Below are 72,089 nucleotides of genomic sequence, written 5' to 3'. Positions count from 1 at the left end.
TAAAATAAAACATCAGATGCTCAAAAAATATTTTATTTCATACATAACTTAAAGGGGAACTGGTGAGTATCACAAAGATATTAGTTAAAATGCACTGGAAGATCAAATCGTTGGTTATTGGTAGCTTTTAAAATGTTTAGTATTTTAATACAATTACAATTAAAGTTAATTTAAACTATGATAAGACGTTGTACTGTCTCGAAGTCATGTGGTATGTGCTACTGATGTTGACATATATAAGTAGTATGTACCACCGGTCGAACGTTGAATAGACGCTTAAGAAGATCGAAGAAAAGAGAACAGAGAGTGATTGGTATAGAAATGAAGGAACAATAAAGTCTGAAACAATTGGTCTACATTCTGCAAATAAAGTATTTACTGTACGGTTCTCAGATTTTACTGAAAGATTCGGTTGTCCCCATTTGCATATCCTCGTTCACTACAATCTCCCTTTTTTCTCTAAAATCTAATTCAATAGACTTCTTTTGTTGAGTACAAATCTTATTTACCTATGTTCAAGTGAGTTTCAACATTGAACTTATTACGACTGAAAATATGTTCATCAAAAATCACATAAGATTGGTTTTTTTATTTCAGAAAACGTGCATATCTATATTCGTGTCATAATTAAATATGAAAGATACTTCGTCTTACATCAATATACTTAATACGACACAATAAACTATAACTTTTAAAAACTTACCATAACGCTTTTTCCATTCTGATATTGAATAAAAAGCTCTATTGTTTTTAGTAAGATTGGGTACCAGTTGATAAACATCAAAATTTTGAAGTGAATAATCACAGGTTTAACCTCATTTGAAAAATTATCTTCATCAATATACTACTATTAGCATCAGCCTAAGAAAAACTCTAAGACTTGAATTTATTTGAGAAGTTTGAATACTGTAAATCCATGTTATGTAAGTCATAGACTTTTCCTAATAAACAGTCATACAATACTAAGTACTGATACCAACCTTCAGAAGAGATGATCAACTAATTAACTAGAATTTTTAAATTAATTACCATGTAAATCAATACTAGGTTTCAGATGAAAATTCTAATCGGCTATTAAGTTAATTACATAACTATGAATGAAATGGTTAGCGTTTTCTTAGCGAGTTGATTTTCTACGGGATGGGGTCGCTAACCCCATGCCCAACCCTCCTCCTTTACCAGGGCTTGGGACCGGCAGTAACCCCCAGAGGAGCTACAGGCGGAGACCAGTGAAAAGCAAGGAAGGCAAAGTAATCACCGACATTGAAGAACAACGAAACAGGTGGGTAGAGCACTTCAAAGAACTCTTGAATCAACCAGCTCCACTGAACCCACCCAACATCGAAGCAGCACCCACGGACCTCCTAATCGATGTTGGCCCACCAACAATTGAACAGATCAGCATGGCCATTAGATAAATCAAGAGCGGCAAAGCAGCGGGACCAGACAACATTCCAGAAGAGGCACTGAAAGCAGATGTAGAAGCAACTGCCAAGATACTCCACATCCTCTTCAGTAAGATTTGGGATGAAGAACAAGTACCAATAGACTGGAAAGAAGGACTTCTGATCAAGATACCAAAGAAAGGCGATCTCAGCAAGTGCGACAACTACAGGGGCATCACTCTTCTCTCAATACCAGCAAAAGTCTTCAACAGAGTATTGTTAAACAGGATGAAGGATTCCGTGGACGCCCAACTTCGAGAACAACAAGCTGGATTTCGTAAAGATAGATCGTGCACAGATCAAATCGCAACTCTACGCATCATTGTGGAACAATCAATCGAATGGAATTCATCACTGTACATCAACTTCATCGACTACGAGAAGGCATTTGATAGCGTGGACAGGACAACACTATGGAGGCTTCTTCGACACTACGGCGTGCCTGAGAAGATAGTCAATATCATACGGAACTCCTATGATGGACTAAACTGCCAAATCGTCCACGGAGGACAACTCACCGACTCGTTTGAAGTAAAGACCGGTGTTAGACAAGGTTGCTTACTCTCACCCTTTCTCTTTCTCCTGGTGATCGACTGGATCATGAAGACGTCAACATCTGGAGGAAATCACGGGATACAGTGGACAGGCAGGATGCAGCCGGACGATTTAGACTTCGCGGATGATCTGGCTCTTCTATCACAAACGCAACAACAAATGCAGGAGAAAACGACCAGTGTAGCAGCAGCCTCAGCAGCAGTAGGTCTCAATATAAACAAAGAGAAAAGCAAGACTCTCCGATACAATACAATTTGCACCAACCAAATTACACTTGACGGAGAAGCTTTGGAGGATGTGAAAACTTTTACATATCTGGGCAGCATCATTGATGAACATGGTGGATTAGATGCAGATGTGAGGGCGCGGATCGGCAAAGCAAGAGCAGCATACCTACAACTGAAAAACATCTGAAGCTCAAAACAATTGTCAACCAACACCAAGGTTAGAATTTTCAATACAAATGTCAAGACAGTTCTACTGTATGGGGCGGAGACGTGGAGAACTACGAAAGCTATCATCCAGAAGTTACAGGTGTTTATTAACAGTTATCTACGCAAGATACTTCGGATCAGATGGCCAGACACTATCAGCAACAAGTTACTGTGGGAGACAACAAGCCAGATTCCAGCAGAGGAAGAAATCAGGAAGAAGAGCTGGAAGTGGATTGGGCACACCTTTAGGAAATCACCTAATTGCGGCACAAGACAAGCCCTCACATGGAATCCTGAAGGTCAAAGGAGAAGAGGAAGACCAAAGAACACATTACGCCGAGAAATGGAAGTAGACATGAGAAGAATGAACAAGAACTGGATAGAACTAGAAAAGAAGGCCCAGGAGAGAGTGGGTTGGAGAAAGCTGGTCGGCGGCCTATGCTCCATTGGGAGTAACAGGCGTAAGTAAGTAAGTAATGAATGAATGAAATGAAATAAGAATATAATTCAATGTGCAGTTTGGTAATAAAATCGCTAACAGAGATGAAGTAGGTAATCGTATTTTAGTTGGTCTGAATCGAACACTTCTCAAACAAATTTCAACTTTAATCATTATATTTGTATAAATATGTAGAATGTTAGTAAGACAAATCTTTGACGATTACATGCTTTTCTCAGGCTTAAATTAGAAAGTGCTAATTGTTTCATTTTCAACCAACCAACGCTAATGGACGATTCAAGATCCTGAAAGATTCTTATGTAACTTCTATATAAATTATTATTGCATTTGTATTGTTTGTGTTACTGTAATGTGTACTGTTCATCTTCGTTTCTTGTTTGAGAAGTGTCGAATGAAGTCAAATGTCTCAAAAATACCAAGAAGTAGAAGATAACATAGACAGATCGATTATTTTGAGGGCGATAAAATTCATTTTCATTTAGTCATTGTAAAAATAAATCAGTTAAACAAAACAAAACAGTGAATGAGAATAAACAAAAATAATGAAATGAGTCAGTCAAGTTAAAATAAGAATACATGTGAGTAAACTTTGGGTGTAAAAATAATGAATAAACTTAATCAATAAAAAAATTCTGTTTTCATTTTTGCTTTAAAATGTATTTCAATATGCTACTTATTATCAACAAATAAAAATGTCATAGATTATATACGCCTTTAAAAGAATCTGATAAGTAGTATCATAGTATTCTTTTATTTCGAGTAGCCCCCTAATGCCCTGGTACGGTCGAGAGTGGGGAGTCCGCTCTCACTCTCGAAATGCTCTCACATGGCCTCGCGTATATAGCCTCTGTCAGTGAAGTTCTACTCACTGCCTTCTCGTGCCGGGGGTGTTGTTTACGAAATTGAGAGGACGAAAAGCGAATGTCCGGCGCTTTAACCGGGTTGGTGGACACCGCTGGTCCACCTAGGGGAGTTGGAAAACCCTGATTCGAAACCAATGGTGCACATGGGCTCCAGTGTCCTGAGGGAACGAATGGCGTATGAACCAATCGTTGGTCACCGGCTACCATGGGACTGCATCTCCTTACGATGCTCCACTGCCTTGTGGGTTAGACCTTTAGGTCAAAGGCTCCGGGTGTGGACTCGTAAGAAAACCACCAGCTTCAGTTTGGGCACCTGGACAGTATCACAGCCCTCACACAAATCAAATGAGATTTGTGTGGCGCATATATATCTGGTGCTTCCTTGTACCAATATTTATGTGCTTAAATAAATAAATATTTATGGATATTTTCATTTTCTCAAAAATAATGATTGATTATTTGAGGATTATTGTATGGAATGAAACATTTCTCCATTGATTTATATCCTTCTTTACTCCTTACTTAAATATACCAAAATAATTTCGTAAAATGATGGGGAAGAGTTGCACCTCGTGTGAATACTAACTTCAGGTAGAAGTATTCATGATGTTGTCCAGAATGATAACAAAAGCTTTGCAATTAAACCAACCAGCTTAGAGAATTCGACATACTCAAAAATAAACTACTCTACAATTCCTAGAATCAAAACTAAAATAAGGTTGTTAATTTAATATTATTAACGACAAGAAATAATCAATTGTATAATAATAAATATCATTATTTTAAACACTTTATCCAATCTATTCAAAAAATAAGTTGTTTGATAGAAAGTTCAAGAGATCACTACCTACTACTATTATGATTTTACTAATCACAAGCAATCGTATCAATAAACAACAAAGAACATCTCATAGTTTTGTTGACTATAGTCAATATTGTTTTAAGCATGATTTAATTCAATCACAACAGTTGTCAATGTAATAAATATTTGTTTACTAATTCAATAAGATATATTACTCTTAATAGTTTATCAACTGAAACATTATCATATTGTAACCAAGACTATAACTTATAAATCTACAGAAATATGCCTTACAAAGTCATAAAAATCATCAGAGTACCAATGACACACCCAAATTTTAAGTAATCAAAGACTTAATAAATGAACCATATGAGATAAATTTATTTCTATTTAAACACATATATATTGGTGGTCTTTTTAAACTAAAAAAAAAGATGAGAAAATAAATAGAAAAGTTAACAGAAAATGCAAAGAGGGTGCCCAAACCGAAGCAGGTGGTTTTCTTAGGGGGCCACACCCCGAGCCTTTGACCAAAAGGTCTGATCCACAAGGCAATGGAGCATCGTGAGGAGATGCAGTCCCATGGTAGCCGTTGACCAATGACAGGTTCGTCCGCCATTCGTTCCATCAGGATACTGGAGCCCATGTGCACCATTGGTTTGGAATCAGGGTTTTCCAACTCCCCTAGGTGGACCCTCCGTGTCCACCAACCCGGTTAAAGCGCCGGACATTCGCTTTTCGTCCTCTCACTTTCGTAAACAACACCCCCGCCACGAGAAGGCAGTGAGTAGGACTTCCCTGGCAGAGGCTATATATTCGCTGGCCATGTGCGAGCATTTCGAGAGGGAGAGTAGACTCTCCCCACTCTCGGCCGTACCAGGGCATTTGGGGGCATATGAGATAAAACATTAAAACAAATTTATTTTAAAGAATAAATGAGTGGTCTTTTTAAACTAAAAAAAAAGATGAGAAAATAAATAGAAAAGTTAACAGAAAATGCAAAGATTAATCTTTACTATTTAGTTTGAAGCTGTAAAATTCAATCGAACACATTTGTTCGACACAAAATCAAATGGATATGAAACTTTCGTTGACTACAATTACCAGTCCCAATCGACTACATGAATACAGTGACAATTTTGAGTGATCTTTAGAGATCAAATATGGGGTAATGGTTGGGAGAATTATTAACTCTAATAGTTATGTAATAGAAATATCAACCTGTCAGTTAATTAAGAAGCTTCATCTATTGTCTGAATGGAAAAAAATATCAATTGACTAACTAGGATTTTACAAATCACGTGGAGTCAACGTCGAGGGAGTGACTGGATGTTGATTGTTTAAACCATAACTAATCAATCACTATCTGATTAGGTAGGACTAAATAGGCTGGACTTATTATCAGTCGTACAGAAAAATAGGAAGATCAGCTGTAACAAGAGTTAAACATAATTCTACAACCGATGGTTTTCTGAGTATCAGTATTTTTTTCATATATGTATCTGGCGCCCTTTTGTACCAATATGTATGTGTTTAAATAAATAAAAATAATTCTCAATTATTGTCCACGGAAGCTGAAAAGTTTGAACTGGAAGCTCAAAGCTCATTAATACTTATTAAAAATTAACGTTAAAATAATGATAGTTGAGTCATTTGGTTTTTTCTATAACTATACAGTCAATGTACCTTTATGCCTGTGAATATATATTATGACCACACAAACAGACTAGTAATACATATTACGACTCAAGTGTTTAAGATTCAAAGGCAAATAAGAAAAACACAAAATCGAGCTCAATATGAAGAAATATAGGTTATTGGGCCCCACTTGTGTAAATGATGGTAATGTTAATCACATGTCTAAGACAGATCAACAGGCCATAAAAGCATACTTCGCTTTGGCTTCTGGAAGCTATACACTGTTAGGGAATTATGGTAATAACAACTGTCTAGTCAATTAGCATACAAAGTCCATGAGTAATTACGAAAATATCCACCAGACCCTCGTATTTCATGCTTTATATACATCTTTGAACCTTTTTCTATTTACTTGTTTACTCAAACTGTACAGCTTTATCTTGCAATAACTTGAGCTAGGTATTGCTTCCTTGTGATCAAATTTCCAGTTGTAAGCACTAAAATAACTATAATGAGTGAAGATATGCTTTTATTTACATTACACAGTAAAGTCGTAATATATATGTACATATAGTATGTTAAAAATGAAGATGAATTTAAGCCTTTCATTCTGTTAAAACATTTTGTTGTACATTAAAGTGGTAAAAATCAATGATACTGTATTCATTTTTAAGCATCCAGGATATCCATCATTGTTGATTGAGAATAATACATAAAAACTCAAGCAGATGGAAAGAATTTCCGTGGGGAAACTAACTGTACACTTAAGAATCATCGATATCCTCTTCGTCCGAAAAATATGAATTCTGACGAATACATAGTTTCTTTGATGTTGATTGAGATGACGATTGTCTATTGTAGAGTTCTGCTTGATGTTGTACAGCTGCACTCCAGCTATCCAACTGATCATCTATTTCATTATCTTCACTATTCTCATTATCACTGTTGTCGTGATCCATTTGTGTTTTTCTATTACGCGGGTCTGATGTAGACGAATGAGAACTATGATGAAAAGATGATTTAAAGAAAAACAAACACAAACTACGATGAAATTGTTACAAGATGAGTAGTGAGGATGTTGGAACTTTTGGGACTATTTAATGAATTGTTATTATAAATATTTTCACTATATAATTATTAGATAGTTGGACTGTTGTTTTCCTCTATTAACTGTATTGTAAGCTTTGGTTGGGCTTATTAACTATTGTTATAAAATTTATTATTCCTTAATTATGCACCATTTGCTCGATCTTCTGCCACTTATAGCATGATTTCATATTTTGGGTGCATTGTGGTCTGATATTTTACATGTATAAACTAATGAGTGTTATAAGGAGATATACTGGATAGCTGAAATCTAACAATGGAACCTTGACTGCTACCTTCTCGTATTCAAACTCAAAGCTGGAAATAGAAGGGGATATGCCAAAGACCACCAAGATTCAGGATTATTCTCGGTTTAACTCAGGGTTACCCGACCGTTGCTGCTACCTTGACGTGGTGGTCGGACTTGCCTATCGTGGTGAACCAATCGAGCTACACTGGCTGGAACAATCGTTCCTCAAGGTTCTACCATGCCAGACAGGTCGGTTGAAGAGCGGTAAGACTAAAAGCAGCAAACCCAAGGTCCGAAGGCGAAGTCGTACTGCCGACTGTACAGGGATGTGACGGCAGTAAGGTGTTTCCTTCAGACAACCAGCATGACAGCGATGCTGCCTTCCCACAAGGAGGGGTGGGGTTAGAAAAGGTCGACCCTAAAAATGCACACCTCACCCTATCCCACGGATTTCCGTCTACGGCGGTGAGGTCCTTTGAAGAACGGAGCTAACACGTCAAAAATCCACAAATAGGCCGTGCGTGACCGGCCTCAAGCAGTTGTCCCTTGGGCACTGCGGTCACGCTCCCAGGTCGTTAGGACCAACACTAATCCAACTTCTTTTTCAGGTCCCTCAAGAAATACCCTTCCACGGTGTGGGCAGCCGGGAAGTGATATCAGCACTCATACCCGTAACCACACACGAGACCAAGTTGGTCACTTTCAAATCCTTCCTACACCTCCTAATAACTCTCTTATCTCCACGACTAACCCTTCTCACGTCCTTTTATCACCTCGCACCGCTAGGGCAAACGAACGATTCGAGTACACGGAACGTTACTCCTGGTCTCCTAAAACCACGCTCTAAACTACATGTAGGAACTTTTAACGTCCGAACATTGTGCCAAATAGGACAACAGGCCTCCTTATCTAATACTTTAGAATCTCGCACCATCGATTTGTGTTGCGTCACCGAAACGCGCATACAAGATCCGAGTAGCCATTTGACCTCACCATGTCATAACAAAGAACCAACTCGATTCACGCTTCGTGTATCTGGAAGCCCTGATGCTGCTTCCCGTAGCCTCGCTGGAGTAGGTATAGCATTAAGTCCTAGGGCAGAACTAGCTCTTTTAGACTGGATCCCAGTAGACAGTCGTCTATGCGCTGTCCGACTAAACGGATCAGTAAGAACTCGGAAAGATAGGGAAACTCGTCGTTGCCTCTTCGTCGTCTCTGCCTACTCTCCCACTGACTGCAGCTCAGACGATATAAAAGATGAGTTTTACAGGAAACTTTCCGACCTCCGAAAAGCTAGGCGTTCTGATGTAGTAATAGTGGCAGGTGACTTCAATGCTCGAGTAGGTAAACTAAGTGAAAAGGAAAGACACCTGGGTGGATCTTATGGTGTCGTGGCTCAAAGAACAGATAATGGTGACCGTCTGTTGCAGCTGTGCTCAGATAACCGCCTGTTTCTTGCAATTACTAACTTTAAGCATAAGGAAAAACATCTTTTGACATGGCAACCCCCAAATTCGTCCCAACGTCGGACCCAATTAGATCACATCGCTATCAGCCACCGATGGAGGGGCTCGATAGAAGACTGTCGCTCATTCTGGAGCACATGTTTAGATTCAGATCACGCTCTAGTGCGAGCACGTATCTGTTTGCGTCTTACTGGACGTAGGAAAGACACTGCAGGGAAGCCTCTAAGGGTTCTACTTAATGATAAGCAAGCTAAGAATATATTTCAGGAACAACTAGAAAAACAGTTAGACATGTAAGTTGTGCCCACCCCGAAGCAGCGTGGAATGACATACGAAAAGCTGTGGAAACAGCAGTGATATCCGCTAGTAAGGTAAGGCATAAGGTTAGGGAGAAACAATGGATCTCAGCAGAGTCTACTGCACTGATAGATGCTCGAAAACTCATCCCATCTGGCTCTGAACATAACGAAGAGCGGAGTCAGCTTAAGTGCAGGCTAATAAGAAGCCTACGCAATGATCGTGAACAGTGGTGGGTAGCGAAAGCAAGAGAGATGGAAAAGGCAGCGGCAATAGGTAACAGCAAACAGCTATTCAGACTTATTAAAAAAACTGGCATTAGGAACCCAACTATTAGCGAAACTATCTCAGACAAAGATGGGCATATCATTCATTCTCAATCCAGGAGATTGGATAGATGGGCAGAACACTTTAGGGATCAGTTCAACTGGCCTTCAGCCTCACTTCAGTTACCCACGATTCCCAGTCGTCTTGAATGGCAAATTGAGGTAAGTCCTCCAACTCTCTACGAGGTTGAAAAAGCTATAGGAAATCTGAAGCGAGGGAGAGCAGCAGGCCCTGACAGGTTTACCCCTGAGATTTTTAAGGATGGTGGTCCAGTACTAGCAACGAGATTGACTGAGGTCTTAGGTAGAATCTGGGAACTGGACATAATTCCATCTGACTGGTCCCAATCACTGATTGTGCCCGTCTATAAGAAAGGACAAAAGTCCTCCTGTGACAATCACAGAGGGATCAGTTTGACCAATATAGTGTCTAAAATATCAGCATCAATAATACTTCGATGCCTAATCAAAGCTCATGAAGAGCAGACTAGAGAAAACCAGGCTGGTTTTCGACCTGGACGTGGTTGCATAGACCAGATATTCACTCTACGTCAGGTCCTAGAACATACACATACATTCAGACGTCCCACAATAGTAGTATTTCTTGACCTTAAGGCGGCATTTGACACCGTTGATCGTGAGGTTCTATGGCAGTGTTTGTCAGTGAAAATAGTACCAAAGAAGTACATTAACCTCATAAAAGCTCTCTACTCGAACACAACTGGTCGAGTTAGAGCCTATGGCGAACTGTCATCAGAATTGGTTACCTCAAGTGGTGTTCGTCAGGGCTGTCCATTCTTCCCATTTTTGTTTAATTTTGTCGTTGACATGCTTTTAGAGATATCAATTTCATCATCTCAATCTCCTGGAGTTGAACTTTTACCGGGAGGCTCACTTGTTGACTTAGAATACGCCGACGGCATAATTTTATTCGGTGAAGACGCTGACGAAATGCAGAGTCTTCTGACCACTATAAGCAACAATGCAGGCATGTTCGGGATGCGATTCTCTCCCTCGAAGTGCAAAATGTTACTTCAGGATTGGGTTGCATCGACACCTGAACTAATGATAGGGAGTGAAGTAGTTAAACGTGTTGACAGCTTCACTTATCTTGGGAGTCTCACCAGCCCGTGTGGTCTGGTGTGTGACGAAATCTCAGCACGGATACAGAAGGCTCGTCTAGCTTTCGCCAACTTGCGCCATTTATGGCGTAGGAGAGATATCCATCTAGCAACAAAAGGACAGGTTTACTGTGCAGCAGTCCGTTCCGTCCTACTTTATGGCAGTGAAACATGGCCGATAAGAGTGAAGGATATTCGTAGGCTACTAGTATTCGATCATAGGTGTCTTCGACGCATTGCTCGTATATCCTGGGACCACCGGGTAAGTAATGCAGATGTTGGGAAACGGGTACTAGGTAAGGATGGCAAATCGATTGATGAAGTAGTGAAACTTCATCAGTTGAGATGGCCGGGACATGTGTTACGTATGCCCAACCACCGACTGCCCCGACGTGCAATGCTTTATGGTGTAGGAGCAGGTTGGAAGAAAGCTAGGGTCGGCTAGACCAAAACATGGCATAAATCCATGAAGTCGCTGATAAGTGGACTGGGCCATGTTGGTAGGTGTAGACTACCTGGTTGGGATTCGCGAGATAATAGCAATCGATGGTTAGAGACCTTGAATGACATGGCTCAAAATCGTTTGCAATGGCGAAGATGCATCCACTCTTTGTGTTCTACCAAATTCTAATCTTCTGAATTCTTCATGTCCCTATCCTTTTTCTCTTTCCAAATTTATTTCACTGTATTATACTCCTTCAATAACATTTTCAAACCCTAATCTTTCACATAATGCTTATACTCTTACTACTTCTACCACTATGGGATTTGAATCGACAACTGCATCTCTGTGCTAATGTGGTATGGCAACTCGAACTGATGTACGTACGTACGAAGTTCTACGTTGTAACTGACTGACTAACTAACTCAGGGTTAACTGACCAAAGCTTAAGACGCCAGGTGATAGCAAAAATAGTCCACGCAAGGTAGAAAAATTGTAACCAGGATTTTTATTAGAGAGTCGCCTCTCCAGACATCGAACAATGTGTCGTTCATAAAAAAATGACACATACTATTCAGATGTATCATTGACAGCAAACAGAAGACTAGAGTTATTGTGTTCCGAAGAAAGATTAGTAATATTAGTGGGAGATAGTGTTATTATTATTATAACCTAACAGACTAATCTTCATAAGTGAATCCAATTTATTTAGTTATAAATGCTTATTATACCGAGGTATTTGTTAAGTATCAACAAACCAACACAAAATATAGCACAAATCAGGCTTTATCTTCTTGTTAAGTCTGGTTTTTCACATAAATTGAATGCCAATCTAATAAAGATATCTTCATACATACAGTTTCATATTGTATACCAATGATCCAACTAAGTTTAAGCATTTTCTGGATGAGTATTATTTAATTATTGATTTTATTTCTGTTCTGATAAGAGTCTACTATAAAAGGTTTAGATCAATTGCGAGTAGGGAAACCAAATCAAAGTGAACATAATGTTTGATTCCATTGAATGTAAAATGTTTCCCAGAAGTTTTATCATTTCACACTATACTATTGAAACAAAACATAAGTAGTGAATATATTGTATTCAAAAAGCACCTAACACTTAGCAACGGCTTAAATTACAGTAAATGAGAGTACGATTTCATCATGTTATATCGTAGACAAGGATTTTTCAGAACTGAATTTTATGCCAAATCAATAATAGTAGTGATAGTGTACGAATTATTTTGACAAAATTACTTGTATATCACCAAGAGAAATGTAATATGTCCCACAAATGAAACTGACCCTAATCTGGTCATATTAAGGAAACTTTTTTCAATGATAAAAGTAAACCTAAAGTCCTAACTCTTAAAACAACTGTCAATTCCAACTCGTGCTTGGACAGAAAGAAAAAGAACATACAACTCGTGTTCCACCCTTTATCTGATTTGATGGAAATGTATTGGCGAACAGTTCATAACATCACCCGGATTACGTAAGGGAAACAACACAAATTAGTATAGACATGTTCCAACAAGTTGTAACTAATTCTTGGTAAATAAAAAATTCCATGTTGAGACAACTTCATAGAAAAACTATTAAAGATTACTACGCATGACTAATCGCCACATATCTCGACATACGATGTTAGCTGAATTAGAAGTAAACTTGAAGGAACAGAAACATGACATCAGTCTATGAAATTATTAACTATTAATCTGAGCCATGTTAATAAATGAGGATCATCTGGTTGGGGTCCTCGCAATAACTGCGATCAGTGATAAGAGAAAATGAGTGACATGACTCAGAATCGGTAGCAATGATGTAGATGTATTCACTTCTTGTTTTCTCTTACATTTTGAGTTCCTAAATTATTTTGTGCTTCTTACCTCAATAAATATTATTTTATGAGCCTAAATTTTTTCAGACAACACTGATGGTGCTACTACTTCTGTTACTTTGATGTTTATCTTAATAATTCTTTCACGTTGTATTGGAAACACCTATCACAGGATCCAGATTGTTTATGGTTGACTAAAAACTTGTAATTAGATAGAATTTGATCACACCTAAGTGATTAAGGATATTCTACTTAGGACACAGAGCTTACATGAATAACTTTCAAATAAACATTGAATATATTCATTTAACATGGAACAAAAATCCGCGATATTTATACTTACAATTATCAAAAAACTGTTTTTATTAGAGAACTTACTTAAGTTTCTTTCGGACTTTACGTTTCTTTACCGGTTGTTCACGCTCACCCAATGAGTTTTTCTCACATTTATAACTAAGATGTCCGAAAGACTACAAATTAGACATGGATTAAACTGCTTATGCATTATAGTACTATGTCATGTGATTCAAAATTACAGTCATAAATCCTAAAAGTATTAAGTTCTTTATTAAAATAGTGACACAGGATATCGATTGCATTCATATTAAATGAAGTATTAGCAATTACGCCTAGACAATATTGAAATAAAAGGTGAGGATAACTATTAGAACATAGCCTCATTGACGAGTTTCATTTTTATAGGTGGTATTCGTATCGGGTTAGCATAAGTTGTGGGATCATTGAAAGCAAGGGAGTATACGGAAGTTGTTTCGTCCAAATATGAAACTGCTTAACAGTGCATACCAACGATCACAACAAAAACAACTCAGGAACGATAGATCTTAAGATCACTGGGTTCAAATTTATTGGTCTATATTTTCAGCATCAGCCGATTCGTAGTATAGAGCAACAATCGCTCAAAGGCATTAGTAACAACTGTCGGATTGCCAAAATCGTATAAATTCACAAGTCAAGACTTAATACTGGCACTCCCAGTACGCACTAAATGAAGCTTCATTTGATTTGCAAAAAAAAATATCGCACTTAAATCGCATTATTAGTATTAATGTCTTCAACCAAACTTTTCAAAGATTTTTTCCCTTCAAGTTATATGTCTAATGTCCTCAATATTCATCCATGTCTATCTGAAAAGCATTCCCCTCTGGTTATTGGGACTGCGAAAGGTGGTATTGCTCTAGTTTCTAGCCACTTAATGGTCGGAAATGAGAAAAATGTGCAACGGGTAGTCACATAGAAGGACTTTGCTACCACAACAAACCTTCACCATATATTAATTATCAACTTTTACTGAGAATGAGTAGTTTTTAGGGTCAATAAAAATCTAATTTCAAATCCTTATGCAATTATGTATCTATTATTGTTAACGGACAAACTATCACACTGTATTTGGACACTATATCTAATGTTACGTTAGTTTCTCGTTCGGCCAAGTATCACTACAATAAACTGCGTAAATAATGCATCAAGTATCCTCATCCAAGTTGTCGGGATTATATAGTATATTACATTTAATGGTCTAATGATCACATCCAGATGCTACGTCACTAATTAATTTTCGACTTGTTAGGTCTTCATTAGTTAGCAGATTTGATTTGTAATCACCTTTCTCTCTCAATTGATTTTAAACATAAATATATCCAATGCACTTAAGTAGCTAACTTAAATGCTTAGTTTCCAGTCATTTTTAGTCAGCAGCCAAATTACTTCATTCGCGCTAATTATGAGATCGCGTCTAAATATTTGAGTGTGTTGATGGTGAGTTTACCATCCATATGTATGATTTGCAACTAGTCAGTCAGCTACAACGTAGGACCAAGCACATATATGCATCGGTTCAAGATGCCATACTTCATTGACAAAACAAGATGAACACCAAATTCACAGAAGCAGTTACTTCAATGGTAGTAATATTTTAAAAAAGATTGCATATAAGGATAGGATACAGGGAGGAAGAATTAGTTCGAAGAAAGAAAGATATGAAGTGATTTTAATTTCAAGGTTTAAGGGAAGACAAAGTGTGTATACACCTACGCCATTGTGGTCGATTCTGAGCCATGTCACCCAGAGTCTTCAGCCACTGGTTACGATGGTCGCACCGACCCCAACCAAGTAGTCTGCATCCACCAACATGGCTCAGGCTAGAAGTTAGTGACTTCAAAGACTGATGCCACGTTTTGGTTTATTTTATATTTATTTATTTAAACACATAAAAAGGAAGCACCAGATAAAGCGTCATGGTAATCGGTGTTTAGGTACACGTATCACGTGGCCCAAGCCACTAATGAAGTTTGCATCTAGTGGCTTGAAAACTATCAGATCCGCCTTGTCATGTTGACCGTATTCGGATGTAAAAATATTTAACAAAAGTGATGAAATGTAATAAGAAAATTATCACCTTTCCATTAACATATTTTGTGATTTGATACCCCTGTGTTCTTAGTACAGAAATGACTTCAATTAGGTATTTAATAGACCTGAGATATTTTCTTTATAAAACCATCCAATTCGTCTGCATTAAGAACAGTAAAATATATAACAGGGCTCATTAACGTCATTTATTCATTACTTATTTATTTCATGCGTACCACCATGAAAAATTCAGTTCGAAGAAATATGAATCTACAAAAACAGTGATTTGTGAGGAAATGCTAAGGGTTGCGAGTTACACTTAGTCTATAAATACTTATTCCGACTGAACATAAAGTGGCCAGTATTAAATGCTATAATGAAGTTTACGTAGCTAGTGTCTCTGATACTTCATTCAAAGCTTCAGTTCTTGAACTAAAAGTATGAACTCCTGGCAGCTTGAATGAAAGCCGTTTAAGTGCATCCTGAAACTGGAAAGTGGCTACGAAAACATCAAACGCAGCATGTGTTTTGAATTGTAATTTCTATAAAGCCCAATCAGAGCAGTAGACAACTATCCTTTTCACTCATTTTTATATAACACCTTTCACATATCCAATAAAGGTTTGACAATCTGAAGTATTTGTTTAGTGAGGTCAGATACGCAAGAGTAAATATAAGTGAACCTTTATTCGTCCTCATATAAATATATAGTTAATCCACGTCAGTAACCACATAAAATCTTGATACTCGGTTTTAAGGTACGGTGGAAATTCGGTTTTCAAACTGAAATAGGTATAGTGGAGTTGGAATCCTAGACTTATTAGTTTGTCTCAAGCATTATTCTATCAATATACTCATTTCGTTTAATCTAGCTAAACTCACATGCGATTTGCGGATTAATGTACTTCACCTCGAGTCAAAATGCTTAGATGATGTCTACTGATACTAAAAGGTTATTCAGGCAGATATAGATGGGGCGGGATACTAACCTAAAACATAGTGGTTAAAAGGAGTGTTTTAACCAATAATCTAACACTCCCCTTCTTATTTATACAATAGTTAACGATACTGGGCAAATTCAAAGTGGATAGGGTATGTTTAGAGCTGAAGTAATTATTGTGAGGTATCTAAAAAACTAAGCAATAAATGTATGAGTGACTAATTTATTTGAGCTTCAGATTTCAATTTTATTAGCTTCTTCCATGTTCAGAGAGTTATATTATGCACAGTGTATCAACTATGCTGTATTTAGGCTGAAGTTTACAAATTAGTTACCGACCGGAGTGTTCTGTATAGCAACAATTTCCTGACACTGACTTTATAAAAAACCCTGACGCCCCAAAACTCCACAAACATTGAAGGTTTAGAAACCGACTATTTATATAACTGCACACAACTTTAAAAGCTCATTTTTGCTTATACTACTGCACAGAATGAAGTTTACGGTAAAAACCACTTCGTGAATAAGTTTATTTTGCTAACAAACGCACTTCGTCGAAAGCGTAAGATTCAAAAACTCAACAGTGTCAGTAAATATCGGATTATTTTGTATACAAAAATGTACAAGATGGAATCACTATTTCCGACGTTTATATTTGGAGGTTTGTTTCTTTGAACGGCGAAAACGTTTTTTACTCCTCATGGGATTCATTTTGAGTGCTTTTTTAAGCGACATATGTGGCCTAAATAAAAATAGTCATCAAAAATAACAACATACTCTTCAGCAGAAATGATTGGATCAGAATTTCGTTCCTGAATAGGTTAGGAGTGAAACTGGATTATTCCAAAGTACCTTGCAAGCACCCATGAAATAATGGGAGTTACATAAATCTAATTCTTGAATAACGACACTATGGTCTCCAATAACCTGTTTGTCACTGGAAAGGATGTTTTCAACACAATCTAGAGACCCAGGCAACTGAATATTTTCAAGTTTTTGACGAGCAGCCTCTCTGTACTAATAGAGTAACAACGTGTGAATCACAACAAACTTTGTCCTTAACAGCCTTAATCTCATCTTTTAATTGTTTTTCTGCTGCTTTGCGTCCCCTTTCTTTACGTTCAAGCTTTCTTTTTCGAAATCCAGTAAGATATTCTCTGATAACTCGGAAGTGGGAAAATAAAGACTGTACTTTCTCTTTTCCTCGTCAAAAATAAGACTAAGCTTTGGCCTTTTCTTCATAATACTAACCAGGTTCTAATGCAATATGAACACCTAATTAACGATAAGTAAAATATGATACACTATCAAAGAGATTCGATAAAACGAGGAATTGTAATGCTTTATCTTTATTTGGTTAAAAGTCGTAACAAGTGTTAATTGAAGTCATTCGATGTTATTCCCTTACCATTTAAACTTGCATTGATCTGAACAGGTCAACTGTAAAATTCAATTTGTTTCATTGCAGTTTTATAAATATAGCTAATATTTGAAATACTACTCACTGCACTAAGCGCTATCCACTTAAGCTTAGAAGTTGATGTCTTGATTTTTATTTGAGAATCTCACATCATGGTAGATAAAAAAAATTACTTCTCAAATATGCACCATATCTGGATAAGGAAAAAAAGTGGATGCTGCCCGTAAATATAACTCAACACAATGACTCTAGACGGCAGCTAACAATAAGCTTGATTACTTCACGAACTGACGCCACACTTTAGTTTCGCCGCACCTAGCTTTTTCTCGATGTAATCTCACACTAATAAACATCACCCGTCGAGACCACTATAAGCAACAATGCAGGCATGTTCGGGATGCGATTCTCTCCCTCGAAGTGCAAAATGTTACTTCAGGATTGGGTTGCATCGACACCTGAACTAATGATAGGGAGTGAAGTAGTTGAACGTGTTGACAGCTTCACTTATCTTGGGAGTCTCACCAGCCCGTGTGGTCTGGTGTGTGACGAAATCTCAGCACGGATACAGAAGGCTCGTCTAGCTTTCGCCAACTTGCGCCATTTATGGCGTAGGAGAGATATCCATCTAGCAACAAAAGGACAGGTTTACTGTGCAGCAGTCCGTTCCGTCCTACTTTATGGCAGTGAAACATGGCCGATAAGAGTGAAGGATATTCGTAGGCTACTAGTATTCGATCATAGGTGTCTTCGACGCATTGCTCGTATATCCTGGGACCACCGGGTAAGTAATGCAGATGTTGGGAAACGGGTACTAGGTAAGGATGGCAAATCGATTGATGAAGTAGTGAAACTTCATCAGTTGAGATGGCCGGGACATGTGTTACGTATGCCCAACCACCGACTGCCCCGACGTGCAATGCTTTATGGTGTAGGAGCAGGTTGGAAGAAAGCTAGGGTCGGCTAGACCAAAACATGGCATAAATCCATGAAGTCGCTGATAAGTGGACTGGGCCATGTTGGTAGGTGTAGACTACCTGGTTGGGATTCGCGAGATAATAGCAATCGATGGTTAGAGACCTTGAATGACATGGCTCAAAATCGTTTGCAATGGCGAAGATGCATCCACTCTTTGTGTTCTACCAAATTCTAATCTTCTGAATTCTTCATGTCCCTATCCTTTTTCTCTTTCCAAATTTATTTCACTGTATTATACTCCTTCAATAACATTTTCAAACCCTAATCTTTCACATAATGCTTATACTCTTACTACTTCTACCACTATGGGATTTGAATCGACAACTGCATCTCTGTGCTAATGTGGTATGGCAACTCGAACTGATGTACGTACGTACGAAGTTCTACGTTGTAACTGACTGACTGACTCACCCGTCGAGATAGACAGTAGTAAGGCATACCTGACATATATCTTAAACACCTCAACCGATAAGGACTTGCAACTTCATCGACAGATCTTCCATCTTTGTCTAGTAACCGATGCTGAACCTCAACACTACTCAATCAATTGTTTCACGAGACACCTACAGCATACACGCGTCCATTTTTCATAGCCATTACAAATGTCGAGTGTACGGGGGAAATCTCCGATTCGACAGAAACAAATAGCAATGGACCCAAGATAGCTAATCGTGTCGGTCACTACATATTAACAGAGGAAATGAATCAGAAAGAAAAAACAAAGGAGCAAAGTTCATAATACCAATTCAAAAAGACCGAGTGAAGGAATAGAGATTAAGACAATCTACCTGTAATGCAGTGAAGTGAAAAACTTCAGAGGTTTCGCAACTTACGATCAGTCTCTACCTCAACGTATATAGTGTATTAGAAACAAGTAAAAAATGTCATGGTTTGGATTGAGGTGAAAATACATGATGGGCACATATGTACTACTCCGATTGATATTCAACCATACAAACTAGTTTTCAACAACAAACTGCGCAAACATTACTTAGCGCGGCACATTGAACTTTCGGTGGCCAACCATACCAGATTTTATGGGAACTCGACGAACAAAGCATATAATTTTTCTTACAAGACCAACCAACAAACCTGTAGCCAATAATCAAACACTTACGACAAACATTATGCAGGATCTCCCCCCCCCCGAAAAAACATTGTAGAGTCTAGGTATTCTTGGAAAGTAATCTAGGGTGCCACAATAAATATAACTTGTCAAAATTCAGAGTCAAATACAACTATGTCATCAGTGACGTCGATAAAAAGTGCAAATAAGGCTACCCTCAAGAATGTCACATGAAACAGATGACTTTTGCGACTGCCTAGTTTGAAGTTAGGATGGTACTAGGCGCGGCATTACACACAGACTCACCGCAAAACAGAATTAACCCGAACCTCATATCCTGAATCAAGAAGTGAATTCTAACAAAGACACCACATCTTCAAATACTACATTCTAGCACTATATTCCGAACTCTTTGTTTTGGTATTGAAACCTTAATACCGGTCTTAATTGCTTACAACTTCTAAACAGGCTGAGATATTTCATCACATATCAACCCAAACTATCCATCCCACAAATGAGTCGTGGTAGTCAGATAATAGGTTGTGAAACTGGTTTATCTGTCTCCTGTCTACTACAGCATGTTTAGGTCTTAAGAGAGTTCGAAAATGTGTTTAGGCTTGATCATCTTCTGCTTGTTCATTGTGACACCTACTTATGTAATCCTAAACCAACAACCAAATCGTCTAGGTAAATCCACGGGACAAGTGGCCAACTTTAAATGTGACCGCACTTTCTTTTCCACGACCTTGAACAATGTAAGCGACAGTGAGCATTCAAGATGTGAAGTCTTTCAGGTCGTTTGCACGCGTACATGCTGGCATTATTCCTAGATGTTTGCGTATTCAGATAGTCTTCTGACGTCTAAAAAGCACCAAAGCTGTTGCTAACAACATTAACTAAGTCCTTTTTCGTTTTTTAGTGTTGGTTGCTGCTACACATCATTTATTAAAAAAAATAATTTCACAAGAGGATGTTCAGCTGGTTAAGAAATAATTTACAGTTATATAGCCAACAGGATCCTATTCATTTATGGTCCGTACGATACATAGTTCTATTCAAAGTTAAAGTAATGACTGATAATCAGGTAATTCGGAACCGTTGTTGTCTACCATTATTCCTAACAGTGCCTTCAGCAATGTGGTTAATAAATTTGCCCAAAATAATCAATTGCTTTTTTGCCTTCTACTAGCGCAGTTCCGTTTGTCGCGTTTCTCGTTCGGCAAATACATCATCCGACCTGTTTGTGGCCTTTAGGCTCATCATGAGGAGCAGACGGTTTACGGGTTCGGCGGAGTTCGGAACATAGCTTAATGAATTCCAGTAGGTAGGAGCAACATATCCTTATATGTTTAACACTTCTCATACCCGCAATATACATATAAGAAGTTGCTCGTTACTGATACTTGATTCAAGTATACATTTGTTGTTCTCAAGTGTGAGTTCGACCGAAAAAGTAAATCACAAATGATAAGAGTAATTCATAAACCGTGAGGACTGTATATATGAGGCGACATTTTAGTCCTAAATCCGCGAAATCCCAGTCAATACTCCTGCGATCCACAACAGGATGAATACGTGATCCAGTCATTCCGGGTGATACATGGTCACCTGTAGCGGTAAATTAACCAACGAGTAAGTCTTCTACATGTGCTGCTGACGGCATTAGTTTTACCGAACTCACTTAACTGAGAGCGCTTGATCACGCATCCACACTAGGTCACGAGTGCGGATTATATTCCGAAGTGCGGTTCAGAAATATCCGTCTAATTAATGTTGATTTTAGTAGTAGGTTCCGGAGTTAATTTTGAATGCATACTTGATCAACTACAACGTGACAGTTTAATAACTATACCAGTGCAGTACGATAATATGTTAATCACATGACGTAGTCATTTAAACCACGCTCAACGTCTTTATAGGCGACTAATATGATAGCCCGACTCATAAACCTAAATACGTATATCAGTAACGACCATTAATAGATTAGTGGGAAATGTTAAGAGTGGTTTAAATAATTGTTAAATTCAAGTGGTAAATAGATAACATGACGTATATGTACGTTAGGACGCGCGTAAGTTGATGTGAAATTTGAAAATTGAAAAACCTGACAATGTACTTCGAAGTTTTAAACATGACTTATGTCAGCGAAAGTGCACCGTTCAACCCATCCCTTTCAACTACTCGACAGCTTAGAACAAACGACTTAAGAATCGCCTAAAGGTCGTACATAAATTATAATCTCATTCCGGAACTGTCTTTGATAACTATGGTTACATTGCCCTAGATAAACAATATATAGAAGCTGTCACTATGGATCCTACTCACAACACGAACAGCGAGAAATGAAGATGATCTTTGATCACTTTTACCGTGTTATTATTGGTTGTTTCAGTTAATGGTATCTGTTAACTTCGACAGCGATCATCCGATTTTATTTGAATGGAAATAGATAGAAAGAAGATACAACGCTATCTGCATACAAGGTCACTAGTTAATTTAGTAAACAGTATGTGTATTAAATGTCATTATAATTGCAGAGATATGGAAAAGTAGACCGGTATTTCTGTACGTAGGTAAAGTCATTCCATGTAAATAAGATTATTAAGCTGGGTATGTTAGTCGACAGACAATATGACAACAAGGGCACGTGTATTCAAGCACTTTGTCGACTTCATGATATTTATAAAAACAAGTTACTGATGGCAACCCATTCACATATATTTAAATATAGAGGATAAAGAAACGCTCATAGTGATAAGTCTTGCTAATTGAACGCTATATTCGGATCCTAAGCTAGTCTTGTACCCCCCAGCTAGAACTACACAACGGCTTGAACACGAGAGAAAAGGCACAAAATATCTGAATTTATATTTTCGCGATATTTCTAGCAAAACTTCTAATCGAACGCTGATTGGATAAAATGCTTGTCATGTCTATTGCGAGAACTTTTCAGGATCACCCCAACACATAGAATTAATATAAAATTTTGTTGTCTTCCATTTGTACATTGCTCTAAAATATACACTTATGTTTACAGCAATTTTCGGCTATGCTCATTGGTAAGCATCTGTAACATGCAAGGTCTCGGTTGAACATAAAGTTGATATATGGCATCAGTTTCAAATGGCAATATTTGCGATCGTGATCTATCTTAAACTTCTTTTTTTCATGTCGGTAGGTGGACATATACTCATGTATTCAGGTGACGAGTTCTATTCATTGATCGACCGATGTGTGGAATGATGGACGACTGACAAGTAACTTATTCTGGGCTTGTGAGCTTCGTTAAATTGTCTTCGTTATTACACTGTTTTGGAAAATAAGGTAAGTGAGGGTGTTTCGAAGCAGATTTATGATTAAATGAATTCAAAAAACTGTGATCAAGCCTCCAGTGGTCCTTCCGTGTGACAAAGTAAATCGACTATTTGTGCTCGCCTCTCGTCATACAGCAGCTTTTCGATTCCAGGAATCAATTTCGTTGAAGCTCTTTGAACTTCTACAACTTTATCCAGTTTTGGGCGGACAAATGACGTATAAAAAATCAAAAGTGATTTCTCATCGACATTGCTGAACCTTCTACAACATATATCTCAATGTTATTCACGTTTATGTAAATGTGATTTGATGGCAGTTATGAAGAATAATGCAATTCAAAATATTTATTGACTACTAAGAGGTCCTAGAATAATCATATTTCTGCAGATCGTATTGAAACTATGAACTACAGTTTCTTTCATATTCACCTTCTAAAAGTACTTATGATCACTCCCACGTGAGGAGTGCTACTTAACCGTTAGCTCTGAGAAAATAGGAAGATTTTCACTGATATGTTACACTGAAGAAGTCAACGTTCGAACTGCATACCTATTTTTCACAATGCATACGACTTTATTTGTGAACGACCATTTATTAACAAAAATCCCGATTCTCAACATTACTGACAAACTGCGCGTTCAAGCCAGTTACTTTAGTTGTGAAAGGCAGGTATATCCAGCTGACGAATGGGGCATAAACTTTTAAATAGACCACTGTTATTAGACACAAAGTAAGAGCTAAGACGGTTCATAATTGCGGAAATCACCAAAATAGAGAAATTAGGGCAGTAATCTGAAAAACATTGATTCAACGAAGGACATGATAACACGTTTCATGAGATCGAAACGGCATAATTCGCTTTTCTATCATGCCATTCAAAATAAATACAGAGAATGAATGAAGGTCAGGATGAGAACGTACTTTCAAACGCCAACATTGTGAGATCACATCCAGCAAGCGTTGAGAGACTCAAATGCATAATATTTGCATTAGATTTGTAGTGAAAATACCACAGGCATTTTAGATTGACAACACTTTACCAGCAACACCTTTTATAATTGAATCTCACCCACCCAGTGAAATCAAAAGCGAGGAGGTTGAAAGATGTATTTGATAGATTATCAATATATCGAGAAGTGACTGATCTAAACTGACTAGTAATCGCAGGAGAAAATGAGAACGCCGTTCCAACTCGTGATCTGGTGAGGATGCTTGACCGAGCACCATCAGATAGGTGAGCCCATTAAAACTAGTGTTGTCAGCATGCAATGTCGAACACTTAAAGAGCTATTGATTTAAGGGATTTATTTACCGCTACATTACGATGAGTGTGGTTAACGAATCATTGAGATTATTATTACACTACTGAAAATAATTCTCGCGATGATAAGCTTCTGTTAAGATGTTTTCACACCCCAAACTTTTTGAATTGAAACAGCTAAATGTTGAGAAAATCAACATCTTAACACTACACCAAAACTTTCACGACGCAACCAATGCTTATTCAAAGCGTACACCCAGTATTTGTCACATATATAATGCAACGTCTTCACTGAGAGCTTTATTGTTCGAGTACCCTCTACAGAATACATCGGAAGACAGACACCAAATTCAATGATGATAGTGTGACGAGATAATTTTTGCTTAAAGATAAAGGTGATTGGGCGCTCAACTTTTAAATGTCTAGTTAACGGAAGAGATGTATTATATAGCGTGTTGGAACTTCATCTGTTTTGTATGTTTGAGTATTCTCCTTCAGCTAGTGTATCCACAGTAAAAGTAACAAGGTTAACACAAGTGCAAGAAGCTTTTAAAAACTATTACTGTTTGTAAAATTTACCCCCACCGACACATTATTGCAACGTGGACCACGTAGTCAAAAAAGGCAAAGTATACAGTCATCTTCATTATCTGTCTTACAGGATAATAAAAAGATACAATATATATTGTGACAGTTCAACGTTATAATAAAGAAGTCTAGAAAATATTTCCGGAACAACGAGAGTAGTTAAAATATCAGGATATATTATCTGAACATCTGTGGAAACAGTAGTGATGTCTACCAATCAGCTCGCCTAGCTTCAAATACTATAAGGATTGCAGGTAGCTTAAAAGTTTATCCAATGATCATGAGCAGTGGTGGGTAGAAAAGGCAACGGCGATAGGCTATAGTAGACAACTAGTTAAACTTATCAAGGAAAAACGTATTACGCATCCAACTGTTGGTGAAACTATTTAGGAAAAAAGGATCATTATTTCCTCCCAACTCGAGACCCAGTCGATCGGTAGAACACTCAAGGGAACAGTCCAACTGGCTCACAGTCACACTTTAATTAATCACTATCTCGAAGCAATGAATAATGAGTCTTCCAATTCTCAGTGAGGTTGAAAATCCTATAGGCAATCTAAAGCAAGAAAGAGCATCATGGTCTGATGGACTAGCCCATGAGAGCTTCAAGCATGGTAGACTAGTATTACCGGTGAAGTAAGCAGTACTCGAGTTAGACACAACGTATTAGGTGAAGATGGCGAACTGATTGAAGTATGGAATCTTTGTTAGCTGAGTTTGTTCGGACATCTTACGTGTTTCCATCCATCGCCTTACTTGACGGGTGGTTACCCAGTGTTGGAAGCGGCCTAATCAAGGCATCAGTTTATTTAGTCTACGACAATTGTAAAGACCAATGCTAACAGATGCAGACTAGTTTGGGGTCTGGATCATAGTGACCAGTGGTTAGAGGTTTTGAGTGGGATGGCTCGGAAATTTATGCAATGGTGCAGGTGTACCGAGTCTACCTTTCTCCAGATCCTGATTTTCACTAATGTATGCTTTCGTGTGTCGTATCATGGATGCTTAGACCAGCCAAACACCAATCATGCTGCTAATACCTCTACTAAATAATGACTTGGCCTCGCTGTTTTATGAAGTATGGCATTTTATTCAAACACATAAATATTGGTACAAGGTAGCACCAGATACATATGCGCCATACAAATCTCATTCGATTTGCTTGAGTGCTGTGATACTGCCTAGGTTCCCAAACCCAAGCAGGTGGTTTCCTTAGGGGGCCACACCCGGAGCCTTTGGCCCAAAGATCTGATCCACAAGGTAATGGAGCATTGTAAGGAGATGTAGTCCTATGGTAGCCGGTGACCAGCGATTGGTTCATACGCCACTTGTTCCTTCAGGATACTGGAGCTCATGTGCACCATTGGTTTGGAGTCAGGGTTTTTCAACTCCCCTAGGTGGACTTGTCGTGTCCACCAACCCGGTTAAAGCGCCGGACATTCGCTTTTCGTCCTCTCAATTTCGTGAACAACACCCCCGCTACGAGAAGGCAGTGAGTAGGACTTGAACCTATATACATACGCAACCATATTTCACGTTATGTTTGACTATCTTGTTGAGGAACTGTTTAGTGTCATGAAATGCTTGCATCTTTAGTGAATATAGATATAGTATGCAGTGGGAAGAGTACATAGTCGCCTAATCCGAATTTCACTAGATTTGAATTACAAACAATGAAACCGTCTACTAATAGAGATGTCACAAAGGTTGATATGACAGAACTACAGTTAAAACGCCAACCTCATATCATGTATGACCTGTCACCAAAGAGCCAAGCACAGGCATGCACAACGAAGGCTTCACAAATATGGTACCACAGGTATACAACGGATCACACACAAGTATAAACGTCCGTATAGAATGTATAAAACTCTATAATACTTAACAAAAAGAAATAAGCTTTATGAAGTAAAATACGGTGTGCACTTTACCGATTACAACAGAATTTAGAAAATTTCAGATTCATATAAATTAAACACAGTACAACTACAGTGATCTACAACTTACAATTTTCCACACAATAAACCACCATTTACTTCAGATATTGGATTTTTATTAGCGTTTTAGAAAACAGTGCACAGTAATTCAAAAATGATTTAGTTTTTGATCAAATTTTAATTAATTACAAGTTCAACAGTAAAAATCAGCAAAAATTATTTTTTATCTGGATATAATATACAACTATGTACAAAGAGCAAAAAACCATAAAAGGCAGCTAGTGGTTGAGACGATTGCTGAAAATAATGATATGATCATCGTTTGGGTTTGTGTTTTGGATTTCTAGACCCTGATTCACGTTTAGAGTGCGTAACGTTCGGGTGAGTGGTTACAGAACCACGTGAGCTGCCTTTTGTAAGATGAGGAACAGAATCTTTACTTGCCAATTTTATAAGCGTATTTGGTGGTAATGGTTTTTGTGAACATTTCGGACAAAACCATTGAGGAACTTCAGGAGCCTTGGAAAGTCCTAAACATGTGCTTTAAGAAAAAAAACAAGAAAAAGGTAAACAGCAAATAAAAATATTGACTTTAAAGGTTTGAATGGAAATGAGGAAAATTCACAAGGTGATTACGAAGAGTTGACCAAATTTACTACGTTCAAAAAAATACTCTTTCACAAACAAAAACGTACGAATATGACTGAAAAGATTCGGGTAAACTTCAATCAAAACTAATCGAGCAATAAGGGACTTAAAAGGACTTCATTTTGTTAGGTATCTGGAGCTTCGTAATCAGTATAAACACAGGCTAAAATGTAGTCATACAAACTAAGCCTGTTAAGTTAGGTTAAATACAAAACACTATCTACATTTGCACGATCATCAAGAAGCAAACTATCAGTCACATCTATAGGTTTCTGGTCATTCGGTAAATTTTATGAGGACTGAACAAGGTATGGAAATGTATGACAACTTACAAGCTATATAAAATAATGGTCAGTAGATGGCACAAGTGGAGACACATTTATGTAAAGTTTACTGGTACCTAATCATGTCACAAAAACTTCAATAACAGTCTAAATGCTGCCTCTGTATGATGTTTTTTCGAGATCACAGTGGTATAAGCACACTTCATTAGTAACAACCTTTCCTCGAGAAATTACAGTTGGATATTCTGAGAAAATAAAAAGGATGTTCATACTCTGGGCGAATCCAGACACATCACGTTCTTGTGTACATTCGAGTCCAAGATCAAATATCAGGTGGAATTTCGAATGAGGCGTGCCAATGAAAAGCGTCTAATTCCTTGTTAGTTATTTATAGGACCCGAATATTCTGAAATATTGATACCCAGCCTATATTCCAGATATTATAGGTAGTAGACTTAGTAGTGTTTTGAATGCTGACAGGAAAATTGCGCACACTTAGTATCCCTTGGTAGAGTCTTATTACTTAATTTTTTTCGAAAACTTACCTTGGTTGAGTTATTTGACTTTGTCGAAGTAGATAGCGCAGTGGACGAGTCACAACGAGATTCAGTGTTTTGTCTAGCGACTCTATCACTTAATATGATTTATAGAGCTTATGTGATATGATGACTCACGAAACTGACTTAAATCAGAGGACTTTTCTGAGCGTTAGTGAGCTTGTCGGTTATTGAAAAATCGTAAACACAGAAACGTTGCAAAATAAAGCTCATTGATTAACAAAGCCGCCAGCAAATTTAAACTGGATTCACGGTGCCCTGTAAGTGGAGCAGAGAAGATTATCGTCTGCACTTCCCATTCAGCTGAAAACTAGTTTTACAACTACAATTGTTTGAAGATGAAAAAATTGTTCATTAATGAAAGGAAGTTCAGTTTAACATAAGCGCGAACATAATCAAAATCCAGGCAAGTAAATACGAAAGAGCACGAGTTCAGCTTACATCGATCTTGTCAGTGAATAATTGCCATGTAATGAATCAGATTATTGACGTTAAACAGCGAGAGAGACAATGTAGTATATACGTAATCACTGGACCGAAGTTCCTTCCACAAGAATAGTTTAAGTTCTGAGCATATCTCCAAGATATGATCCACATAATCTGCAGTAATCTCAGAGTTAATACGGGTAACAGGTGGATGTATACAAATTTATACATATTTCACCTCTTCTCAAGCAAACCTAAAGATTCTTACACAAGTTTATAAATAGAGCGTCAGAAATACCACCAGTGGGCTGTTTTAACAAATGGTTCTAAAGCTCATAATATGGAAACTGTTTCACACTGAGATTATAGGTCGCATCAAATTTTCTGATAGATGAACTGAACAAATAAACATTGTCAATCAAAAAAGGAAACTGAGAAACACCTAAAACTAACTATTGAATTTCCTGAGTTTTTAGAAATTCCTTCGATAGAAAATTGTAAACGTGTGAACTCTGTATACATAATGGTATGGTAGCCCTGTTAATCATTATAACCAAAAGAGTGGAAATCTTCACTATTTAATGACAGATAATCATTATGACTATTTAATTTAACTTACCTATGGTACCAATCTTGACAATTATCACAGCCAATCATCAAATTGCCATCATCTTCCAATAAACAAATAGGACATAACCATATTTGCTCACCATCATTATTCTACGATTAAGTACGCAAAACAGTAAAAATGAATATATATGTATAGGGTAATCAACTGCAAACAAACACCAACTATACAAAGATCCGTTTAGAAAGATATTACAAAAAATTGCTGTCAAGCTTTAAAAAATAACGGAATGGTATGCAGCAATAAATTTGTCTCGATTCCTATCACAACCTGGGGTTACTAATTTCGGGAATTCTTATTACTATTATTACTACTAAAAGTCTGAGTTCATGATATCTAGCTGACACTAACTCAAAGAGCACAAATGCCACTGACATAAGTCAAGTAAATGCAACTCATGAATAAGTTACGAGTCATTGTAACGAGTCTTGAGGAAAAATTGTTAAATAAGCTTTGTAGATACTACCGAGTTACAAATCGTAAGTTTATTGTTTACTAGGTTGGTACTCAAATAAGTGAGTGACAATGATACAATAACAAGATAGGAAACTATGATCTATGGTGAAAAAAGTATATTTTCCTAACTAGTAGACACTCGATTTCAGAGCCCATCAATATATATATATATATATATATATAAACATGGTTATTCAGTTAACGAAATGATTAATGTGTTATGGATACTTCACGGATGCTCTACTAAAGATTAAAAGCTTTTAACTTGACCACAAGCATATAATCTACAAAGATTACAACGATTTACGCAAAACTACATTAGGAAATATTTTCTTTTAGTGTTTTTATGTTGGATATCGGTAACTGACAAATAAAAATGTATGAACATCAAAATAATGCTACAACATTTTCAACAAAATGAGGGTGGGGTGTTGAATAACCATTTTCTTTACTTACAAAATAATATGAGCTGCCAGCAGACTCAACAACGATTTGTGAAGCAGATTCACGTTGAACTATTTTGGAAGAGATGTTAATACTTGATGGAGTTTTGGTTGGTGACGCGGGTATGAGTTTGGATCGGCCACGAACTTTCCCACTTTTAAGTGATACAGAACTTTTCGTACTACTGGTATGAGACGATGATTTGGTAGCAGGACGATATAAAGACTTTTTGTTATACAAACCAGTGTGTTTTGTTCGTGGTTGAGTTTTCAAAGGAGATAGAGTAGAATTAAGAGAGGGAGCTAAGGAATTTGCAGGGGGATTAGATATATACATATTTTGGCTGTTAGATGGACGAAAGGATTTTTGGTTATTAACTGAGTCATTTGAACATGAAGCTGTAAGTGATAACAGAGATTTTTCTTCGTTTTTAGCATCACTTTCATCATCTGTAAAAACAGAATCCACTGTTGCACGTGGTCTCTTAACAATTGATTCAGTTTTTGGTGAATGAACTGCAGAAGACTGGATCAATGTTTTTCGCTTGGCTAGAGGTAAACGAGAATCTTGATCAGTAAGCCTTCGTTTTCTCCTGTCACCGAGACGTGAAGCTAACGAAAAAAATATTAGACGAAACTAAATGGCCATTCAAGTACCATACTTTAAACTTCCAGCTACATTTACGAAAAATTCGAAGCAATAAAATGTTTGGTATATTTGTATGGTTACAACAGAAAATTCTGTGCTGTGTTACCTATGCGTGCCGTTAAATATAGATGATTTATTGGCACAATTATTTAGTGATAAAGTAATGGCTCAGTGATTGATATATCTGACTTTTAAGCATTAAGACAAAGGTTTAGGCCTACATAGGTTTGGGGAATCAGGTAGGGATGAAATAAAATAACAGAGTAACTCATTTACCAAGTACAGGTCTATATACTATGCTTTGAGCCACGCTTTAAGTATAGGTTAATGATATTATCCGGCTACTCAAACCGAAGTACGTAGAGCAAAATTTTAACCAATAATCGACTGGTTAGAAGACGAATCCTTTAACCACTAAGCCACCGCCTAAGCTAGGTGTTAACGCTAGACCTCATGTAAGAGTGCGTTATATGAGTTACATTACAATCAACCAACTAGATAGTTTATTTAGTGCTATGATACGACATTCTGATATTGCCTTATATTAATTACGTTAGTGACAGTTTTTTTCAGTCCACAAAGTCATTAACTGTCAATGTGAACAGTGAGAATAGTTATATAGTTTCGGGTTACAGTCTACGTAGTACTCCCAACCTATAATTGAAAAACTTAGAGGACATAGCTTGAAATCTGTTGTAGCTGGTTAAGTGCACTCATTGTTTGTCTTCCTCTGAATTATCAGTTAGCTATTATCTTATACATCTAAATAGTTAATTTCATACGTTACTTTTGAAATATAGTTTACCCCTATCGTTGTTTTATATATCATCTTCAGTCCTAAGTTCAACATCTCCATTTATTTGCCACCTGTGTTGAGTGTGAAATGTGGCAATTAGGAGTGATGTCCATGTACCTGGGTCCCAAATTGTTTGTGACTGAATAATGGTATAATTCAAAGTATTAATTACGTACAACTTAAGGTATTCTCAAGAATAAATGACTACTTAAAAGTCTCAGAGCACACAATATTTGATGAACTTAACGTCATTTGGATTCGTTAACGAGAGGGAATCTATGTTCGTGTCCATAGTAGACCTACATACGTAAATCTATACATTATGCTTTCAGAGTATAGCCACATGTGTAGTTCTAATGTAAAAGCTATTAACATTGAACAAACAAATAAAGACGTGAAATTCTGAGAGCTACGCTTTAGTGAATCAGCATTAATATTTTAAATGATGACATATTAAACAAAAGGATCATGGTAGTTTTAGATTGTAAGCTTATACTTGACTTATTTACCGTTTTTGTTATCTCGAACCATTCGAAAACGGCTTTAAATTTATGGTGAAATCACTACGTAAATTTATACCACAATAAGCCCTAGCTGCGGACATACTGAAATTTTCTATTTATAGTACTACACAGCGTATGCATAGAACCACACGAATTTTAAAGCCTGAGTAATACAGAATAATACAATATATTTAGTTAGCTTTTCAAATGTTCTAACTGGTGTTTTAGGAATGAAAGAATTCAGTGTGGGATATTGAGCGTTACCATACACATAAGCCGAGTTTGAGGAATTAAATGTACACGAAATCACAATAAAAAGTAACATAACAATGACCATGAGAACAATTAATAAAACTAAGAAAAATTCTGTATCACGTATCATAGTCTTCCACTACCAAATATCGCTTATCAAATAACATGAGAACTTCTATATAATTCACTGGCAATTCCTGATTTCTTAATCTTTCTCCACCGGCTCACTTTAAAGTGTCAAATGACCAACAGTGTAATTTTTCATGCGAGTGTATCTTTAGCACAACAAAATACTTCTAGTGCATGTGAATACAAAATCAATAAGGCTTACTTGATTTTGAATTGTCACTATGTAAAGACTGTTCTGTTGAAACTGGAATTGACTTAGATGACTGTGAGACAGACTCTATTTGTTCCGAAATCGAAGAAAATAACGGAAGAAGAGGTGGGAGGTGACAATGAGTAGCGGTAGGATTAGGACCATTTGATATAACTGTGCCTGGTGAAACCATCTGTTTTAAAGGCGAAATACTGTGTGATTTGTTTATACTGCTTGTTAGGGATGGAGGTGGCAACTGAGAATGATGAATTGAATGTCTTTGAGTGGTAGGTTTATTCGTTAGGAAACCATCGTGACCTGGTCGAGGTGGCAAGCGTTCCAAAGAAGGAGGCGGTGGTAAACTCCCAGTCCCCGTAGGACTAATGTGAGGATGAACAACTACTTCTTCTTCACTACTTGAAAGACTTCCTGTAATTGTTGAACTCGAATTTGATGCATTTGAATCGCTACCTTGTGAAGCAGTGCGGCCTCTATATTTTAGTCTATCGCGAGAGATGGTCAATTGTAAAGGAGGTGGTGGGGTTATTAAAGAACTTGAATGCTTCTTGTCGATAACTGAAGTGGGATTTTCTGAATAATTTGTCAGATTTTGACTAACCGACTGAATATGTGTAGGTGCAATAGTCTGTGACTGAGATGCTGCAGTTGGACCATTCCCGAGGCGAATAACACTGGATAGGAGGAAGTAAACAGACAAAAAAAAGTACAGAATTACATTCAAAAATTGGAAAATATTCCTCGAAATTTGAAGTGAATTGTGCGGGGAATGGGAACAGACTATAGATCTGATTGTAGACTTATGAACCGTTAAGATTTTCAGCTGATAACAATACGGTATATCGATTAAGAGATAGTCAAAACCGATAAACAAGGCTAATTGGTGTTTTTCGTAACAGGTTTAAAGGTAACTTATTTGCTAAATACAAGGTCATGTACCCGGCACTAGGGCACTGTTTATGTAAGGACTAGTGAAACGGAAGTAACAACAACAGAAGACAAAATTTAATTTTCATTTACCTTGTATAGAAGATACTTGATATTAACAAGGTGTTCGATAATGGCTCTTCATATGTATCGACTACTGAAATCTCTTAACCAAGAATAATGTCCTTGGACCCCCTTAGACAAAACAAATATCAAATGACCGATATTCTTAGTATCATAGAGACAGGCGAGCTGATAAATGTACATTGAAGCGCTGAGATAGACCAGCTTATACTTTAGGTTATTGGTAAACATAGGTCTACTAAAGACCACTAATACTAATTTTCTTAATTTTATACACAGTTGTTTTAATCATTTCGAAGAGAGCAAGAACAAAGATTCTAAGAGAATAGCATGAATTCATTTTATTTCGTTTGGTTCTCATCAGCTGCTTACAACCTATGATATTAAAAAACATAATTACAAGATGGGTTTGTATTACTTACATGAAGGAGTTTAGTTGGAAGTTATGTCAAAGACATATTAGTATAGTATAGCAAAAGTTTGATAAATTCAGTAGACTGAATATTGTAAATATATATCTTATGTAAAAGAATATTCTACAACACTGATTGTGACAAGAGTTCAAACGGCCAAAAGCAAGTGATTGCGTAATGAGTAAACGCTGATAGGAATAAAATGAGTACATTTCAATTAATAAAATAAGATTACTAATATGGAAGACAGTAGAAATAGTAAGAAAAAACTCAATGTAATAAATGCAAGAAAGAGTTTTAAGAAGTGTTTTAAGATGCAACGAAGGAATATTTGTCACTAAGGCAAGGAAAGATTAATAACCAGGTGTTTGAAGCCTGATACCAACGGCTTCAACAAGCTTGAGAAGACTGGAGTTTGGTTGTTTATTAATCACTTTAAAAGATTGCAAGATATCAACCTGATGTCCGGTATCAAAAAGATGTTTGGTAATCGCACTGTTTAAAGATGTACTTTTTCTTGTTCTAAGGCTTTTTAGAACATGCTTAAAATATCTAAGATATGACCTTTTTTCTGTTCGTCCAATGATGCTGTTTTGGTAGGTGCACGTAAATTTATAAACAGTAGGCGGTAATATGAAAAGAATGCTTGTAGGCCTTCGATCGGGTTATTGAACATGTTGTTCTATACAGAATTAATAGTTTGGCTACCGGGTAAGTTCTGGCTAAGGCAGTGTTAAGCCTTCTGCTGATTGTGCTTGAGACGTCATCACCTTTGAAGTTGAGATTTATAATTATTGGTATTTTACTGACTGCAGTCACTTCCGTCTTGTTTTGATCAATGCTTTCTCGTAAATAATTGGTCAAAAACTATTGAAATTCAGGTAAAGGCCACTCCAAGTACTTTTTCGATAAACCGACCGTTGAACTGTCCCATCTCTCCTACTTTTTATGGCAATATCAAGAAAGTGGAACATGTCATTCCGTTCGTGTTCCATAGTAAATCGTATGTTAGAATGAACACAGTTGAAAAGTTTTAAAAGGTGGACTGAATATTTATTTATTTGAACACAAACACAAGTACAAGGGGGGTACCAAATACAAATGCTCCACACAATAACAATGAAGCTGTGAAGAGGTATTGAATGCAAATTGTGTACAATAAAAGAACAGCAACGAACAGAAATTAGTGTGAGTAAATAATAGTGATAATAACAGTGGGAGAAACAGCTCAATTAGCAAAAATATAACGAGAAAGAATTCTTTCAATTAAAGAAGTTACGTTCATTTTTATAAAGTAAAGTAAAGTAACTTCAGGAACGCCACTGACTTCTATTCTGAGCCAGGTCTGATAACATCTCTAGCCGCTGTGTTGCACTATCTCTAGGATCCGAATCAGGGAGTCGTAAAGGACAAACAGGAGCCAGTCCTGTACAGCTTTCTTCCATACTACGACACCATGTCATACACTGACCACCTCTCCATTTTTCCAACCAGTCCCAGCGTCGGCACATGATGCTCGGCGTGGAATTCTCTGGGACAATATTCGTAGGACATATCAAAGCCACCGAAGTCGATATCCCACGATGGTGACACCATTTGAATTGTCGTCGCTGTGACCAAACACAGAAAGTTGAACCTCTGCATTACTAACATAGTGTTGCCATTGGATGTCAGAAATCCTTCGGAGACAACGAATATCAAACACAGAGCCGTTTACCATGCATAGAGCAAAACTGCTTTCACTGACACGTAGATCCGACCTTTTACAGCCAGACTAACATTACGAAGGCGCCAGAAATAGCCCAGATTGACATAAGCCGCTCTAGCTTTTACTATACGTGCATTGATTTTATCACTCACGCAGCTAATCATATACACCAACTTCACGACTACTTCTATCTGCTCACTGCCCAGGGTGAATGCAGGATCAGGGCCCTGCCAGTCTTGTAAAAGTACTTTGCACTTCGAAAGTGCAAAGCACATGCCATACCTACGGACATTGATTGCCAATTGATTAAGTGTGGATTGTTTGGCTTGGGTATCATCGCACAGTAAGACCACATTATCTGTATACTAAATGTCGAAAGGTGTTTCTCCAGACAACAGATCCACACCACCATTGCCAACATCCATCAGAGCTGTTTTCCATAACGTCATCGATAGCAAAGTTGAAGAGGAATGATGAGATTAGACAATTCTGTCCAACCCCAACGCTTGGATGGAACAATGGTGAGAGGTGGTTGTATGCCCTCACTGTACCCGAGGAGTTTGTATATAGGGTTTTTAAGATGTTAATCAACCTCTCAGGCAAACCTTTCTTCAATAGAAAATCCCAGAGAACAAATCTGTCCAACGAATCGAAGGTGGTTCTTATGTCAAGAAGCACTATGATAATCTATAGATCAGAATTCTGACAAATTATATCAATAGTTTTAAGAAGTAGTATCCTGGTGAATAAAGATGTGACATTAAAAGAAACCATGAACTTACCGGGAACATTCGTACGATTTAGCCTGTTAGTAGAATGAACTGAATCTCTTAACGTGTATGTTGTTAATTTCTGACGAACTGGTTCTAGCCTCTTTACTAGCAAGTGTGCAGCTTTGTGATACGTCTATGAAGAACGTCATGTTTGTGAATTTTTGATAAACCATACATACGAGACAGACGTGAGCAGCGTGGTCTTAGATCATTGTAAGTGGAATTAGCAATCATGTCCCTTTGTAGAAGTTCTCTAGGCATGCCTGTTGTTCGCTTTTCTGCTGACTCAGTTAAATCTTTGTTGGATATATCTACCATGAATCTCAGTTAGTTGTTTAGGACTGAGCGAAATAAAATGAATTCATGCTATTCTGCTAGAATCTTTGTTCTTGCTCTCTTCATAATTTTTTAATGTTCAAATGGTAAGAACGCTATTTACCGAAAACATTAAAAAATAAACCAGTATCCTTCCTTACATATGAACAGATACAAAGGACTAACATTATTTGGATGTAACATATTTTTATATCCATATTGACTATTAAACAGCTAAAACAGACCTCATATATCAACCTAATAAAGTTAATTTTAGGTGGAGTTTTGTCCTCTAATCTGGATGGCCGGGTTGCAGAGCTTTCATTATTCTGCTGATAATCAGAAAAAACTTCAGGTAGAAGAGGAGTGTTCGAATTTCTCCACATATGACTCACAGTTTGTCCTGTCGACCTCGATCTTGATTGGTTATTGTCTACTCCTTTATCTTGACTGTATCTCTTTTCGATTAGATTCTCGGTCCTATATTTGTCCATGACTTTTCACATTGGTTGATAGATTGGATCGATTTCGATGTGTTTATTGATTGACCTGAGTACCCAGCTTCTAACAATTCTCCCTCTGTCCAATATTTCAACATTTTTCCAGTCGAATGTATGTCCACAGTTGTCAACATGCATTGATGTAAGCGAAGATATGTCATGGCATTTGACCGCTAACTGATCCTCATGAAGGCGAAGGTGAAGAGGGCGTCCACCTTGTTCGATACACTGTTTTTTTTGCAATAGGAGGTTTATTTTGTAGATGATGTTCGGTGTTTCTTCTTTCATTTTCTCGTCCTTTAGTTTGCATAGAATTGAAGTGATTTTGCTGGTTTGTGTCCTACACCTATTCCGAATGGCTTTATTAATCTCGATGTAATTTCTGATATTTCTTTTACATATAGTAGGATGATCCGTTTTCTGGATTCTATGCATGATTTTGTTTCTGTTGATGAGTTAGGTTGATACTTTTTGGTGAGGTTGCGTGGGTAGACATTTTTTAGAAGGATAGTTGTTAGATATTTTTCTTTATTTTTCTGCGCTGCAGTGTGTTGAGAGAAAACTGTAAGCTTAAAGGATCCATAAAAATTAACGAATTTGGAGCAATTTTGATAAGTGTTCGACAAACAAAGGGTTTTTAAGATATATAGAAATAGGGGGTCTATGACTTAAAACGCACTTATTTATATGGCTATAAAAGTAAAGAAGCATCAGATTTGGTGGAGCGTTAGTAAACTGCACAAAAAAAGTTTAAATTTCTATTAGAAGTGGTTACTAGAACTGACATTACATAGTATCATGTCCTTAAAGCTTATGTGAATGAATTGGACAAACAGATACTACTGAAAAAATAGAAATAATGAAAAACTCCTAAATTAATATAATAGATAGATGCATACGCATAAATTAGGCTATGAACTACGCTGTGAATAGGCGTTAGCGATTTTATTTCAATGAGTAAATCATGAGATATGAACAGTGGTTTAAAGTTTTGATTAAAATATTAGATATCGTATCAATTAGATATTAAAAAAGGTGGGTAAACTATGCTTTACAGGATCGCCTAGAAATGCATGCAAAATTATTCTAGGAAAGCACGAGACGAAAACTTCAATAACACTGTTTGAAATCAAACTCAATTTGCTTCCTAAGCATCTTGAGGAACGTAACAACCCCTATTTTCAAACAGTAGGCACACAAACTGTTTTGTCATCATCTTCTCAGCTATGTAATCACTAAATTTTATTTCTCAAGAATGGACTTTAATAACACTTTGATACTGAGTTAGTTAGTAATTGTTTTTATATGGGACTAATAAATTTATGAGCTGACAAGAGTCGGAATAAACGCGTTAAGCATGAAACATTGGCTGAATTTTACTCATCACTGACAAGGGAGACATCTCACAATCTAGAAACATTTGAAGATAAAATGTTCGATCTTTTGTTTTAACTCACATTTGTAAACTGGTGTTTTCATGTATAAACTCCAGTAATTAGAGATGTAAAAGGAATCATGACTACACTAAGTAGATTAATAGTGGAGTACACTGCACTTTATCCGCAATAATTTCCAAGCAAATTACATATATTAAAATACCTGTTCGTAATGAACAGATTTTATATAGATTAAGATGGATTAATGAACTTACAGCTTTGGTGTTTTTTCTGTAAATGTTGTCGACTGAGACAATGATGCAGAATGGCTACTTGGTCTAATAAAATAATTATGAAAGAGAAGAATATACATATAAAAAAGTTGTTTAGGATCACATTTCAATATTGTAACCAAGTAAAATGCAGAAATTCACTTTTTTATATTTTAGCCCCTTATTTTGAGATAACTCAAATAATAAATCCCATTATTCTTAAATATGTGAAAAGGTGATATATCGGTTAATCCAGTGTGAAATCCAATATTTGCAGAATATAAAAAATTAAATCATATGGTAAGTGAGTATATTTTATGTTGTGATTTTATTGTTATGCCATACAGCTTTTTTAGGAATTTATGATTATTACTATATAGACTTCTCCAAAATGTCGCTGTTAAGTTTTCCTAGTAAGCTGATTTAATTGAGATTAACTCACTAGGAAACCTATTGATTTGATTATACAATTACTTTATATTGGATGGAACTCTCAAATTTAAGGACTGCTACAAATTGGAAAGTCAGAAAAAATTATTTAAAAATCATTATTAAATGAAGAAACAACAATATTGTGTTTTATTTAAATGTCCAGAATTCCTAACTAAACTATCCATAAACTGTGTATTTTATGCAGCCCTACGATTATAAGTTTCAAGAGATATTGTTCTAGAATAAACAGACAAAACTTTTAGAAGATGAACTGGTCTGAAAAGTGTAACCAGAGACAAAAGTAAATTATTTAGGATCTATGCCTCAGTAGATGCGATACGGTCTAAACATTTACTGAATTCCCCATATGAACAAATGGGAAATATCGGCATTTTCCATATCTCTAACGCCATATAAATCTTCCATGCGGAAAAGTAGCCCCATATTGGTTACTTCTTAATTCTTATCAACAACAATAACACTGTCCAGCCCAATGAATCTCTTCCCACCTTGAAATCTTTAATAACAATTCGAGTCCGTGATGCATCACTATTAGTCTCGTGTTACCAAGCTAACGGTTGAATTTTTCAGCTACTAACATTAAAACCTTATAGGACTCTATAAAGTACCTCCCTAGCTAGAACTCTGTTATTATGGTTGTTCTGTTTATGAAAACACATGGAGGCATTGAGGTAGTTTTTTCACTTAATCTGCCCTGAATAATGTGATGTAGCGGCACAACTTAAAGAATCTCTGATGATTTAACGGTAGGTCCTTATAAACTTGCAAGTATGACAACAGAAGCAAATCCGGAAACAGAAAGAGGGATCGCAGTTAATAGTATTATCCACGATACTCGGATAATGTTACACCATAGAAACAAGTATAAGGTAACCTAAGAAAGATTATCGTTAGAAGTTTGCTAAAAACTTGGAAAAAAAACACACACCACATATCGCATAAAGATAGGATACGACATTGTGAAACGGAGTCTTCTCTACAGCAGGTTAGTTTTCATCTCATGTCAATCGTAACATGCAATTTTTCTTATAAATATTCTCTTTAATTTAATTATCAGTCATAGAAGAATTGTACAGAAAATAATAAGATCAATCACCTGTCCTTATCCACTGGGTTCAAAACACTATTTTCATTTGGTTCCCTTTTGAATATCTGGGTTGAACTTTGTGACTGTATGTAATGAGTTGTTGAATTGTCTTCATCTCCTGAAGTTGACTCTGATGAGGATAAGGAAGAAGATGAAGGGGAAAGAGATGAAGCAAGATGTTCTTCGTTTAATGTCCCGCCGCCTAGTTTAATTGTAATACGTAATCCCCCATTTTTATCGCTGATTTGCTTAGATGACAATGGCTGTGAATTTGTAAAGAAGCAACTGCTGGAAGTCGACACTAGCTCCGACTGTCTGGACTAAAAGGAAGAAAATAGTATTTATATCAGGACTTTACAGTTTCCGGCCTAAACTAGTATTTGTGTTTATAAATGTCCAGAAACCAATTATCACTGTACGAAGTAGTTTATTTATAATGAGCAACCGAATGATGAATCATTTCAAGCTTTAAAATCAACATAAATATATGATAGTCAAACTAATACGTCAATTAAGATAGTCGTAACTTGGTAATTCAACCACGACGTCAAAAATTAATAATTCCTTAAGATGCTAAAATCTGTTGAGTTATTATTAATTATCACCATTACAACAGCGACTAGAATAGCACTGATCAGTAGTGGGCTTTAGATCTAAGACAAGTTAATTAAAGAATAAAGAAAAAATGACATAATATTTATTTACTATCTTTTGAACACTTTTTGTCTTTTAAGTTAGAATTACGATCAATCCCGAAAGTTTGTAGTTCGATTGATTCCTCGAATAGACTCATGAAAAAATGTCATGTAAATATATAAATAGCAGAATTTACTGATAACACACATAATAATGAAATGAACTTACAGACATCAAGGTGGGAGGAAGTGCCACGATATGATCACTTTCAGTGGATGTTGAAAACAAAGAGGAAGAACATCGCTTTTGATCGGCCGATTTACTAGATAAAGGAAGGAGAGGTGGTGGTCCAACTCCTAATGCATCCACCGGTGGAGAGGCATTATGAGTAGTATGTATTTTATTATTGCAAGAAGTGGCCGGAGAGGTTTTTTTGGAATCTGAAAAATCTACAGGAGATAGATTTGCATTGACAGTTTTCTGAATACAGGAACTTGAAAATAAGGACTTATTTACACCTTGAGAAATGTCACCTCCGTAATTATCACAACCTTTCACGTCATTCATTTCTGACTTTAAAAGCAGTGGTTCTTCGGGTGAATATTTTGAAGTAGAAGAAGAAGAGGAGAGGGAGGAATCAAGAGATGACGGAGAAGAAGGTAGTGATCTTAAAGTAATTGATGCATGCTGTTGCAATTTACCAAAGCTTTCTTTGTTAAATACCGAATTCTCTGACTTCAAAAAGTGATTATTGGAAACGACATTTAAGGTGGTTGATGACGTGTGCTTCACATAACTAGTATCTATAGAGAGAATTCTAAGAAGTTCTGCTTTTTCACTAAATGTCATGGGTTCAGTTGTATCTGATGCTGGGGAGCAGATAGTTTCCATTTTTATATCGGAAGAAGACTGTGTGATGGTAGGTTCATTTTTTAGAGAATCATGAGGAGCATCTGCGTTTAGCCCTGTACGCCTTCCCGTTTTATGTACTGACCGAGTCGGTCGAGAACTTTTTAAAGGGTTATCTGAAACGACTGAAACAGTTTGGTGATCATTTACGTTATTTTCAACCTTAGGTATACGTTCGAGACTTTGAACAGTTTGGAAAGAACGATTCTGTGACTTGATGGAAAGCTGAAAAGGAGTAAGAGACGAGAATAGTTTAGTTGGAAAATAAGTCTATCAGTCAAATATAAACAGTTAGTCAGCCATCTACAATGTAGGACCGGGCATATACATGCATCGGTCCAAGTTGCCATACTTCGTTAGCAAAATAAGATAAACAATAAATTCACAGAAGCAGTTACTTTAATGGTAGTAATATATAAAGCAAGATTGCATATAAGGATATGATACAGGGGGAAAGAATTAGTTCGAAGAAAGAAAGGTATAAAGTGATTTTAATCTCAAGGTTTAAGGGAAGACAAAGAGTGTTATGGCAACTCGAACTGATGTACGTATATACGAAGTTCTACGTTGTGACTGACTGACGTCCAACTCTCAGATTTTAGCTAAAATATTAGTCAACCTAATAGCTAAAACTGGACCAGTTTCTCTTTATCGTTTCAGATTAGCTATATATTTTTGAACTTTAATTAGAGTTGGGGGAGGGCTATTTCAATGTTTCATTCAGGTTGTTTGGAAATGGTGGGTAGCTGTAAACATAACACAGAAACTAGCGTATATAAATATTGGTAAGGACTACTACAACTCCAATTCGTGCAGCAACAGAGAAAAATGTGGTAAAAAGTAAGAAAGCAGAGATGATAAAATTAACTGTGGTGTTAAACCATACACCAGACAAAAATTTTATGCACAGTTGGAAGGTGTCGTTTAGCTTTCGACACTTGTAATGGTATTTCTTAACACGTTCCCGGAAAGACTAGGATCATGCTTTTCTGGAGAATTCGTGATTAATGTAACCTTTAATGTGATGGTTGAGTACGCGATTTGTTTTTCTGTCAAGTGGTACGACAAAAACATTTATCCATTGATTTTGGTAGGATGACGTTTTCATGAACTGTTCTAGCAGTTTTCAGGCATAACAGTAAATAGAATCGTTTTGAAAAATACGCGATATATCGGATAATATTGTTTGTAAAATTACTTCGCTATTGAAAAACTATGAAAAAGTGATTATGTTTAACCTTATCCAAAATATTCAATGGATTTATAAACGTAATAACATACATCTAAAGGCACATTCCAAAAAAAGCGACACATTCATTAATTTTTAGCAGCATTAACCTTACCCAGAATTGTTTATTTCGAATTCTGAGATTAGAAAAAAATCCACAAAACTGTATAATCGTCTAGAATTATCAATAGCCTTTTAGGACTTGAATGCTAGTGACCGCTTACGTAAATTAATACACATTTATGTGATTCCAGACAGGCTGCTCAGATTTATCTCAACAACCGATCTCATAAATGTTGAGTTCACATACTACTATAATTTTTTGTATTACTTAAGCAGTTGAAAATTGACTAAAAAGACTAAATAGCGACTTTCGGATTAGATTCATTCAACAAACTGGTGTACAACTTACTGGATCTGAACACTTCCGCAAAGGATTTTGAAATAAACTATTAAATGCTGAAACTCTACACTTATCTCTTCTTCGTCCACGAGCTTTCCGTCTAAATTGGTGTGGTTTAAGTCGTACACTGTTTTGAGTTCCTGATGAAGTACCTTTTTCCGAAATGTTCAAAACCTTCAAGTCAGATAGTTCAATATCAACAGATTTCATGCGATTCTCCAGTCGCTTCGGCGAAGTAACTAAACTAGATGATAATACATCAGTAGATGTTATCAGGCAATCACTATTTACAGGATTCCGTAATGGAGGAGTGCATGGTGAATCATGGTCGGGATAGTCTTTCCCATTCCATACAGTTTGTTTTTCATCTCCTGGATCTACTTTAGGTGCCATAGAACTATCATCAGTGGCTTTCTCTGGTAAGGTTACGGATGTTTCTTCCAAAGATTTAGGCGAATCTGAAAAAAAACAGCATTGGGAAGATCAAATATTTGTACACAACTCCAATAATGTTTGAGGTGATACTGGAAAGTTTATTGAACGGTTATCAAGCCTGTAGATGTTGTGCATGATTTTCAACATTACCGGTTGCCATACAATGAATGCCTGAAATATTCTATGTAATTCGCATAAAACAACACTAAACCACTTAAATTACAATGGTTACTTGTTAAAGTAAATCTCAATTATGAAATGTATAGTGACCATCAATAGATATATTATTCCACATGGTCAGTATGTAGTCATCTATTATGTACAAGTTTAAATATAAGGATTTCCCCGATAAATCTTCATCGTAATGTCCAACGTCTTTAAATTCACCATCTTAGTTATCGTAGTTCGTCAATTTTTAGCCGTAATGCCAAGGATAATCTAAATGTATCGACGGACAGTAGATATATATTCATATAAAATGTTTACTTATGGAAGTGATAAATTTATTCGAGTGTTGCTTGATACCTCTGAATTAGTTGAAGACTGTTGAAAGAGAAAATATTATCTTCATCACGTCCATTTATGATCAGAATTACTTTCATCTTTTACTTATTGAGCATCCATGTAGTGTTGAGAAAATATTCTGAACATTTTTCTGCAAACTTTAGGAGAGACTATAAGTGGAGATTGTCCCTCAGTTCTGAATCACTTCTATTCTTGTTTAGTTCAAACAAAGCATATGAACAAAGTCCAAGTATATACCAGCTGCAATAATATACGTTTACAACCTAAACAAATAAATTACAAATCACATCAGAATATTGGTTATGTCACTGATAAACTTTCAGTTGGCGTAAATCACCGAAGTGTTAAGGACTTGTAATCGGATAATAGGAAGAAACGGATACATTATATTTATGATTGTCAGGGTAAGCGAGGCTGTTGAGTGAAAGTCTAACCTGATATGCTTTTACTTATTATTATTTATTTGAACACATAAATATTGATACAAGGATCATTCGACTTATGTGAGGGATGGGATACTGTCCAGGTACCCGAACTGAAGCAAGTGGTTTCCTTAGGGGGCCACACCCCGAGTCTTCGACCTGAAGGTCTAATCCACAAGGCAGTGAAGCAACGTAAAGAGATGCAGTCCCATAGTATCCGGTGACTTGCAATAGGTTCATACACCATTTGCTCCTTTAGAATCCTGGAGCCTATGCACACCATTGGTTTGGAATCAGAGTTTTCCAACTCCTCTAGGTGGATCCTCCATATCCACCAACCCGGTTAAAGCGCCGGACATTTGCTTTTCGTCCTCTTAATTTTGTAAACCACAGTAATGCCGCAAGAAGACAGTGAGTAAGACTTCTCTTCTGTTGTTAGGATCATCATAAGAAAAACATATTGGCTTAAATTCTGCCCTGAAAAACATGTGCATTCAGAAACTCAGACCACCACTTCACATCTTACAATCAGTTCAGTTAAATGAATACTTACTTATTGTATTCGACAAGGTAGAAATATCGGAATCTAGCGGAGAAAGTTCTGTGTTGATAATATCTTCTTTGAAATCGGAATGTCCACTTGTCGGATTCAGTGTTTTTTCCATTGAATTAGTATTATCTGAATGTTGTTCTGTGATAGGAGAATTTGATCTACTTGATTTTGAAATACGTTGCCTTGATAGTTTACTTGGTCGACCTCGACCAAACTTAGAACACCTGTTTGCTCGACGTCCAGTAGATAGTCTCGGAATCTTCGGAGCTGCAGAATAACTAGAAAGGAGAAAAGATAAATACATCCACGTTGAACACTAGTGAATTAGTTTGTTTTGGAAAAATTATACAGAATATGCAACTTATTGGTAATAAAAGACAATGACTTCAAACAGCAGCAACATCATTTGATTTCAGTAACAATAACACTAATGGAAATGGCAACAAGCCTAATCTCATTTTACATTATTGGATAAAATACAGTAAAGCATTGTTAGGAAAGTTAAAGAAAACTAGGTCAAAATCAAAATAACCTGTGGAAAGTAGTAGACTATAGCTTGAAAACTAAGTATTATTAGGATGAATGCAAATCGAATGTGAGTTTCATCCCGTAAGTAGCAATAATTTAAACTCCGAAATTATGTTAGTAAAATTCAAAAACTAAACTTTAAAAAAAACAGGGATATAATGTCAGTCATTTAGTAGGTCAGAAAATTTCAAAAGATAGCCCTGAAGTATGATTATGTGCGTATTTCCACGAATTTAATACAACAATAATGGTAGACAGCTTAGAATACTGAGTTTTTGGAAGGCTTTATCCTACTAACTGCTAAAGTTGGGTTGGATTTTAAAAATCAAAAGGAAATAATTATCTGCACAAAAGTGTATGAAGGACTGCACAAAGTACTCTGTACTTCATAATATAAATGAACGTTTATCATTTCATTATTCAGTTCACCTGAGTGAATTATGAGTTGAAAAAAAGGTTTTAATATCTGATATTATGAATTTTTAACAACTGGACTCACGCAAGTGAGGAAGCTTGCCGTTTATACCGTGAATCTGTCCCAATAGGCTGTTTAACAAACAACGGTGTACGTGATGAATTCGCTGCTCGTCTAATATGCGTCCAAGATGGTGTGGAACTAGGATCAAAACGACTTGGAGTATAGACGATTCGTTTCGGTTGCTGTGTCGATGGAGTAGCCTAAAAACAAGTAGAAAAATGAAATCATAGTGTAACAACGGTAATTTAGAGTGATAAAGGTCCACTTGTTTATTGGTTTTAGAAAGACCATATAAATGTTCCTGAAAGACTGTTTTTAAGTTACGATATATTTTTGAGTTGAATGAACGCTACGTGACGAACAAGTAAGACTTAATTGCTTGATTGCCACCATAAACTAAAACTAGTGTGAAATTCTTTCAAATACGTGCGACTATAGTTCGATACTTCCTAATACTTTATACAGAGGTTGAATACACTGTAACAAGCAAAAACTTATGTAAAATTATCACTAGCAACTGACTGTTGAACAATTTACGAATATACAGTCGATTAAAACTTCGAATATAAAATGTCAAATTAGATAATCAAGTCGAAATGTAATGTACAAGTCATGTGATAAAATTCGTTATTCATGAATTGTTACGACGATTTTTGTGTATATTTCAAAGTTAACGGATATTCTCTAATACGCCTTCATCAGTGTTAATCACTGAACTGTTAATAACAACTTGATTTACTTTCTCCCTAAAGATCAAAATAAAGATATCATATCCGAAATACTGCTGCGTGTAACAAATCTTTCAGAGGAAAATTTTGGATTTAGAATAGCTTCTGGTGGTCGGATAAAACGAACTGGAATAAGATTAAGAGTGTTTGAACATAGAAAATCATTATGTGATGCAAACCGTTTGTTGAAAAGATAAATATTCAAAAAGTTATCGTAGACAAAATCTAGATCTTAGTAACTTATTTGTTTTGAATTGCCAACTTACCTCTTCTTCATCAATTTTATTCGAATCCATGCAGATTCTCGAAACAAAGTTAATGAACCCTAAAATGTAAACCTAATGCATTCTAACGTCTTTAATAGATATGATGGGAAAATAAATAAGCATGAGAACTAATCACTCGCCTCAGCACTATGATACTCACGACGTGAAAAAAATATGCAGAATAGTTAGGCTAATTTTATTACAAAACCATTATTAAACCGCCATTATTTCTTAAACTCTGTACTTGATACCATTAACTGACATAGAATTTCGAGCGTTAATGCACTCGACTCTCAACTGTTAGACAGTTGGTTCAAACCTTGCTACACCTATTTCGGTTTGGTAATTTGGGTAGAAATATCTCTAGCCCTATACAGTAAGTATATCTCTAAGACAATTACACAAACATGTACTTGGTAACTGAATTACACTGTGTTTATTACAAAGCTTGACGTCACAACCGAATATGACAGATATTAACTAGTCGTTCAATGGGGTTAGTTCATAGTTGAAATCATGAGTCAATTGAACCTAGACCACCATGGAAAACCTAGAAGCACTGGACGACCGTTTCGTCCTATTATGGGACTCCTCAGCAGTGCGCATCCACAATCCCGCACTCGTGAGATTCAAACCCAGGACCCATCAGTCTCGCGCCAGAGCACTTAACCGATAGTTAGTTCATTCAAGTAAAATCCTAAAAAAAAATATAACTCATAAAAGTGGAATAGTATTTGACGAAAATGAAGTTATTTGAAGTGAAAGTGAACTAATTTCAAAGTATGAGTATTTTTAATTGCGTCACATCGACATGCTCCCATGTATTATGAATATGATACCTAAAGGCCAATAATTTTAACAGCAAACATGAATTCGAATGTACGTGCTTAATTTGTTAATAGAGGGCATTTATACACTAATATAAGTTTTAGTTGTCAAACAATGGATAAAAAACTTTCGATTCCGCACATACCTATTATGTTCCCTATTTCCTTTCTACGCTGCACAAATTAAAAATTGCTAGAAATCAATGTATATTAAAAATTCAAAACTCCAATTAATGAACCTGTAAGAGTATTCTTATTTTCCGAACACAAGTTCATGTCAAGCAGTTACAAAATAAACTATGGAAAACTGCATCCCAGTGAAATCAAAAGTAAATGAGTAATCAACGTATAAAACAAATTGGTATACCATCTTGTAATCGGTGACGAGTTGACAACTCAAAAAAACGTGACAAAATTCACAGAAATACATCATATATTGGAAGTCAACATTTCAAAATAATTCGAAGGTCACCAATGAATGAGTAGTAACCTACTTGTAAAGCAGCTGCCCATTGTGCATCGCTAGCACCACACTGTTTTGCAGGTGATGATGGAGACTTATACGGATTTTTGTTATCCTCTGGCGTTGAGTCGTATGCAAGTTCTCTTTTTGAGATAGATGAAAAGTAACTATTTGTCGAACCCACATAATTATCCGGAATTGGTGACTCCGACAAAACATCAGAGGCTTTCCATGGAGGACAATGCTCCACCAAGCACTTAGTTAGAGGATCAACTGAAACACATGTCATACGATATGTAGATCTGCTGGCCCATTCAGGAAGTGTACGAGCAACAGTTGTTACAGAAGTACTGGTTGCACCAGTAAGACAATTGGAACTAGTAGATACCGTGTTGGGTGAGGAAGGAGATAAACAAGTATTGAAAGTAAATTCTTTGATGCTTGGTTCTGCCTGAGATGTTTGACTCCCTATGAAATATTCTGGAAGTATTTTTAATACTTACCAAAGTCCTCGCGATAATTTAGAGGCAAATGGCGAGGGATGAAGGGTGGCCGCTCTTCTAATTCAGGATGATCTTCAGGTGGGATATTTAAACATGACTTTCCGTAAACCGGCCCACATGTCATAGTAGGCGCTCGAGTAAAAAACTGACTGTTCTCTATGACAAACTTGGCAAAGCCTTGCGGCGTTTGACCCATCAAACGCAAAGCTAGAAGTCCATCTGCAACCTGCGCATAACCGTCTGGAAAAATATCAACGGAAAATATGGATACCTGAGGCCGTAATAGTATATACATTCCTTACTAATGAGAGGAAATACGCTTCCACAACGCTAATTAACAATTCAAGTGAGGCTTCCGTGATTTGTTCGAAGCCAACTTGACCACAGAGCTGAGCGATTACCTGAATCATCGCACTTCTGAAGTCACTTGACATTGCAGAAGAAAAACTGAAATAAAAATTTAAAAATATAGCGAGTTTTATGCACAATTAAAAATCTTGGTATGATTTTATGACTATTTAAGAAAAGGAAAAAGAATTTGGATCGCTTATCATAAATCAATTTTATCATTGCCCTATACAGGTTGAAACAAAAGATAATATTTGACTAGATAATGTCGAGATACTGAAGTGGATACAGTTACACATTTATTATTTATTTGAACAAATAAACATTGGCACAAGGAGGCACCAAATAGATATGCACCACATAAATCACTCGATTTATGTGAGGGATGGGATACTGTCCAGGTACCCGAACTGAAGCAAGTGGTTTCCTTAGGGGGCCACACCCCGAGTCTTCGACCTGAAGGTCTAATCCACAAGGCAGTGAAGCAACGTAGAGAGATGCAGTCCCATAGTAGCCGGTGACTTGCAATAGGTTCATACACCATTTGCTCCTTTAGAATCCTGGAGCCTATGCACACCATTGGTTTGGAATCAGAGTTTTCCAACTCCTCTAGGTGGATCCTCCATATCCACCAACCCGGTTAAAGCGCCGGACATTTGCTTCTCGTCCTCTTAATTTTGTAAACCACAGTAATGCCACAAGAAGACAGTAAGATTTTCCTGGCAGTCGTTATATACACGTGTCCATGCGAGAGCATTTCGAGAGGGAGAGCTGACTCACCTCCCCCTCGGCCGTACCAGGGCATTTGGGGGCAGAGTTATACAGCCATGTACAAGGCTTTATGGTAGACTGTAAACTATACCTATTTAGTAGGGTTTTAATTCGCTTCAGATGATCAAATTGTGGTAAATGGAATAAGATTACGAATCATAACCCAGACACGTTCAACTCACGGAATTACAAATTTATCAATTACACGATTAGTGTACATGCTCATGTACGAGTTCAGTTGAATAATATTATGCGTTTTAGTGCACGTGTTTTTTTTTTCATAAGAGATGTGCCCGACAAGATCATCAGTAGTGGGAAGTAAAACATCGATCCAAGTTGTTACACCCAATCGGTACTGATATATGAATGTCAACGTAAATCCAATAGTAGGGATAGTAACACTATTAGTGGTAACATAAAAGAATAGGGATGGAAGATATGATTCAAGAAAATATGGATTAGTGAGATAAAAATGAAATCTCTTATGCCGTAATATGAAAGCTTAGGAAAAAGAAAGCAGTTGAGGGAATGCACTTGCACTACTGTGAACGATCCTAAGATGTAGCTTCCCAAGTCTGTTTGTAATGGTAATCATACGTACCTTGAATAGGTAGTCTGAACCTAGATACATGGTTTAGTCCCGAGTGTAGCTGCTATGACGTGGTGGTTGGGCTTGCCTATCGTGATGACAAAACTGAGCTATATTGGCTGTAACACATGTTCTTTTAGGTTATATCATGATAGATCGGTTGAAGAACAGTAAGACTAAAAGCAGTAACTAAAGGTTCTAGGACGAAGTCGTACTGCTGGCTGTGCAGGACTGTGATATCAGTAAAGTGTTTTCCTAAGACAACCAGCATCTGGCTTCTTATGAAGAGGTTTGAAAAGGCCGACCCTATCGCACCTCACCTTATACCAGGGACTTACGTCTCCAGCCGTAAATCATTTAAAAGTGTGGTGCTAACACATAGAAACATCCCACATAAAATTCATGTGCAACCGAACTCAAGTAATTGCCCCTTGGGCTCTGCAGACACAACCATAGGTCACTAAGACAACCATGAACCTAGCTTTCTCCCCAGGTCACTGAAGAAAAAATATCCTTTTATGATATGGGCAGTTAGGAAGTGACAGCCGCCTCCATACCTTCAACAGTACCAGGGATCATCTCGTTCACCATCAAATACATCGGAAGACAGACACCAAATTCAATGATGATAGTGTGACGAGGTAATTTTTGCTTAAAGATAAAGGTGATTGGGCGCTCAACTTTTAAATGTCTAGTTAACGGAAGAGATGTATTATATAGCGTGTTGGAACTTCATCTGTTTTGTATGTTTGAGTATTCTCCTTCAGCTAGTGTATCCACAGTAAAAGTAACAAGGTTAACACAAGTGCAAGAAGCTTTTAAAAACTATTACTGTTTGTAAAATTTACCCCCACCGACACATTATTGCAACGTGGACCACGTAGTCAAAAAAGGCAAAGTATACAGTCATCTTCATTATCTGTCTTACAGGATAATAAAAAGATACAATATATATTGTGACAGTTCAACGTTATAATAAAGAAGTCTAGAAAATATTTCCGGAACAACGAGAGTAGTTAAAATATCAGGATATATTATCTGAACATCTGTGGAAACAGTAGTGATGTCTACCAATCAGCTCGCCTAGCTTCAAATACTATAAGGATTGCAGGTAGCTTAAAAGTTTATCCAATGATCATGAGCAGTGGTGGGTAGAAAAGGCAACGGCGATAGGCTATAGTAGACAACTAGTTAAACTTATCAAGGAAAAACGTATTACGCATCCAACTGTTGGTGAAACTATTTAGGAAAAAAGGATCATTATTTCCTCCCAACTCGAGACCCAGTCGATCGGTAGAACACTCAAGGGAACAGTCCAACTGGCTCACAGTCACACTTTAATTAATCACTATCTCGAAGCAATGAATAATGAGTCTTCCAATTCTCAGTGAGGTTGAAAATCCTATAGGCAATCTAAAGCAAGAAAGAGCATCATGGTCTGATGGACTAGCCCATGAGAGCTTCAAGTATGGTAAATCAGTGTTATCAGTCAAATCGACTGAGATATTAGTTAGAATTCTGGAGCTAGACGTAATCCCATTTGACTGGTTTTAATTGCAGATCGTCCCAACAATCACAGATGGATCAATTCAACTAAGTGTCCAAAATATTGGTGTTAATCATACTTCGACGTCTGACTAGAACTAGTGAAGATCGAACACCAGAAAACCAGGCTGGTTTGGAACCTGGACGTGGATGTATGGACCAAATATCTACACTTCAGCAGGTTCTACAACATTGACATACTTTTTGACGTCCAACAATAATTGTGTTCCTTGATCTTAAGGCTACTTCCGACCATGTTAATTGTGACGTTCTGATGCAGTGTCGTCATCGGAAGGCCTACCAAAGAAGTACACCAACATTGTACAAGCTTTTTACTCGGACACTAGTAGTCGAAACAAAGCTTCCGGAAAACGTTCGTCGGGATTGGTTTCTTCAAGTGGTGTTTGTCAGGGTCGTCTGTCTCCCCCAATTTTACATAACTTCGTCACGGATATCTGTTTAGCAACGACAATCATCGTCTGACTTTCAGAGTTTGATCTATTAGGAGATCCACCATTTGTTTAACAATACACAAATCATATAGTTCTGTTCGGTAAAGATAGCAAATCGATTGACGAGGTAGTAAATCTTTATCAACTGAGGCGGTTAGGACGTGAGTTACAGATAACTAGCCACCACCCACCTTGATGGATGGTTTGTGTCATAACTCTTGGCCGAGTGGATGCCTTGTTAATGTATAACGTGACAAGACCGCCAATCAGAGATCAGCGAATTACCGATTGGAACAGTGACACACGAAAACCGTACGAGCAGTCTACAGTACTTGTCGGTCCTGCTTCTGCCTAGCCCAGCCAGTTAAGTCCAGAACATCTGCGGTATGAATCATTATATTTCAAACATACTGAGTTTATATGCCAATCGGAGTGACCACATCGTACCATAAAATAGAAAATTACATGTGTACAAGATTTAGCCAAATGTGGCTGTGAATAGAGGGAACGGTAATTAGTAGACTGGGTGTAATTCATGAATGATAAACCGTATGATAATAGTTTATAGTTCAAAATAGGGATTATAATAGAAGTGACGCGAATATGAATAGCTTAGTTATCCAGCGATTATACGATAAAAAAACATTGGTTCATAAATAGATCCCAAAGTTATCATTCATTACCCATATCGGGGCATAACAGTTTGGTATAGTAGGTTGAAAGTAAGAGGGGCGCCCAAACTAAATTATGGTATTAGTTCATGAAGTCATTGACAACTGAAATGAGCGATGTTAACATCTGTGGACTACTTGGTTGGGGTCTGCAAGATTATCGTGACCAGTGTTCAGAGGCTTTGAATGACGGCTTAAAATCATTTGCAACGGTGCAGGTACATCCATTTTCTCTCCACTCAGGCTTTTGGCTTCTGAATGCTTTATGACTATTTTGTATTTTTATTTTACTAACTACTATTTTGAATAGTATCTTCGATGCCTAGTCTTTCCTATCACCACTGGCACTGGCACTACCTCTACTTTCTTGGGATTTCATCCATTTGTGCTAATAATGTGTGGCAACTCGAACCGATGTATATGGGCTCCAGATTCTACGTTGCGACCGACATCTTTTAGTCCAATGGTCAGAAAGTTAATGAACTGACACCGCTCCTAGCTTTGTTCAAGCCTACTTCTACACCGATAAACATTGCCCATCAAGGTAGGCGTTTGGGAATGAGTAATACGTCTTGATCATCTCGGTCGACTGAAATTTACAGCATCAACCGATGTACCATCATTGTACAGCAGCCTATATCTGCAGACCAGTAATTTGTTATTCAAAGATTAATACAAGGAGGTACCAAATATTTATGCGCCATACAAATCAGAGCAGTCAGTCAGTTACAATGTAGAACTTCGTACGTACGTACATCAGTTCGAGTTGCCATACCACATTAGCACAGAGATGCAGTTGTCGATTCAAATCCCATAGTGGTAGAAGTAGTAAGAGTAAAAGCGGTAATCGGAAAGATTAGGATTCGAAGATGTTATTCAAGGAGTATAATCCAATGAAATAAATCTGAAAAGAGAAGAGACATGAAGAATTCAGAAGATTAGAATTTGGTAGAACACAAAGAGTGGATGCACCTTCGCCATTGCAAACGATTTTGAGCCATATCATCCAAGGTTTCTAACCATCGGTTGCTATCATCTCTTGGATTCCTACCAGGTACTCTACACTTACCAACATGGCTCAGTTCACTTGTTAGTGACTTCATCGATTTGTGCCATGTTTTGGTCTAGCCGACCCTAGCTTTCTTCCAACCTACTCCTACACCATAAAACATTGCACGTCGGGGCAGTTGGTGGTTGGACATACGTAACACGTGTCCCAGCCATCTCAACTGATGAAGTTTCACTACTTCATCAATCGATTTTCCATCCTTACCTAGTATCCGTTTCCTAACGACTGCATTACTTACTCGGTGGTCCCAGGATATACGAGCAATGCTTCGAAGACACCTATGATCGAATACTAGTAGCCTACGAGTATCCTCTACTCTTACCGGCCATGTTTCACTACCATAAAGTGGGACGGAACAAACTGCTGCGCAGTAAACTCGTTCTTTTGGTTGCTAGACGGATATCTCGCCTACGCCATAAATGACGCAAGTTGGCGAAAGCTAGACGAGCCTTCTGTATCCGTGCTGAGATTTCGTCACATACCAGACCACACGGGCTGGTGAGACTCCCAAGATAAGTGAAGCTGTCAACACGCTCAACTACTTCACTCCCTATCATTAGTTCAGGTGTCGATGCAACCCAATCCTGAAGTAACATTTTGCACTTCGAGGGGGAGAATCTCATCCCGAACATGCCTGCACAGTTGCTTATAGTGGTCAGAAGACTGCATTTTGTCAGAGTCTTCATCAAATAGAACTATGTCATCAGCGTATTTTAAGTCAACAAGTGAGTCTCCCGGTAAACGTTCAACTCCTGGAGATTTAGATGATGAAAGTGTTACCTCTAAAAGCATGCCAATGACAAAGTTAAACAATAATGGAGAGAGTGGACAGCCCTGACCACTTGAGGTAACCAATTCTGACGACAGTTCGCCATAGGCTCTAACTCGACCAGTTGTGTTCGAGTAGAGAGCCTTTATGAGGTTAATGCAACTATTTGGTACTCCTTTCAGTGACAAACACTGCTATAGAACCTCAAGATCAATGGAGTCAAATACCGCCTTAAGGTCGAGAAATACTACTATTGTGGGACGTCTGAATGCGTGTCTATGTTCTAGGACCTGACGTAGGGTGAATATCTGGTCTATGCAACTGCGTCCAGATCGAAAAACAAACCTGGTTTTCTCTAGCCTGCTCTTCATGAGCTTTGGTTAGGCATCGAAGTATTATTGATGCTGATATTTTAGACACTATATTGGTCAAACTGATCCCTCTGTGATTGTCACAAGAGGATTTTTGTCCCTTCTTATAGACTGACACATTCAGTGACTGGAACCAGTCAGATGGAATTACGTCCAGTTCCCAGATTCTACCTAAGACCTCAGTCAATTTTGCTGCTAGTATTGGACCGATATTCTTAAAAATCTCAGGGGTAAACCTGTCAGCGCCTGCTGCTCTCCCTTGCTTTAGATTCCCTACAGCTTTTTCAACCTCGTAAAGAGTTGGAGGACTTACATGATATTGCCATTCAGGTCGACTGGGGATCGTGTGAAACCGAAGTGTGACTGAAGGCCAATTGAACTTAGCCGTAAAGTGTTCTGCCCATCGATCCAATCTCCTGGATTGAGAATTAATAATATGTCCATCTCTTTCCGAGATAGTTTCGCTGACAGTTGGGTTCCTAATACCGGTTTCCTTAACAAGTCTGAACAGTTGTCTGCTGTTGTCTATTGTCCCTGCCTTTTCCATCTCTCTTGCTTTCGCTACTCACTACTGTTTGCGATCATTGCGTAGGCTTCTTGTTAGCCTGCACTTAAGTTGACTCCGCTTCTCGTTATGTTCAGAGCCAGATGGGATGAGTTTTCGAGCATCTATCAGTGCGGTAGATGCTTCTGAGATACAGTATTTCTCTCTAACCTTATGGTTTAGTGTACTAGCAGATATTACTGTTGTTTCCACAGCTTTTCGTATGTCATTCCACGCTGCCTCGGGGTGGGCACAACTTGCATGGCTGCCTAACTGTTTTTCTAGTTGTTCCTGAAATATATTCTTAGCTTGGCTATCATTAAGTAGAATCCTAAGAGGCTTCCTTGCAGTGTCTTTCCTATGTCCAGTAAGACGCAAACAGATACGTGCTCGCACTAGAGCATGATCTGAATCTAAACATGTGCTCCAGAATGAGCGACAGTCTTCTATCGAGCCCCTCCATCGGTGGCTGATAGCGATGTGATCTAATTGGGTCCGACGTTGGGACGAATTTGGGGGTTGCCATGTCAAAAGATGTTTTTCCTTATGCTTAAAGTTAGTAATTGCAAGAAACAGGCGGTTATCTGAGCACAGCTGCAACAGACGGTCACCATTATCTGTTCTTTGAGCCACGACACCATAAGATCCACCCAGGTGTCTTTCCTTTTCACTTAGTTTACCTACTCGAGCATTGAAGTCACCTGCCACTATTACTACATCAGAACGCCTAGCTTTTCGGAGGTCGGAAAGTTTCCTGTAAAACTCATCTTTTATATCGTCTGAGCTGCAGTCAGTGGGAGAGTAGGCAGAGACGACGAAGAGGCAACGACGAGTTTCCCTATCTTTCCGAGTTCTTACTGATCCGTTTAGTCGGACAGCGCATAGACGACTGTCTACTGGGATCCAGTCTAAAAGAGCTAGTTCTGCCCTAGGACTTAATGCTATACCTACTCCAGCGAGGCTACGGGAAGCAGCATCAGGGCTTCCGGATACACGAAGCGTGAATCGAGTTGGTTCTTTGTTATGACATGGTGAGGTCAAATGGCTACTCGGATCTTGTATGCGCGTTTCGGTGACGCAACACAAATCGATGGTGCGAGATTCTAAAGTATTAGATAAGGAGGCCTGTTGTCCTATTTGGCACAATGTTCGGACGTTAAAAGTTCCTACATGTAGTTTAGAGCGTGGTTTTAGGAGACCAGGAGTAACGTTCCGTGTACTCGAATCGTTCGTTTGCCCTAGCGGTGCGAGGTGATAAAAGGACGTGAGAAGGGTTAGTCGTGGAGATAAGAGAGTTATTAGGAGGTGTAGGAAGGATTTGAATGTAACCAACTTGGTCTCGTGTGTGGTTACGGGTATGAGTGCTGATATCACTTCCCGGCTGCCCACACCGTGGAAGGGTATTTCTTGAAGGGTCTGAATAGGAAGTTAGATTAGTGTTGGTCTTAACAACCTGGGAGCGTTACCGCAGTGTCCGAGGGACAACTGCTTGAGGCCGATCACGCACGGCCTATTTGTGGATTTTTGACGTGTTAGCTCCGTTCTTCAAAGGATCTTACCGCCGTAGACGGATATTCGTGGGATAAGGCGAGGAGTGCATTTTTAGGGTCGACCTATTCTAACCCCACCCCTCCTTGTGGGAAGGCAGCATCGCTGTCATGCTGGTTGTCTGAAGGAAACACCCTAGTGCCGTCACATCCCTGTACAGTCAGCAGTACGACTTTGCCTTCGGACCTTGGGTTTGCTGCTTTTAGTCTTACCGCTCTTCAACTGACCTGTCTGGCATGGTAGAACCTTGAGGAACGATTGTTCCAGCCAGTGTAGCTCGATTGGTTCACCACGATAGGCAAGTCCGACCACCACGTCAAGGTAGCAGCAACGGTCGGTACAAAAATTGGAGCAGTAAACTCGTCCTTCAGTAGATAGACGGATATATTTTGTGCAGACATTCTGTGACACCAATCCATTAGGACTGATGAGACTTCTAATATAAATGACGTACAAACCTATTTTAACAGCCATCATTACTTAAGAGTTGACACAAAACTGTCGAGTAGCATTCCGTACGTTTCACGCCGATAAGTGAACTTCCTGTTAGCAGATTGGTACCGTGATAAGTTAGACTATGGAAACATTAGCTTCAAAGGAATACATACGGCTAAATTAATGTAAAGTGGAAAACCCTGATAGAAAAAACCTGTTGTCACCAATCCCAAAGACAGATCACCGAAGGCTTTATCCCTACCACTAGTGTTCGTGCAAGGAGAATTTACAAAGAGTACACACTTTCTTGAAACACCTTCCAACATTGACGAAAAACCAGTCAATAGGCAGTCATAAGCTTATAAAAACTTACGAAGTGCCATTACAGTTCGGTGTTCATACGAACACGAACCTGACGAGGCGAATGTTTGATAAGAATATACATGTCAACATATGAAACCAGCTAGGCTTTTAAAAGTTCATTGTCTTTCACGACGATAACAATATTTAGACAGATCACTATTTTACACAATATAAATGCCTTCTGTAAATCATTGACACTACAAAGTTTTAAACTTTGCTGAAGAGCTAATATGTTTTAAAGAACAGAAGCAAAGAAAAAAAAGAACTTAGTCAAGTGTATAGGATTCCTGGTCTCTTCACACTTCACATAGGAGGCTTAAAATATCATTTGACTTTTCATGAAAATTTAGTGCAACTTTAAGATTATTCTTACCTTCATATTGTTATATGACGTTTAAAAAGACTATACGCCATAGGAGCGATAGCAATGGAAGGACATAAGCAAATACGCCCCAACCACTAGCACCTACTCTGAACAGAGCGGGGTAGCGTATTAGGCCCAGTTTAACAACATGAAAAACATATGAACCACCCGTAGAAATATTCTTAACGAGAACGAAAAAACTTCAGACATCCATAATTTTACCAAGTAACAACCACAGTCACTGAACAGTGGTGGCTCGAATGGATTTAGATTAGGAAGAACTACATTGTAGCACAACTTCGTAAACTGGAGCGATATATACATGAAAATAGACAAAGATAGAGAATTTTATACTAAGCGTTGAGTGAAGAAAAATCAAACACCCCTGAAAATCGGAGCTTCGCTATTTTGTAGATTGTATTCCTTAATTTTTATTTTGAGTGGCGTCGAATAGTCGGGTGACAGATCACTTTTTCGGTCTCATAATCTTGATAAAGTATTTTATTTTCCAGAGTTTATCTTACGTTTCTTATGGAGTTATGCTTTTACTCATTGTATTTTTGTTTGGATTCGTTTTACGGTATGTATATATTTACATATACATTTTTTCAGTTACTTAATAAGTTGGCTCTTTATAGTTAGTTTCCAGACCAGAATCCTCTTAAGCAACATAGCTGGATACTTAGATTAAGGTTTGTTATCTGCCATCTTATATTTTACTCGTGTAATCCTGTTTTGTCTGACCGTTACTTTATAGTTATACTTGTAATCCTTAGGTTTGGTGATTTACGATGAAAGAGGCTTTAAAAATCTTTAGCGCTTAACGGCAGTGAATCATCGATACTCGTGTACATGGAAACAAAGAAATTAAATAGCCACTCCTAAGCAAAAGGGAGATTCTATATTTGATCTTCCATGAAACAAAATTCCCACTTAAACGACCTAGGTATTACAGAGAATAGTGGCTTCTGAGACTTGATTACTAAAACGGAATAAAACTACTGACTAGGACTTTGACTTGCATTACTTCTAGAGTGAGAACTTAAACTGTAATATTTAGTCTTATTGCGAAACTTTTGCAGTCAGAATGTAATCTTCATACTAAATATGATCACTAAGGGTCCACTGAAACTATTCAAGGTAAAAAAAACAATAAGTTTCAATGGATGGATTTGTAGAGACAATCGGATCCTTAAATTTAGTTCTGTCAGTATCAAACATTGATACCAGCCTTGTCAGTTTTCTGAAACACTACAGGGTGTAGACGCTCGACCAAGCATCACTATTAGATCCTGGTACTACTTGACGTAAAATGATTTACGTAATAGGGTTATTAAGTTTGAAAGCCTCACGTTCCTTTGTAGAAACCCAAAGTAATCGACTAAGTAGAAGAGTCAGTTGATTGTATGCTGTTACGTTACGTTCATCTAAACGCCGAATAATAACTATTTATCTTGTTATTTTATTTAGGAATTAAGAATATTTTTTTCCTTTATATTATGTTATAACGGTCCGTTTCCTTGTTTACATGAATGGGACGTTAATTTGCCTTAGACGAATATCTACACTAGACTCCCTCCCAGTGTCTATTCTACAGGACTTCAACACAACTCGGATCAAGAACACGTGATTAGCCTGACAAAAGTGCTAATATATTTCAACACCAAAACCGACAGAATGCAACAACAGTCAACAATCAATAATAATAATAAGGATAGCGGAATATATAACTCATCTGATTCCAATCAGACTATCTACGTGTTTGACTAGACAGACAAGCAAGCATTATCATTCTCGCCCACACATATTATAAAAAAACTATATACCTCTTTGAATAATATCCACCACTTCCATTTTTTCTCCAGCGTGAACCTAGTTTACGAATGAATAAATTGTGTTCTGACTCTCTAATTTAATTGATTACGAACTTTTTCCGTATGAACACTGACCATCGACAATCAATCACTGATTGATCTGTTACAGAATTAATTCAAGCGTTACCGAAGACGTATTATGTCAAGTCCAAGGAAATAAAAATGTAGTTGATCAAAAACATACTCGTATTTATATAATATCCATACTTTTCCCTTATTATCCCACAGTGAATATGCATTTATTGATCACAACCAACATATGGGAGTAAACTAAACCCGTCCAGTTGTCACTAATCAAAGAAACCTTGACACAGCAAAGTAAAACTCACTAGTTTCGCTATATCGAAGTTGATTACATCGATTTTAACTCTATTTCTGTGCTAGCCTTAGTATTATTTGGGCCGAAAAAACTTTTTATGCTCTCGAGATTTTAATTAGGAGGCTAAATCATCATATCATGGAAAGCTAGGGCTTACTAGACTTGTCTGCTTTCGCTTAATTGTGATGACTGAATTTTATACAAAATAATTGCCGCTCTGACTAATCTGATGAGCAGAAACAGTTAAATGTGGTATGTTAACGTGTAATTATCAGGACTGTGGAATTAGTACTCTAGAAGCCACGAATAGATTTGCATTTAAAACGCGAGAACGCAACAAGCGTACCTGAAGTTATTACATTTCGTAACTCAGACCATGTGCGCAACAATTTTTAAAGTAGTTTTAAATAAAAACTGAAACTACGCCCTGATTATAACAGGCATACTGAGATTAGTTGAGGCATTCATTCTAGTTGTCACCGATTACCTATTTTGGCTCATTTCCATTCACCACTAATTTAATTTTCACTTTCGTAGTTTTCTTCACACACGCAAGTTGAAAACTATTTATTTTGAAGCCGTCTTTAAGTACTGATCTATCTTATTTCTTATCTTTGCCACTCACATATACATATATTTATATCAAGTACTCGGAAGTATCATTAGCACCAACTTCTTCAGGCTTATATTAAGAAGGTGGACAGACATTTTTTGGCAAAAGTTATACTGAACTTCAGTAAATCGTACCCACCAAGTGAAATCAAAAGACAAGAGAGGAGGTTCGAAGATATATTTGATAAGTTATCAATATATCGTGAATCGGCCGATCTAATCTGGCTAGCGATTGCAGGGGATGCTGAGTACGGCGTTTCCACTCGTGATCTGGTGCTGATGTATGACTAAGCGTCTTCAGCCAGATGAGTCTGTAAAACTAATACTGTCAGCATCAAATGTCGAGGACTTACAGAGCCATTTATTTTGGGGATATATTTACCGCTACACATCTTAGATGTATTTGTTTAACTGTATCCGTTTCTCTTCTTGTTCCATATACCGCCTGGTTTGGTTCGAGCTTGCTCACGCACTGCTTATTCGCTTGTACTCTTTGGCACGTCTCGGTATTATTTCGATACCACGAGATCGCCAATAAATATACTTGATCTGGACTAGTAAAGCCTTCTGATTTACGGGCTATCAAGGGAACCAAGTCATATTTGTACGCGTAATCGAATAGTAGTGGTGATCATAGTCCGTCCACGACTCGACATCCACTACAAGTCCATTAAAACTAATACTGTCAGCATCAAATGTCGAGGACTTACAGAGCCATTTATTTTGGGGATATATTTACCGCTACACATCTTAGATTGATCTGTAGTGAGAGATGGCTTTAGAACTCATCAATGCTTGTGATATAGTGATCAGGAAGTCGTAAATGTAATAAGTTATATGCGGGAACTTGTAAAATCAGCAAGACTTATGATAAAATATTCATAAAGGTAAACCAAAAAGATGATAAAATGGTTTGTTGGTACAGTAATATGAGTTTACAAATGCCGTGATATGCTCAAAATGACATATCCTACAAATTCTAACCTTGGCGGATATAAATTTGCTCCATATTCTACCTTCTTACCTCACATTCGCGACTTTGAAAAAAAGTGGGGGAGAACAAAAAGCACAACTAATGACAAAATGAGGTTGATAAGAGCTTGCTTTTTATTTTTGCAACGGGAGAGGTTAGGGTATGTCTGTCTGCAAGCAAAACTCAAACTAACCGATAAAGGGGTTCATAAACTATAGGAACTAAATGCAGAGTGTGAAGAATCGTTACGGAGAAGCAGGCCTTAGTTGATGGGAGGTTGAAGTGAAAAGTGTGAGGAATGTTTATCGATCCCAAAAGACTAACAGGAACGTAAATTGTTTAAATTTTCGTGTGACTTCGCCACCAAAGTGTTCATTTATTTATTTCACTCTTTATTGTTGTTCTCCAATGCTAAATGTCAGGTCTCTGCTTAGGCATCTCAAAATGCATTTGACAGGACGACTTGGTCAAATAGCGAAACTAATATAAGACAAAAAACACGGCGAAACCTTACGACCAAGCAGTAGTGACTTCAGTTATTACTACCCATTCACTCGGCTACCTCTATACGTACTGGACGAACATTACGGTGAGAGTTTTATGGAGAATTCTGCGAATACAGTCGATTGTAATGTATTTGGAATTCGAACCAGATGCGGTATAGAATACAAAGGAATTACTGAATGGCAAACACATCACTACCATTACAGCTTAAATGGAAACTCGGCTTTTTAACAATCTGATAGGCGTCTTTTACATAGGCCTCCCATGCGTCTGTCTGTGTGTTGAGTACAGACTCTGTACGATCTAAAATACATTCATTAATATTAGAATTAACAACCAAAATTGGAGCAGACTCACCTAGTCTCTGGACTTGTATTTTTTAAACATGCTTGTCGTGTATGCCTAAATTTTTGGTACCTAGAATTCGAACAATATATTTTCCAACATTTTTCAGCACGACTCTCAGTGCTGGCTGAAGATCGTTTCCACGAAGACATATAACGTTGGTGGGACGACAATTTATGGACGACCTTTGCGTGACTCTAAAGTCACCCTGAGAATCGCCACCCACTAAATGGGGCTAAATGAGGGTTGTAAACCTGTGTGAGGAATTAGAATCATGATTTACAGTTGATGGTTAGAACAAGGGCACCTGGGAGCAATGAACAAATGCTTACTCCTTGTACCGTTCAACCAGTTGGTAACTATATCTGCAGTGACATGAGAGCCATTATTACTCATTTATGTCGAACAAAGCCTTCCCGACTGAACACTTTTCGCGATGATCGGATTGTTGAGTCAGAATTCTCAGAGGTCGTAAAAGACTTCAGGCTACCTGGGAAAAGAATCAGTGATAACAAATACATAGTATTTGAGGAGAACTGGACCACAATTGTCTATATGAATTCTCAGCCATGCTTCCAAATTGAATAGGGAATTTACGACTTATGACTTTTTTATAATTATTTGCTGTACGAAAGGAATTTGCACTTATCTCTGACAACTAAAATGTGAGAGTTGCCAAGGATTCCATTTTCTCAACACTCAATCGCCCACCGTAAAGACCGTTAGGGAACGATTTGCTTGATGAAAGAGGTATAAAAGCACGATCACTAAAGCATAAAAAACCATTAGAATTATTGGATGACTCATCCCGCTTTGAAAAATAGGCAGGAAACCTACGTTTCAGACTTGCATTCCAAACTTTCCGTATACCGGTGTATATACATCCAAGTACCAATAAGTCTCGCTAATGAGGCTTGAATATGTCACTGGTAGATGTTATGCTAATTAACAATCTTCAATGTCAAAAGGTTTATCTTATAATTACCATCGAGAAATAAAATCGGCAGATCGAATTTCTCTGAATAATCCAACGTTTTTGGTTTTTCTGGAGACAGCCTGTCTCTATGTTACTGACGAGAATAGCTGACGAAACGGCTAACATAATCCTATCGTTTGTCATGACAGTTGGAAACAGAAGATACTTCACCGTATATGTTCTCTTTTGGCTTTGAGGACACAAACTATCTTTGGAGGCATAGCGGTTGTTTTTTTCTGTCTATCCTTCAACTCTCCAGTTTCTAACATTTGTTTTTCCTTCAACTCTTCTCCATTCAACCTCGTTAAGGTGACCCTGGAACTTATTTTACTATGTCAACTAACTGAACTAATATTATAGCCGTGACATGAAAATGTATCAAAAAGGACATACCATACATCTGGAGGTACACATGCTTGCATTGCTTCTTGTTCCATCACTGAACTTACGGTGATCTGTTTGATGCGCTGACCAGGCATTTCAACGTTTGTAGGTAGACTATTATTGTTCGTTTGAGAACTCTCATGTCCGAAGTTCCAGTGTTTGAATTGAACTCAGATTTGTAGTGTCGTCTGCTTTTTTGAGCCCATATAACTTATTCTAGCTTCTGGATAGGCCAATTTATCCATTCTTTTTGAGTCATATTTTGACCTTTTAAGTTATTCACTTATCAACCTTGACTGTTTTCATATCAGCGTATGCGCGTACACTTCTTAACCTATTCATCACATGTCTCTAACTTATTCTTTTCGGCGACTACAAATCTAAACTACTTTTTTCTACATGGTGTACGGATCATATTTGAGTGACGGGTGTCAAATCATATAAAAACACAAACTCTGCTCAGTTTAAATGCTTCTAATCTATGAAACAAAACACACTATATCAAAAGTGAAAAACGCCTCAAACAGTACAGCCTGAGCCATAGAGTCAAGGTTTTTCCTGACACAAACCAACGTTCTAAACAACAAAAGGAATGGTTCTGGACCGTAAGAAGCGTCGTCATAGGGAATGGATCTCTATCGAAACCCTGTACAAGATTCAAGTAAGGAAGAACAGGATGACAGAAATTGACACCAGTCGGACAAAAACAGAAAAGTATAGGCACAAGCTGACTACACAGAAGCACACAAACAAGTGAACAGGTGCTTTTGAGCCGACAATACGTGGAAGTCCTAGCAATGACAGTGGATAAAGCTGCAAAAAAGGAAACACCAAACAACTATATGACACAACGGCGAAACTATCAGGGAGATATCGTAAATCAGGTAGACTAGTCAAGGACAAAGAAGGGAGGAAAATCACTGAGATTCAGGAACGGAGGATAAGATGGGTAGAATACTCCGAAGGAATTTTGAATAGACCAGTGCTACTGGACTCACCGGACAAAGGAGAAATACACACAGAACTTCCTATAGATGTCACTCTACTAACGACCGAAGAAATCAAGATGGTCATCAAACAAATCAAGAGTGGAAAAGCAATAGGACCTGACAATATACAAGCTGATGCTCTGAAGTCAGACGTAGAGTTAACTGCAAAGCTGATCCACGCTCCTTTCAGAATGTTTGAGGAGGAGGAAAACGTGCTAACAGACTGGGAGGAAGGATACCCCATCAAGATACCTAAGAAAAGAGTTCTGAGCAAATGTGAAAATTACAGAGGCATCAGTTTGTTGTCAGTACCAGGAAAGGTTTTCGACAGAGCTTTTCTCAACCGGATGAAAGATTCAGAAGGCGCCCAACTTCGAGATCTACAGGCCGGATTCTGCAATGACATGTCATGCACAGAACGAATTGTGACACTACGGACCATCGTTGAAGGGGATTCATCACTAAACATCAATTTCCTTAATTATGAGAAAGTGTTAGACAGTGTGGATAGGATAATACGGAAACTTCTTCGACGCTATGAAGTACCCTAGAAGATCGTCAACGTCGTGCGGAATTCATACGATGGACTAAAGTGCAAAAAGATGAAAGGAGGACAGCTAGAAGATGCGTCCTAAGGGCGTACCAGATCAGACAAGTCTGCCTATTTTCTTCGGATGGTTGACTGGATAATAAAGAACTAGACATCTGAAGGGGGGCACGGTTAGTTCTATTGTATGAAGCTGAAACTTCGAGAACTACCATAACCATGGCCAAAAATGTACAAATATTCATAAACAATCGTCTACGTTGTCCGGATACCATCAGCAACAGCCTACTGTGGGAGAGAACAAAGCAACTCCCAGTTGAAGAAGAAATTAGGCAAAGACGTTGGAAGTGGATGGGGCACGCATTGAGTAAATCATGAAAGTGCATCACGATGCAAGCGCTTACCTGGAATCGTGAAAGGAAACGGAAAAGAGGAAGGCGGAAGAACACATTGCGTCGAGAATCGGAAGGAGACATGTGAAGCATGAGTAGGAACCGGAAGGAACTAGAAAGGATTGTTCAGGAGAGTGTTGGATGGAGAATGCTGGTGAGCGGCCTAAGCTCCTTCATGAGGAGTTAACAGAAATAAGTAAACAAACATGAAAGTCAATAAACATATTCCCAACAAGATGGGAGCAAATATATATCTGCAAGGATCCCATTACCTCCCTCCTAAGTAGAGTTGAAGGCTAATAACCATAAACTGAACCAGGCCGTAACCTTGATCTCAGTCACACACGATCTTATTGTCAATGGTCCGATAACATGCAACGGCAAAATTAAGTAATAAAAGTTCTTTATCATGGTCAAATAATAAGGGCTCAAAGGAGAAAGAATGAAGAACGTAAGGCGTGATTAAGGGAGACCTGAATAATAGTTAGAATACCAGTCAGGAAAAGGGAGCAAACAAGTAACAATGCTATCAGATAAAATGCCTAGTGAATATTCGACGTGTCCTTTCTGTTACACTAAGCTTTTTCAAGTTTTTAGAAACTAGTATTTAGAATCCTATAACACATACTAAAGAACTGCTATCCATGATTAACAATTCACGACATCTTTATATAGACAGCTTTTTTACAGTAGCCCCCAATAATTAAACCTGAGTAAGTCGTACTACAACGTTAGAACTCAACAATTCCAAGTCCTTGGATGAAATAATGGACTCTATGATGTCTGTGTCAACAACAAAGTCATGGAATAAGGCAAGGGAGGTATATAATCGCCTCTGAACATGGAAATTATCTTTCAAAATCGTGTACAAAGAAAGATGGTTATCAGAAACACCCAAAATAATAAGATTCAAATCACATGGTTTATCATCACTAGTGGTAAAACAAACAGCAGCTTTGAAGACCTATTCGATGCATTGCATGTTGACACACTTAAATCATTTGACATGACGAAAAACACATGAATTACGTAGGTGAAAATCACCACAAGATAAACATTTACCAAACCTGTGCTCACCTCTGTTAACTGCCTTGCTATTCATTGTTGAATCACTTTGTATATTTTCATTAAGATGGGAAGCATAATTAAATAAACTTGAGCATGTGTGACAATATGAATGCAGTTCATCTGTAGATTTGTGGCCTATTTAGATATTAGTACATTCATCTCCGTTACCATAATAGCAGATTTAATACCAAAAGTGTACGTTAGTCATGGTGTGACTACTTGATCCATAAGATCTTATGTGAAAGCCATATGATTGCCTATACTAACTCGTAATATGCTGAAGAGCAGCAATATGACGTCTAGCACTCCTGAAGAAAACATTTGAGCTGAGAAGAGATTAATATATTCAATACAAAAAGTAAGAGGTTATGTAGAGTGATCACTTCTGCATGGACGAGCCAACCCATTTCGATCAATCACCCCGCGTTCACGATTACTGGCCTTCTTTCCATGTTGAGTGTGGATTTTCTCGTCTACCTTGTTTACGGCCTCCAGTATCGTATGGTTAGGACCAATAACAATACACATCATGACGACTGAACAAGGTGTAGGAATTTTTCACTGACTGGAAATCAAGCTTATTCACTGCCTCGTGGTTGATACGTGCTGTTTTAATTCATTGGAATGAACTTTTAGGTTTCTGAATTTGTAGATGGCGTCAAGTTGCGATTGACTATGATCACCACTACAATAAGATTACACTCCAGATAACGACTCGGATCCCTAGATAGGCCGAAAACCAGAAGGCTGCTATTGGTCCAGATAAGATATATTTGTTGGCGATCTCGTGGTATCGAAAGAATACCGAGACGTGCCAAAGATTACAGGCAAAATGGTAGGGCGTAAGAGAGTTCGAACTGACAAGATAGAAAACGAACGAAAAGTGATTTTGATACAGTTAAACAAGCAAGTACATCAAAACAATCACTGGTACAATTGACTGTAACGATAATTGTTTCTGTTATACCAATCGTGTTCTGGTCATGAAAGTAGGTCACTATAAATTAACTAAATTCTCAATATTTATCCCAGCAATCAGTTGATGAAAAAGTTAAGTTTCCAATTGATCTCCGAGACTGCACTTTGCGGCCTATTTTTTAGTTCAAGAATAAAGTCTCTAACTTACCGATCATTTTGTAGCATCATTCTATAAAACTTTGTTTTCTTTCTGGATTCAAAGCTAGCACACTGTGTATGATTGAGTAATAACTCCATAAGAGACACATATGCCAATGTAATTGGTGTCTCTGGAAAAGAAAGATTCTTTAGCAGATTATAAGCTTCTTTTCCCATGAACGTTAAGAAACAGACTATGAATTTTTCATCTTTAATATCTTTTCTAGTCATACACCAGATTTCGAACCTCTCCACATAGTTTTCAAAGTCATCCCCACTTGAATTAATATCCAAATTCCCAACATCTCACTCCATCGCGACGCCAGTATGATAAATAAAAGTATCAGAATAGATCTACTAACTAAGAATTTCTGAAAGTGTTATTTAAGGTAAGTAGAACTAGACAAGAACAAATCACTTCGGGCTCACCAATGAAGATGCCTCAGGTATTTGGAGTTTGACAACGCTTTAACAAGTAATACCTTCTATTATGAATTGTACCCACCAAGTGAAATCAAAAGACAAGAGAGGAGGTTCGAAGATATATTTGATAAGTTATCAATATATCGTGAATCGGCCGATCTAATCTGGCTAGCGATTGCAGGGGATGCTGAGTACGGCGTTTCCACTCGTGATCTGGTGCTGATGTATGACTAAGCGTCTTCAGCCAGATGAGTCCATTAAAACTAATACTGTCAGCATCAAATGTCGAGGACTTACAGAGCCATTTATTTTGGGGATATATTTACCGCTACAAACGTATTATATTTGAAACACACTATCAGCAGGCAACCAAGTACAAATGAATCATTATTTCTTACAAAGCCACAGTTTACCCGTATTTTAATCGTGGTCAGAGTAAAAGAAGTTATTTTAAGAACATGTTTTCTTGGTTCATATAATGTACTGGTCGGTTTAAAAGGACGTAAACTTATTATTTTACATATACGTTATAAGGTTTTTAGAATCTTCACATTTTCCGGAACTTGTGGTGTCCGAATGAGAAAATGCACGGTCGACAATTTCACCTCGAGTAGTATAAGAAATTCATCGAGCTCAACTATGAGGTTGACAAAATACCGTCGAATAATTCCCGAAGACTAACCCGTGTGCTGAAGACGTAGCGTTTATCGCCGGGGAAAACAGTCATAGCGAGAAGCAAATTTGAACGTATGATGTACCTTGGCATCAGTTAGTGACCCAATGCTTCATGGACCTGGCCAATAAAAGTGGTGGTGAAGAAAAACCACTGCTGGCGTCCATGAGATTATCATACAGGTAGAACAGAGTAACGCTAGTTGATACGTATGCCACCGCACATTTACATGTTTCCTCCACAAAAGTATGTAGAAAAACTGTATTCTTTTAAAATGAACTGATTAAAGCATATCATCGAACACCTGTAGTACCTCAGCACCATCCAACTTTCTAGTCTGCTCTATTTCCTTCAAATGACAGTAAGATTGAAAAATACGATCCAGGCCTTCCTGAGACTTAGGGATGAAGTTATCAGGGAACTGAATTTCGCTTCTGAGTATGTAGACGATATTCCAATCATCAAATTCATTATTATCGTACATTGTTCGCATTTCTTCAAAGTCGTATGGTAGTAATTAACATAAATGAACCTTTCTTCATTGATCCCGAATTGGGACTCCTAGGATATCAGCAGATTGCAACGATATCAAGGTTGTAATATAGCACTCAGAGCTTGCTTTATCGAAGAAACTGTGACATTTCCTCCTAACATGTATATAAAGATTAAACTTCAAATATCTGGTCTGAACGCAGAAAACAATCCAGAAAACAGAGGTCTACTTGATCGTGCTATACTACATTCTTGGTATAGTCGAAAAGTCATGCCACTGGTTCTCGCTCACATGTTACATGTTGTCGAGGGTTTGTGATGTCGTTATTTACCAGCTATTCACAGCACTTTTTCCGTCACACGCCAATTTTCGTAATCTTTGTGCTTGTGGCATAGCGTTTATTCCAGTTTATTAGCAGCTTGACGTATTTGTTGTTCTCAACCTGGGTGAATGTTTAGCGATCCTAATTTGATTATTTGTAACAATGCGAACTCAAGCAAGTGAAATTCACCATTTATATAAAGTAGACAAATTTCTTTGAGATATTCGTGTTCCACGGTTCTTTCAAGATAGAAAGTTTGCGATATTTATATAGTTTTGATACAAAAGCAAATTGTAACAGAAAATACAGAAAATCTTAACAACATTACTCTTACTTTCAGGTCAAAGGCTCTTTTATTACAAAATAACATACTGAGAATCAACAGGGATATTCTCGACATGGTAGAACCAAATTTCTACCTGAAAAAATCCAATAAACTAATCAAACATTCCAGGCAGACAATGTACAACAATGATCAAGCGTTCCGTTCGGAACCTTTGGTTCATTTATATAAGTCCTGACTGTCAGTGGCTCGGGATCACACAACAAT

General features: G+C 37.5%; 2 protein-coding genes across 2 annotated transcripts in view; both read right to left on the bottom strand.

The window, feature by feature from the left end:
• Positions 1-720, bottom strand: part of Smp_127190 (hypothetical protein) — a gene marked incomplete at both ends in the record, with an annotated part of 61,121 nt that extends 60,401 nt beyond the window's left edge. The window contains one exon of the mRNA XM_018794862.1: positions 704-720. Coding sequence (XP_018649232.1) covers positions 704-720 — 17 coding nt within the window. The remainder of the gene's footprint in view (positions 1-703) is intronic.
• A 12,713-nt stretch (positions 721-13,433) lies between these two features.
• Positions 13,434-50,124, bottom strand: Smp_127180 (hypothetical protein; the record flags this gene model as incomplete). Its single annotated transcript, XM_018794861.1, has 18 exons — positions 13,434-13,497; positions 16,975-17,079; positions 17,115-17,149; positions 17,190-17,354; positions 17,389-17,494; positions 27,249-27,440; positions 29,434-29,534; positions 30,355-30,953; positions 32,873-33,552; positions 39,250-39,312; positions 40,796-41,106; positions 41,651-42,556; positions 43,972-44,420; positions 45,898-46,175; positions 46,925-47,103; positions 49,219-49,655; positions 49,691-49,930; positions 49,962-50,124. 18 exons carry the CDS (start codon positions 50,122-50,124, stop codon positions 13,434-13,436), a joined length of 5,073 nt encoding a protein of 1,690 aa, XP_018649231.1.
• Between the last annotated feature and the right edge of the window lie 21,965 nt (positions 50,125-72,089).

Source organism: Schistosoma mansoni, chromosome 1, assembly GCF_000237925.1.
Source record: "Schistosoma mansoni strain Puerto Rico chromosome 1, complete genome".
Lineage (NCBI taxonomy): Eukaryota > Metazoa > Platyhelminthes > Trematoda > Strigeidida > Schistosomatidae > Schistosoma > Schistosoma mansoni.
The sequence above is the reverse complement of the archived record's forward strand: the minus strand, read 5'-3'. Positions and strand labels throughout refer to the sequence as shown.